Source organism: Pristis pectinata, chromosome 24 (assembly GCF_009764475.1).
Source record: "Pristis pectinata isolate sPriPec2 chromosome 24, sPriPec2.1.pri, whole genome shotgun sequence".
Lineage (NCBI taxonomy): Eukaryota > Metazoa > Chordata > Chondrichthyes > Rhinopristiformes > Pristidae > Pristis > Pristis pectinata.
This window is the reverse complement of record NC_067428.1, coordinates 22,088,936-22,150,621: the sequence shown is the minus strand read 5'-3', so window position 1 is coordinate 22,150,621 and position 61,686 is coordinate 22,088,936. Positions and strand designations below refer to the sequence as shown.

At 41.3% G+C, this 61,686-nt stretch overlaps 1 protein-coding gene across 1 annotated transcript; it reads left to right on the top strand.

Moving 5' to 3' along the window:
• The first annotated feature begins 15,480 nt into the window (after positions 1-15,480).
• LOC127582567 (uncharacterized) lies at positions 15,481-59,741 on the top strand. The gene is given in 5 exon segments (XM_052037926.1): positions 15,481-15,537; positions 32,629-33,554; positions 53,429-53,611; positions 53,614-53,641; positions 57,267-59,741. Coding segments are annotated over 4 exon segments (1,329 nt in total). The 5' UTR covers positions 15,481-15,537; positions 32,629-32,644; the 3' UTR covers positions 57,475-59,741.
• The last annotated feature ends 1,945 nt before the right edge of the window (positions 59,742-61,686 follow it).

The window sequence follows — 61,686 nt, the reverse complement described above, 5'->3', positions numbered from 1 at the left end:
GGAGGTGTTTGTTCTATTTACAAAACCAGCTGAGCAGGCCAGTTTGTAAGTCCATCCTTCGAGGATAGGGGGCTCTCTACTCTAAGGTGATATAGACTTATGCTGTAGTTACTCTTGTGTTTCATGGAACTCCTAAATCCATCTCAAACCCCACCCACCCTGGAGTAACAGGGGCTCCCTATGATAGGTCCCACCTTGAGTGACGTCCAGCCGAGGAACAGATCTCCCTGAGTCACAGCTCTCCCCCGAGCAACAGTTCTCTCCCCTCCTGAGAGACAGCTCTCCCTCTTCAAGTGGCAGCTCTCTCCTGAGTGACAGCTCTCCCCTGAGTGACAGTTCTTTCCCTTCTCGAGTGACAGCTCTCCCTCCTCTAGTGACACTCTCTCCCCTCGAGTGACAGATCTCTCCTGAGTGACAGCTCTCCCTCCTTGATTGACTTTATATTCCTTCAAATCATCACGAACAGCAGGCAGTCCTCATTCAGCAACACCTGAGGGATAGCACCTCTATTAATGCAGAATTTTCTCAGTACTGTAGGCTACACTATCCACTCAGATAGTGACTGTGGGGCCCACATCCACATCCTTCTTACCCACAAACAGGAGAGCCACCATACAGGCATCATTCAGATTTTCTATACAAGACTTTAAAATCTCCACATAGGGTCATTTTATGTTATATGCATGGCTTTTAAAATTGTTGCTAAATACTACACTGTTCAACAGTGTTGTGTACATTGAAGCTTAATATGCATTCAATAGTTTTTAACACTTTTATCATGAGGTGATTACAGGTCTTCTTGACCCTCCTGAGTGGTAACTCCTCCTTAAGTTTCCTTTGTTACCTTGATGTCTATGTTTCCTCAATTATTTCATTGCTTTAAAACACTCTGAATTGGCATGAGGACATGATAGATGCCATATAAGTACGTCTTTCTGTTTTGGAGGAGCAGCCAGTTTTCCAAAGGTCTCCCTCATTCACTGACACCAAAGATTAATCAACTGTCCAATAATTCACTGTCTGAACCTCTGACATGATGTGATGCTTCATAAAATACAATTGTTGTTAAATGTGACACAATAGATTAAAACGTAATGGCTTTTTCTGTGCACCTGATGACAGCAAAATGTCACCTCAACTCCTGTCTCTGGTTGTAGTTACTGACTCACATTTCACATATTACAGTGACATAGTTTTACGTATATGCAGGTTATTTTCCTGTAACATTGCAGGGACAACCCAGCACTGTTGCTTAAACCCCAGCACAGAGCATAAAGAACTTATATTTCTGCAGTACCTTTCCCCACCGCAGGATGTCCCAGAGTGCTCCACAGTTCTGTTAAAGTGTGCTCACTGCTGTTATGTAGGAAATATGGTGACCAATTTCTGCTCTCCCACCAATGACAACTTGATCATGACCAAATAATCTCATTTAGTGATGGGGGCTGAGGGATGATTATCAAACTCCACTGTTCTCCTTCAATATTGTGTCAAGAAATCATTTATGTCCACCTGAAAAAGCAGACAGTGACTCTGTTTAAGCATCTCATCAAGACCAGGGATGAAAGCAACTTAAATTTCTTACCGGTATGGTCGTAGTCCTCCTAACCTTGCTAATTTTACCCATTTGTCCTGATTATGTTGGCCACTTTTACTGGCACACTGTATTAGGCCACACTAGTTCATAGCAGTCTGTACTAGCCCAGATTGACTTCCTCCCACCTCTGATCAAGACATTAATCTCAATGGTGAAAGTTGTCATGATCGAAACCAAACTGGAAGAAAATCTAGTTATGGAGTTATTGGCATCATAAACTTAGTTAGGATAGCTCTTTCTGTTGGAATGGTTTGAAAATCTTATTTAGCTTCAATAACTAAGGTTTCAAATGATCTAGTTTTGGTATTGGTTTATTATTGTCACGTGTACTGAGGTACAGTGAAAAAAATTGTCTTGCGTACTGCTCGTACAGATTAATTCATTACACAGTGCAGTTACATTGAGTTAGTACAGAGTGCATTGAGGTAGTACAGGTAAAAAAAAACAGAGTACAGAGTAAAGTGTCATAGCTACAGGGAAGCGCATTGCAGGTAGACGATAAGGTGCAAAGTCACAACAAGGTCACAACAAGGTAGATTGTGAAATAATGTAAGTAATGTAAAAGTTATACATCTTTACATTTTTTCATTGTAAGAATGTATATCCCATTTAAAGGTAACTATCAGTACCCATCAATCTGCTGCCAGATATTACTGTGCACTGTTGATGGTCCAGTAACACTGGGCTCTTGAGGCAATGATAATTCATTTTTAGATGAACTTCCTTCAAGGAGTTGACTACAAGGGCTTCCAATACCCTTTTTTCACTTTAGAAGTGAGTGCTGCTGCAGATGATAATTATGTGGCATGAGTATTAAAGAGGCCTTCAGAATCTTAAATGATTAGCAAGTTACAGAGGTGAAGGCTGCTTTGGAAGGTGGGAAAATTGGCACATTTTGCTGTGCTTCACACATCAAGGGCTGTTGACTCTTCCACAGGAATAATCAGTAACAGAATTAGGAACATCTGCATTTAGACATCACACCTTGCACAGTTAGCTAAACTAAAACCTATGGATTAAAGAGGTTGGTTCAGCAAGGATATTCTCAAGGACAGAACGCTTAACAAAAGCATAAACAATGTCTCACCAGAGGATGATAGGCAGTGGTGTTGACCATGACCATTGCTTTCTTAGATATACTGTATAATAATGACTTAGCTATGAGTATATGGGGTAAAATTACAAAATTTGCTGGAAAAACCAGGCTTGGTGCTGTGCTAAACACTTGAGGATGACTGTAAATGATTGCAAGGGGACATGGATGGATTGGCAGAACAGGACGGCATATGGCAGGTGAAAGTTAATACAGTAAAGTGTAAATAAGCTTTCAAAATGAAACTAGATCGGTACTCAAGGAGAAATAATTTGCAGCCTGTGGGGAGAGAACAGAGGGAATGGGGCTGAACAAAGTGTTCTACAAGGACTTAGCTCAGTGAGAATTTTCTGGCATGGTGATTCTGTGATTCTATGAGTAGAATATAACAGAACTTTTCTACAAGGTGTCATGCAGTCAGGGAGAGAATGAGGCAGGGAACTCAGGGCAGTATCAAAGGAGAAGAAAATGGTGATGAAGTAGTTAATGAAGGGGCATTGCATTCAAGGAGCTGAATAAACAAGAGGCCTCAAGGACATTTGGTGCAGACACATGGGACATGGTGTTACTCAGATAATCTAATGTGAGCTAAAACAACAAACAATCTGCTGGATTCAGTTTTCAGATGCAGGGTTTTGACCCGAAATATCGACAATTCCTTTCCCCCCACAGATGCTGCCCGACCCACTGTGTTCTTCCAGCAGATTGTTTGCTGCTCCACCTTCCCGCATCTGCAGTCCCTTGTGGTTCTCTAATGTGATCTAGCACTGAATGAGTGATGGTTGCTGTAGTCCATCAGGTGGCACTTTTGCAGCTATGTCAATGCCACACAGTCTGAGGTGTTCTCTTTCAAATAAACTGTTGAACTTTGAGTCCTTGTTACCCTCTACAAAATGAATGTAAAAACTTACACCAATATTACTGGTGAACTGGAGTTGAATTGATTGTTGGAGTTAAGAGCTCATTAAATCTGTGCATTATGTCCAGCCATGGGCAATTAATTAATTCCACTGTAACTTGAGCTTCCGTGATTAAGTCTCAATGAATATCTAGAATGGACTCCAACAAGAGAGGGCCAAGTAAAGACAATAGGAGTGTATCAGTTCTTATTAACCCTGTTAATGTTAAGCAATTGACTGGGTTGTATTTCATGTGCTTGGGTACAGAGACCGCTGTGGGGTGGGCTCTGCTTTGTGGTAATTCAGATTGCAATGGTCGGATAACATTTAATGAGGTTCCTTTTCTGCTTTTGAATGGAGGTAATTGCAATTGTTCAGAGCATAATTGGGTTTCACCCAAACCAAACCAGTACCAGTCACTGCAAACAATACACTCTTTGTTCCCTCATGCTAATTTAATGCTTGGGTCAGGCAATATTCTTGGATTTACAGAATGTTATTGTCAATTCAGAACAAAAAAATAGAGTCTTAATGAGGTCTCCTGAAAAGACAGGACTGGATAAATGAGACATCATACCCAATGTCCTTATCAATTTGATGCTAACTCCCATAATTCAGATATTGTAGCAGAGCTGCATTCTCAAGCATCCAGTTGTGAGCAGTATAAAGTGGTCCCAGATTACAGGGATCCCGGTTGCAGGGATTCCTGGGCTGATATTAATTGCTCCTAAAGAGGTTTCAAGTGCTTGACACTTTTAAGATCTGACATGTTTCCATACAGTGGCATCCATTGTGTTTGCTTCCTCTGTGAACTTGGAAAGGCAAGTTCATTAAAGACTGCATAAGGACCATTTCACACAAGTCATCCAGCACAACAAGGGTGGGGTTTGCAAAAACTTTGGCTTTCTCAGTCTTTCACCCATGGCAGTAATTCAGGATCCATGAAAGGCCAGTGGAGGCAATTATTTGGCAATTATAATAGAAGCCAGTAACAAAAACAGTTTGCTAATGTTAAACAGCAAAAAAAATGGCCTTGAACAAATAAATCTTGAAGTCTTAAGAAGAAGTACTAAGCTTAACAACTAAATTGGATATCAAAAGCCTAGTGATGAGAGACAGGGAAGATCCCAAAATCTGGGTGAGGGTAAAGATAATGTGAGGAGGAGGAATGCACAAATGATCAGAGTTGATGCTGAGGAAGAATTGGGTTTGGAAGTCCCATTGCCAATGCCAGGGTTTGACACAGAGACACGAGGGACTGCAAATGCTGGAATCTAGAGCAACAATCTGCTGGAGGAACTCAGAGACCTGCCGAGTTCCTCCAGCAGATTATTTATTGCTCCAGGATTTGATAAAATGCCTTTGCCTACACCAGGCTCTCCGAACAAGCACTCTAGCGCAGACTCCTACGAGATTTCCTGGAGGACAAAGAAAATACTCCAAGGATGTTCTCAAATCCTCCTTGAAAAAATGGGGAAAAAAACATCCTCCCCAATAGTGGGAATCCCTGGCCTGTAACTTCTTGAAATGGAGAAGGAGCATTCAGGAAGGCACTGAGCAGCTTTAGTCTGCCTGCTGGGAGTGCACAGAAGCCAAACAAAACTAGCATTTAGTGCAGAACATCCCAAACCACCCACCCTCCCGTCCCATAAAGTATCAGTTGTCCCACCTGTAGCAGAGTCTGCAGATGTCACACTGGACTCTTCAACAACCTCAGAACCTACAGAACTGGAGAGGAGGCAAGACATCCTCATGCCAAGGAACTGCTTAAGAAGAAGGATGTTTCACAGTGTGCAATCAGACTGAAGTTGTCACCTAGTCAAGGAGGAAGATATTAAGATGGGGCAAAAGCTTGGTCAAAGAATTAACTTTAAAGCAGAGAAAGACATTCAGAGGTGTTCTTAGTAATTTCAGCACAGGATGACCATTCAGCCCATCAGGTCTATGCCAGCTCCCAGCAAAGCATCCCTTTAATCCCATTTTCCCTGTACTTCTTTTTATTCTCCCTCACATGCCCAACAGCACCCCTTTTGTTTTGTTTTGTCACTTACCTACCACAAGAGGTAAGTTGCAGTAGTCAGTTAATTTACCAGCACATCTTTGGGATGTGGAAGGAAACTGAAGCTCACAGTGGAAACTCTCATGGTCGTGCAAGCTCCATCCGAGCTCAGGATCAAACCTGGGTCACTGGAGCTGACAGCAGCATCACCAACTGCTGTGCTGCTGTGCTGTCCTTAGGGAGAGAATCCCAGAGCTTAGGAGACACAGGAGACTGCAGGTGCTGAATGCAAGGCCCTAATGGTGGTATGAAGGAAGGGGGATCTGCACAAGAGTCTTTCATGGTCTGGAAGAGATTATAGAAATAGACTGCGGCAAGGAAAGGTTGGAGGCTAGAGGTGAGAGACAGTATCATCCTTTGCAAGACATCCAGCACTCGTCTGTCTCCGTAATACTGTCCATTTTATTACTAATGTAAACAAACGCTTCAACTCCCAACATTTCCTCAAAGTGAAGGATTTCTCCAATATCAGATATCTGAGCTTGTTGAACTATGAATGTAAACCTTAATAACCTTAATGATATCTGCTAATATCTAAGCATATTCTCAAGTCCTTTAAAGAAGAAACCCTTGAGTCACCGAAACAAGTGAATCACATTCTCAACCTTTATATTAGTTAACATGGCAGTAAAACTGAATTCTTTATACATTCTAGTGTTGAATATTATAAAGCAAAGCTCCTCAAGCAATTCTTAATGAAGTATTTATAATTAATACATAGAACATAGAACAGTACGGCACAGAACAGGCCCTTCAGCCCACAATGTTGTACTGACATAGCTAATCCCTCCTACCTACAGAATGTCCATATCCCTCCATTTTCCTCTCATTCATATGCCCATCCAAGCCCCTCTTAAAAGCCCCCAATGAATTTGCCTGATAGGGTGGTGAAGGCAACGCATTCCAGGCATCCACCACTCCCTCAGTAAAAAACTTAACCCTCACGTCTCTTCTGAACCTACCCCCTCTCACCTTAAGTGCATGCCCTCTGGTATTGGATCACTCAATAATGGGGAAAAGATATTGCTTGTCCACCTTATCTATGCCCCTAATAATTTTATACACTTCCAACAGATCACCCCTCAACCTTCGCCGCTCCAGAAAAAAGAGCCCAAGTTTGTCCAGCCTCTCCTGATAGCACATGCTCTCTAATCCAGGCAGCATCCTAGTAAACCTCCTCTGCACCCTCTCTAAAGCCCCGACATCCTTCCTACAGTGAGGTGACCAGAATTGCACGCAATACTCTAAATGTGGCCTAACCAGAGCTCTATAGAGATGCATCATAACTTCTTGACTCCTACACTCAATATAGCTGATGTTTGTCATACAACCATTGTATTTTATAATTTATTCCATTTTTTTTCTATTATCTGCTGACAGTTCTCCCATTCTTCTCACAAGAACCCAGGCCATGAGAGTGATCCTCAGACCAGAGGGTGCTTCTCTTCCTGCTCTGGACCAGATTAGATCCAGTCTGTGTTTCCTTTTTAGTCACTATTCATTAACGGGTTGTGGGCAACACTGACAATGTTGACATTTATTGTCCAGTCCTAGTTGCTGAGGAGGCAGATACAACTCCAACACATTGATGCATCTGGACTCATCAATTGGCCTAACTGGGTAAGGGGGGCTGATTTCCTTCTTTGAAGGACATTCTTTGATCCCTCAAGATCGCCGCACAGGTTGATAGGGTTGTTAAAAAGGCGTTTGCTGTGTTGGACTTCATTAGTCGGGGTATTGAGTTCAAGAGCCATGAGATAACGTTGCATCTCTATAGAACTCTGGTTAGACCACATTTGGAGTGTTGTGTTCAGTTCTGGTCACCTCATTATAAGAAGGATGTGGAAGCTTTAGAGAGGGTGTAGAGGAGATTTACCAGGATGCTGCCTGAATTGGAGACCATGTCTTATGATAATAGGTTGAGTGAGCTGGGGCTTTTCCCTTTGGAGAGAAGGAGGTTGAGAGGTGACATGATAGAGGTGTACAAGATGATAAGAGTCATAGACTGAGTGGACAGTCAGAGACTTTTTCCCAGGGCAACAATGGCTAACACGAGGGGGCATAATTTTAAGGTGATTGGAGGAAGATATAAGGGAGATGTCAGGGGTAATATTTTTACACAGAGTGTGGTGAGTGTGTGGAACGCACTGCCTGCAGAGGTTGTGGGGGCAGATACATTAGGGACATTTAAGAGACTTCTTAGATAGCCACATGAATGACAGAGAAATGGAGGGCTATGTGGGAGGGAAGGGTTAGATCGATCTTAAAGCAGGATAAAATGTCGGCACAACATTGTGGGCCGAAGGGCCTGTACTGTGCTGTGATGTTCTATGTTCTATGATATTAGTGAACTAGGTGAATTTAATGGCAATCTGGTATTTTCATGGTCAACCTTACTGAGACCAGCTTCTAATTCCAGATTTATTTACTTATCTGATATTAAATTCCCCAGCTGCTACGATGGCTTTCAACCTCAGGTATCCGGATCTATGGTCTGGGACACTGGGTGTCTGCCCAGTAACTTAATCACTACAGCTCTTGCCCCAGCCCTGGCTTTGTTGCTCTCCCGTTTCCATTCCCACTCCAGCTCTAGGTCCCTCTTCCCATCTAATTCCTGTCCTGTTTCCATCTGATTCAAGCTTACTTTTAGTTCCAAGCCCTGGTCTTCCTCTCAATTCCACTCCAGATTTTAATGTGGCAGTGCAGCAGGGAGGCTAAGGAAGGGATACTTGAAGGAAAGGTGTTTGGAAAATGTATCAAATCTATTTTCGGAGAGGGGATAAGTGTTAATGAACATTTTTTCTCTGCTGTGTGTCTCCCCTAGCAGCACCAGAATAAGCGATGCATTTATAAAGAGCTGTCAAGAAATGGCCTGAGCCACTTCACATAGAAAGTGAGCACACAGTCAAGGAAGGAGGCAGTTGTGAGTCTGATCAAAGTCTTGGTGGGTTTTAAGGAAAGGCTAAGGTAGTCTGAGAGAATAAATTTGGGAGAATGAGATCTAATCAGCTGACGGTGCATCTGCCAGATGGAACACACTCAAGGATCTGATGAGAGGAAAAGGAATTTAGAAGGTTTCTGGACTGGCAGAGATTTCAGAGACTTCTTTATTCATTCACAGGATGTGGGTGGCTAGGCCAGCATTTTTTGCTCATCCCTAATTGTTAGCAGACTGAATGTCTTTGAGGACAGATAAGGCAAGCAGATTACTGTGGTTCTGGAGCCACAAATAGGCCAGATCTAGTTGGGCAAGCTGATTCCTTTCCTAATGGAGAACTGTGAACAAGAAGAGTTTTCAAACAACCCTACCATTTCAGGGATGAGCATTGATACCAGCTTTTCAATTCCAGCTTTATTTAATTACTCAAAGTTGAGTTCCCTGGTTGCCATTGTAAGATTTAAACCCATGTCTCCAGATCAATATCTCAGGCCCTTGAATGCCAATGTTGAAGTCTAGCTATTATTCTACTGTTACTCACAAAGGCAAGGCAATGGATTGATTGAAACACAGCTATGGGGAGTTTTAAATCTGAGCCTGGGGTCAGTGAATGTCAGGGTAAATAGGACCTGTGCATGAATGTGGACTAGGATAACAGCAGCAAGGTTTTAGGTAGGCTGAAGCTGAGAGACTTTGCAAAACCTTTCCCAACAAGGAAGATAGTCTGAACTTTATAAAAACCTGATCAGTAACCAAGGGCAACCAAAATGAGGTCTCATGCTGATTGATTAGACAGTGCACGGAAAAGCGTTTTCTCATGAAACGATGGGACTGATGGGCCAAAGTGTGTTTATTTCAATTCAAGGAATATTATGGTAAGGTAGATGAACTTAGAGCATGGATCAGTACATAGAACTATGATGTTGTGGCCATTACAGAGACTTGGTTGGGAGAGGGACAGGACTGGATGCTTAATGTTCCAGGGTTATGATGCTTCAGACATGATAGAGAGGGATGTAAAAGAACAGAAAACATAGAACACTACAGCACAGTACAGGCTTTTCGGCCCACAATGTTGTGCTGACATTTTATCCTGCTCTGATATTGATCTAACTCTTCCCTCCCACATAGCCCTCCATTTCTCTATCGTTCATGTGGCTATCTAAGAGTGTCTTAAGTGTCTCTAATGTCTCCCCACAACCTCTGCCACTAGTACGTTCCACGCACCCACCACTCTCTGTGTAAAAAACTTACCTCTGACATCCCCCTTATACCTTCCTCTAATAACCTTAAAATTATGCCCCCTCATGTTAGCCATTTTCACCCTGGAAAAAAGTCTCTTTCTGTCCATTCAATCTATGCTTCTTATCATCTTGTAGACCTCTATCAAGTCAAGAGGTGGAGGAGCTGCATCACTAATGTCACAGCTGCACCCAGAGAGGACATACTGGAGGGCTCATCCACAGACAATATAGATAGAACTCAAAAATAGGAAAGGTGCAATCACTTCGATGGGGATATACTATTGGGCTCCCAGTAGGCACCAGGAGAGAGAGGAACAGATATGTAGGCAGATTATGGAAGGACGTAAAAGCAACAGAGTTGTCGTAGTGGAAGACTTTAACTTCCCCAATATTAACTGGGACTTCCTTAGTGCAAGAGGCTTAGATGGGGCAGAATTTGTTTTGTGCGTCCAAGTGGGTCTCCTGAAACAGTTTGTAGATAGTCCAAACTAGAACTTGTATTGGGAAATGAGCCTGGCCGGGTGAAAGGGTTTCAGTGGGAGAGCATTTTGGTAACAGTGATCACAACTCCTTAAGTTTTAAGATAATTATGAATTATAAGTCTGGATCTCAGGGGGAAGTGCTAAATTGGGGGAAGGCAAAGTACAAAATTAGTAGGCAGGAGCTAGGGAGAGTAAATTGGGAGGAGCTGTTATTGGGTATGTCCACATCTGGCATGTGGGAGTCATTTAAAAGACCAGCTGATCAGAATTCAGGACCGGCATGTTCCAGTAAGGAGAAACGTAAAGGATGGCAAGGTGTGGGAACCTTGGATGATGAGAGATATAAATTTAATCAAAAAGCAAAAGAAAGCATATATAATGTTTAGGAAGCTGAAATCAGACAGGGCCCTAAAGGAATATAAAGAAAACAGGGAACTCAAACAGGGAACTTGGAGGGCCAAAAGGGGCCATGTAATGTCCTTGGTAAGTAGGATTAAGGAAAATCCAAAGGCATTTTATACATACATTAAGAACAAGCATGTAGTTTGGGAGAGAGTAGGATCACTCAAGAATAAAGGAAGGAATTTATACCTGGAGCCAGAGAATATGGGCAAGGTACTAAACAAATACTTTGCATCATATTCACCAAGGAGAAGGACACAAAGAATAGTGAGATCAGCGTGGGTTATGTAATAATCTAAGGCATGTTGAGATCACGAAGGAGGGGGTGCCAGGGCCTGATAGGATCTAACCCAGGTTTTTGAGAAAGGCAAAAGAGGAGATCACTGGGGCCTTGACAAATATCTTTGTAATCTCTCTAGTCACGTGTGATGTCCAAGAGGACGAGAGAGTAGCCAATGTTTTTCCTTTCTTTAAGAAGGGCAATAGAGATAATCCAGGAAATTATAGGCCACTGAGCCTCACATCAGTGGTAGGGAAGCTATTGGAGAGGATTCTTAGGGATTGGATTTACTCACATTTGGAAAAGCATGGGGTTTATTAGAGATAGTCAACATGGCTTTGTATGGTTCAGGTCATGCCTTACAAACTTGACTGACTTTTTTGAGGCAGTGGCAAAGGTGATTGATGAGGGTAATGCACCGGATGTTGTCTATATGGGTTTTAGTAAGTATTTGACAAGGTCCCTCATGGTAGGCTGATCCAGAAGATTACGATGCATGGGATCCATGGTCACTTGGTAGATTGGATTCAAATTTGGCTTGGTCATGGAAGACAGAGGGTAGCGGAGGAGGGTTGTTATTCTGACTGGAGGTCCATGACCTGTGGTATTTTGTGGGGATCAGTGCTGGGACCTCTGTTGTTTATGACATAGACAAAAATTTAGATGGGCTGATAGGTAAGATTGCGGATGACACAAAAATTTGTGGAGTTGTGGGTAGTGAAGAAAGTCATCAAAAGATATAGCAGAAGATAGATCAGTTACAGAAATGGCAGATGGAGTTTAACCTGGGTACGTGTGAGGTGTTGGACTTTGGGAGGTCAAATGGAAGGGGAAAGTATACAGTAAATGGCAGGGCCCTCTGGAGCATTGATGTACAAAGGAATTTTGGGGTGCAAGTTCATAGCTCCCTAAAAGTGACAACACAATTAGACAGGGTGGTAAAGAAAGCGTATGGTATGCTTGCCTTCATTGGTCATGGCATTGAGTATAAGAGTTAGGAAGTCATGTGTAGCTGCATAAAATTTTGCTTGGGCCGCATTTGGAGTATTTTTGTCTATGTCATAAACAACAGAGGTCCCAGCACTGATCCCCACAAAATACCACAGGTCATGGACCTCCAGTCAGAATAACAACCCTCCTCTGCTACCCTCTGTCTTCCATGACCAAGCCAAATTTGAATCCAATCTACCAGGTGACCATGGATCCCATGCATCATAATCTTCTGGATCAGCCTACCATGAGGGACCTTGTCAAATATTTACTAAAACCCATATAGACAACATCCGGTGCATTACCCTCATCAATCACCTTTGCCACTGCCTCAAAAAAGTCAGTCAAGTTTGTAAGTTCTGGTCGCCCTGTTACAGGAAGGATGTGGAAGCCTTGGAGGGCGTTCTGAAGAGGTTCACCAGGATGCTGCCTGGATGAGAGAGTACTAGCTATAAGGAGAGGTTGGACAAACTTGGGTTGTTTTCTCAGGAGCATCAGAGGCTGAGGGGAGACCTGATAGAGGTTTATAAAATTATGAGAGGGTAGATGGTCAGTCTTTTTCCCAGGGTAGAAACATCAAATACTAGATGACATGCATTTCAGGTGAGAGAGGAAAGTCTAAAGGATTTCTGTGGGGTATGTTTTTACACAGAGAGTGGTAAGTGCCAGAAGTGGTGCTGGAAACAGACACAATAGTGATACTTAAGAAGCAGTTAGACAGACACTTGAACATGCAAGGAATGGAGGGACATGGATCATATGCAGGCAGATAGGTTTGGTATAATGTGGTATCATAGTCGGTACAGACATTGTGGGCCAAAGGGCCTGTTCCTGTGCTGCTGTACTGTTCTATGTTCATGTTTCTCAATGGCCTACAAGGAGGCCATTCAGCCTGTTGAGTCCATGCCAGCTCTCGGTACAATCTCAGTACAATCCCATCCAACCACTTATTTTCCTGTAACCTATTCGCTCTTACATACAAGTCAACTCCTCCACCACCCCACCCCCCACAATTTTCTTACCACCCACCTCACAGTAATTTACAGTGGCCAATGAACCGACAAACCAACATGTCTTTGGGATGTGGGAGGAAACTGGAGCACCCAGGGGAAATCCATGCAGTCACGGGGGGAACGTTCAAACTTCACACACAGACAGCACCAGATGTCAGGATTCAACCTGGGTCACTGAAGCTGTGAGGCATCAGCTCTATTAACTGTGCAATCATACTATCCCTAATATGTCTATCCAATTACCTTTTGACAGCCATGATTGATTCTGCTTCCATTACCCCTGCAGTCAGTAAATTCAAAATCATGATTATTCTCTGCATCAAAACGTTTTCCCTCACCTTCCCCCTTGTATCTTTTGTTAGAATTTTAAATCTGTCTCCCCGGTCTTTGAACCCTCCACTAATGGGAACAGCTTACTTCTGTCCACCCTATATAAACCAAGCATAATCTTATATATTTCTTTCAAATCTCCTTTCTTTGCTCCGAAGAGAAAATCGCAAGATTCTGCAGTTTAGTCAAGTAACTGAAATTGCTCGTCCCCTGAACCACTCTTGTAAATCTTGGAGAGGGATCCTCACTTAATTCCTGAAGCAGGTTGACCAGAATTAAATGCAATACTCTGATGAGGCCTAACCGATGATAAATACAAGTTCAACATTAATCACAGAAGTGTCGGTGTGAGTTACGTGCTCAGTGACAGAAAACAACATCCTGACTCAAGACAAGAGCACAACCACTAAACATGACAGATGGCTCTATGTATAAACTATGGCAATGAGCACTACACAGTCTTTACAATGATGATAAATAAGTGTTTGATTCACCATATCATAGAAATGAAGGTGAAATAAACTGTTTGAAGTTTTTGGTTGCTGGAATTCTCCTAAGGGTTAACTGCTTAATTGAGTTATGTGTGTACAAGAGAGGGGAGTCACAGTAGTATACTTAAGAGGACCAGAATCTAATTGGACATCCTCTGAAATCTGTAGACAGGCTGAACAATCATGTACTGTCCTCACTTTCAGGTTTCTAAAGAAGCCTAAAGTCTGTGCGAGGGATTGGTTTCTGTCAATTGGCTGCTTAATGTCTTTATGTGAGAGAAAGAACTCACTGCTGATTGGTGAGCTCAGAGGGCATGTGATTGGACCTCAGCCGGTGAGGGGGTTGAGTTGTAACTGTGGACTCGTCATGCCTGAGACTTTCATCACATTTTCTTGTTTCAAGCAAGTACTGTGTGTTACTGTTAACCTCCAGGAGTTGATGGAGTCTCACTGAAAGCGTGTGGCTGTTTCCTTTCCATTCAGTAAGTAGGTCTCAATTTCTTTACACTGGTTAGATCTGTACAATCAAGTTATTGATTCCACTTGTTAAACAGAACACAATGCTTTCTCAGAATGGTACACAAAGTAATCACCACATGATAAAAGTGTTAAAAACTATTGAATGCATATTTCAGCAAATATTAAGCTTCAATGTACAAGACACTGCTGAATAGTGTAGTATTTAACAACAATTTTAAAATCCATGCATGTAACATAAAATGACTCAATGTGGAGATTTAAAGTTTTGTACAGAAAATCTGAATTATGCCTGTATGGTGGCTCTCCTGTTTGTGGGTAAGAAGGATGTGGATGTGGGCCCCACAATCACTATTTGAGCAGATAGTGTAGCCTAACAGTACTGAGAGAATTCTGCATTAATAGAGGTGCCATCCCTCAGGTGATGCTGAATGAATAATGTCTGCTGTTCGTGGTGATTTGAAGGAATATAAAGTTCTCATTGTACCTTCAGACAATGATGCTCCCTCAGCCACGACCAACAAAAGGTGGATCTGCTAACTTAGGTCAACACTTCCCCACATTATACAATACACAAACAAATTCACAGTGTGAAGTAGCATCCAATATTTTAAGAATATTGTACTGTTATAAAGAGCTTTGCAGATACAATATGACCACCGTTAATAATATGGCCTTCTACTGAATAACTCCCTATTAACAGCAGTTAAAGTGACCCTTGAGAGATAGGTGCAACGTTGCTGGTTTTATACTTCATATTGAGCATCAACCTTTAATTGTTTTTATTTCTGGTTTATTAACTAAAAATGCCGGTCAATAGCACCAAGCACAAAAGTAACAAACTGCAAACACACTTTTCCCATGGGACGGGACAATATCATTTCTTCATCTGTGGGATGTGCCCGTTGTTGGCAAGGCCAGTTCTTCATGCACAGCCCTGACCGCCCTTGTGAGGGTGGTGGCGAGCTTCTTGAATTGCAGCAGTCAGCGTGCTGAAGGTAGTCCCGGAATATGTTTGGGTGGGAAGTTGCAGGAGTTTGACTCAGCGACTACGAAAGAACAACGCAATATTTCCAGGTCAGGATGGTGAGAGACCAGGAAGGGAACTTCCAAGTGGTGGTGTTAATGTGCCCGCTGGTCTTGTCCTTCCAGTAGAGGCCAGGGCTTAGGAAATGCTGTTGAAGAAGTACCTGCAGTGTATTTTGTAGCTTCTGCAGATCAGGGTAATGTCGATCATGAAGGGTGAGCATTTAGTGTCTTTGTTAGGGTACCAATCAATTTGGCTGCTTTGCAATTTGGCACTCAGTTTGGATGTTGTTGAGCTGTTTTTGACTGCATTCGTCCAGGCAGGTGATGTATGTTCACTCTCACTCCTGACTTGTGCCTCGTAGATGGTGATAAAGCTTTGGGGTGGCAGGAGGTGGGTCAATTGCCACAGGATGCCCCGTCACTGAGCTGGCCAGAAAAGAGCTGTTGAGAAGAGAGATGTAGAAATGTCAATGCACTGCCTGATTTTTCTTAAAGGGGCGCGTGCAGAGGAAAGTTTACACCCTGTTCGTTTAAACTTGTATGTCTATAAGCAGCATTAGTAGTGCAGCTGGTAGAACTGCTGCCTCACAGTGCCAGTGACTTGGGTTCAATCCTGATGCCGGTACCGTCTGTGTGGAGTTTGCACACTCTCCCTTTGATCCCATGGATTTCCTTTGGGTGCTCTGCTTTCCTCCCACCTGCCAAGGACGTGTGGCACAGGCAGGCTAATTAACTGTTCTAAATGGCCCCTAGTGTGTGGATGAGTGGTAGAATCTGGGGAGAATTGGTGAGAGTTAGGGAAGAATGGGCAACCGGGATAACTAGTGATGGAGTGGGATTGCTCTGTGAACTGGCCAGACTCGATGGGCCAAATGGCCTCCTGCTGTATCATAAGGAAATCTGAAAACTTTAAACCTTCACACTCAAGCATGTACAAAACTTTGAACATGCCAGCTTTGGAAGGGAGCGCAGATATCAGGGTGAGAACGTGGCACACGTTCCTAACTTCACATAATACATTTGATTTAATAATTATTGGCTCACAGAGGGTACTGAGTGGTTGTAGTGTCCTTGCTTGTCTCGCCTACCACAACCCCGAAACTCGCACACTCGCCTTCTGACATGAGAGATAAAGTTGTGTGTGGGGCAAACTGAATGCTTAGGTTCAACGTGATTCTGCAGTGGAGTGAGTATTCCTTTCGTCCGTGCATATTGAGTGTGGCAGGCGCACTGGTCAAGATTTAACGATGTGTGCTGCTTGTGGGCAAGACTCCTGAATGCCAGCCAGTGCTGGGATGACTGTCACCTGTCCCGATAATGCTGGGAAAAGGTATCATGGCTATAATATTACACCAACAATACAGCTGTAATGTAAATGCATTCTCAAAGTGAACCCCAACAAGTGGCACATGAGGGAGGGGAAACTTCATGATCGAACAATCATGTAATTATTCATGCAGGGCTGAATGATGACTTTGTACTCCAGACTTCAAAAACAAAAGTGTATATTTATGTTCAAGTGAAGCTGCCCAAGACACTTGTACATTCAGACCACGGCAAAGAAAGAGATATTAGGACAGGTGATCAAATACTTAATCAAAGGGACAGATTTTTAAGGAGTGTGTCAAAAGAAGAGCAAGTGTATTGCAGAGATTAGGCTCTGGGTGGGTGGAGGCAGGGTCACTCGTGGTGAGACAATTTATGATCCACACGTGCTTTTAGAACAATGTAGTAGTTTTATGGTCACATTTAATTATTTGAATTTAAGTTCTCCAGCTGTTGTGGTGGGATTCAAACCCACTTCAACTGTCTAGGTCTCTGCTTACTGGCCCAGTAAATTAATGACTATGACACCATACCCAGTAAAGGTGTCGTCTTAAGAGTCTTAGAGTAATACAGCATGGAAGGAGGCCCTTTGGCCCAACCTGTCCATACTGACCAAGATGGCCATCTAAGCTAGTCCCTTTTGTGCACGTTTGGCCCATATCCCTCTGAACTTTTCCTATCTATCTGTCCAAATGTCTAACAGTTGTCTGCAAAAGCAATCCAAGCCGACACTAAATCACAGGTTTGTTTCTCTGTCCAAGATTGGTATTGGTATTGGTTTATTATTGTCACTTGTACCGAGGTACAGTAAAAAGCTTGTCTTACAAACCGATCGTACAGGTCAATTCATTACACAGTGCAGTTACATTGAGTTAGTACAGAGTGCATTGATGTAGTACGGGTAAAAACAATAACAGTACAGAGTAAAGTGTCACAGCTACAGAGAAAGTGCAGTGCAATAAGGTGCAAGGTCACTACAAGGTAGATCGTGAGGTCATGTGGTCATAGGTCATAGTCCATCTCATTGTATAAGGGAACCGTTCAATAGTCTTATCACAGTGGGATAGAAGCTGTCCTTGAGCCTGGTGGTACGTGCCCTCAAGCTCCTGTATCTTCTACCTGATGGAAGAGGAGAGAAGAGAGAATGTCCCAGGTGGGTGGGGTCTTTGATTATCCTTCATTTGATTGATTCATTCAGGAATAAGATTCTGTATTACTAAAAAGTTTAAAGCAAACATATAATATGTTGGCTCTGTTGAGGAGGGGAGGTAGGCAGCTGGGTGCTGAGAGTACAAAACAAGACATTGCATTCTTATCGTGCTAGACTCAGAAATCCCATAAAGATGGGATCTTCCAATCAGGAGCTCAGCTGGAATCACACCTTGTTTTTAATCTATTCAACGGAAGAGTTTACTTCTACTCAGCAGCTAAAGTGGGTCACTAGCAGAAACAACTGAATTCATCAGTGAATTAAGTTCTTCGTCTTCTTCTGAGGCAGTTCCTCGGAATGAGGTTGACCTTGCTTCCGTCCTGATTTTGACTTTCTGTAGTGGCTAAGGAGGCCACTGTGGAACCCGCAGCCTCTTCTACAGATGGGGCAAGGGATAGTTATCGGGACAGGCAAGTGGATGGTTTGTGAGATGATGCACTCCTTCCTCCACTTACACAGGGCTTCTGTTACATTGTTATGACCTTGCACCTTATTGTCTTCCTGCACTGCACTTTCTCTGCATCTGTTACACTTTATTCTGTATTCTATTAATGTTTTGCCTTGTACTACCTCAATGCACTGTTGTAATGAATTGATCTGTATGAACAGTGTGCAAGACAAGCTTTTCACTGTACCTTGCTACATGTGACAATAATAAACCAGTTCCAATTTCTGTGTGCTCCCAGTCCATGGACTCAAGGTTCTCAATACCAGGCCTAATGCTCTTCTCCACTTTTAGCTGTCATGGGCCAGAGATTCCCAAGACTCTGCTGGGACCTTGAACTCTTCAAGGAGATTCTGAGCACATCCTTAAATATTTTTCTGCCTGGTAATCTCTTCCCACAAAACAGCTCAGAATAGATTATCTCTTTCAGAACTCTGGTGACGAACATTCCAAAGATAGCTGACTAAAAGTGACTAGAGCCCTAATGCTGGGGATGTTGTCCTGGGTACTTCATCTAACAAATCCATCCAACAAACAACTGACTTCTGTATTGGTGGGGGAGTTGGTTGACAGACCAAAAAAGGTGTACAGATCTGACAGATCAAATTAACGTGTTAAATAATTTGGAGTCTGATAGTGCACAAGTACTTAGTGAGAAGCTAATTTTATAGTGTCAGATATTCACTGCGACATGAGTACAAAGAACAGCAAACTTCAGCCACACATTAATTGATATCTATCTCCATCAGTCCTGATTGAACAGAGCAGTCGCTTGTTAACAGATCTGTTAGCTAATTTCCAATTTGCAATGCAGCTTCACCCCTACCCTTATGTTGTACTCTGCAACAGGCCTTCCCTTTCATTCTCTGTCCCCTCCATAATCCCATTTTTCCCCATAAATTTCTAACTTTTCCCAGTTCTGACAAATGGTCATTGACATGAAATATTGACTCTGTTTCCCTCCCCACAGATGTTACCTGAGCTGCTGTTTCCAGCATTTTGTTTTCATTTCAGACTTTGCTTTTGTGTTTCCTAAACTCACCTGTCAGGTCGCCTCTTCCAGCCAGGTTTGACCTTCAGACCTCAGCCACCACCCACATACACGCGTTCCCCTGCAGCACTCAATATGCAATGATCAGGAGCAGAAATGCCAAATTAATATTTTCCCCCCTCTCCATTTATAGAAACCTTATCATTGTCCCAGCCGAGTTCAGCTGATTTAAGGCAGGATCTGGAGGCTGTCTGGTCTCAGTAACCCTCTGCCACACAAGTCTCAGAGTAATTTGCCAGGGACAAATAGTTTCAGCAGAAGTGAAAGTTACTACCAGGCACGGTGAATTTATTGACTCCTTGTCTTCCAACAGGGAGTCTTCAGTAGAAGACAGCACTGCTCCAAAAATCAGCACCACAGTGCAAAATCACTCTGATTTCCCTTTGTTTCCTTTGACCAAGACTCCTTAATGAGGCTGTGGAATCAGTGAATTTGCCTGTTTTGTGCACCATGCACTCAAATTCTGACAAAGCCAGAACTCATTCTATCCACTAATGTTACTTTTGTGTCATAGTTTACCGTGTGCAAAGTTGACAGCTTTTAGAATACTGTTCCTCATTGTTGGTCTAAAGATCCAACCTATTTCTCATGTACCATGCTCAAGATATTTGTTCATGGGAGGTGGGTGTTGCTGGCACAACCGACATTTATTGTTCATTCCTAATTGCCTTGTAGATTGATTACATTTCTTCTTTTTTCAATCTTTTTATTGAATTTCAAATTAGTTCAAATTAATATACATAACATTAATAATCATACATTTGGTGCGAAGAGATCGGGATAACAATAATAACCATTAATATTTATACTCACAAGGAGTAAAATATATAATCTGGACCTCCTGCTCTCTTGCTAAGTGAACATGATACAAAAAAAAAAGAAATTGAAAGAGATTTGATTATATGAAAAGAAAACCCCCAAATCAAAAAAAAGTATAATAATAAACAAAAGCAAACCAAAAACTTCGAAAAAAAACTGGACTGATGTTTCTTCTATTTAAAAAAAACATTATATGTCATCAGTTCCGCTCCTCTATATTCAAAGGCTATTGAAAGGAATTCGAGAAAGGTCAGCTTATATCGTATGGAAATATTGATTAAATGGACTCCAAACTTCCTCAAATTTAAGCGAAGGATCAACAGTACCACTCCTAATTTTTTCTAAGTTTAAATATGCTTTAGTTTGAGAAAACCATTGAAATGTGGTAGGGGGTATAGGGTCCTTCCATTTAAATAGAATGGATCTCTTGGCCATTAATGTAACAAAAATTGATTGCATTTCTGAAGACAGTTAGTAGTCAACTACATTGGTGCATCTGGAGATGCATGCAAGTCAGACTGAGTAAGGATGGCAGATTTCCTTTACTAAAAAAACGTTAGTAAACCAGAGTAACTTCTACACAGATCTGATAATTTCATGATCACTGTTACTTTCTGATTCAAGATTTATGATATAAATTTAAATCTCACAACTGAGATGGTGGAATTTGAACTTGTGTCTCTGGATCAATAGTTTAGGTGTTTAAATTCTTTTCTAATGAATTCACTGATAGCCTGGTCAGTTCCAGTGGGCTTGTGATTGGTGGCACTCATTTTGATTATTAATATTAACCCTAACATATCACCAGCTCCAAAGGCTCTCCAATCTGGATATTTTTGTGTCATGGTCTGTTAAGTTCTTCTATTAACTGTTAGTCCAAACACTTAACAAAAAGATTCTGCTGACACAGAGTTGGCTTTGAAGCCTACTGGTAGTTTCCTCTTGGTGAATTTTGGCCTGCTTGTGACAGTATGGTCTTTGATATGTTAAACAGCCTGAGCAGAATAATCTTATACAACACTCAATGTTTGCATCAGGATATTCTGGGTTAATATTATGCTTGGACCAAGCACAGTAGAAGTGAATGGGAAGTGGTTTAGTTGCTGGAATTCTCTGTGTGGTTACGGAACATGCTAAGGTCAGACTGCTGTTGATGTGAAGTTAACTGTGCATAGTGTTTGTGAATTAATCGTTGATATGCATACAGAATGGTATACGAACCAGTCTATTGATTGAAGCAAGTAGTGTGCATAAGAATATTGTTTCAGCCACCCTGATATATCTAGAATGTAAGTGTGAATCCCAGAATAGAAGGTAACACTGATGCATCACGAGTTTCACAGACACTCTCCTAGCAACCTCAGTCTATGTAACTAATGCCAGCAAAGATCCTAACCCCCTCCCCCATTCCCTTCAATGAACCTCCTGAAGTAGGACTGCATGTAATTCTATGGAGACTCTCCAGGAATCATTCTGACAAAGTGTTGGCATTTCCTGAATGCACAGATGCCTCTGATGTGGGTCTGAACCCCATGTTGAGCTAGTCCATGCTGACCACTGCATGAGGCAGGCATTTTTCCAGTGATTTTCAGTGGTACGTGTGAGTACATTGCCAAACATAGACATGTTTCTTTGCATCAGTTAGATGCCAGTCGATGCACCAGGGTGTCATTCCTCAGTCATACACTTTCACCTCTTGGTCTGGCTTTTGATGGAACTGAAACTTCATTCATTAATCCCTGGCTTGCCCATGCCTCTGGTCTGGATATTACAATGGGCCTGTGTATCCATTAACTGGACTGAACATAAACCCAATGTGTCCCTGAACCACAAGGGGGTTGGCTAAATTCCAGGAATTTGGTGAGTTGGGTTTGCTTGACCAAGGTCCATAATTGACTTCAGTCTCATGGAACAACAGAGATGAAGTCATCCAGCCTTCCTGTTCTGACCGCTGGAGATTGGATTGGCTTCAACTCTGACATTCTGCAAAGCCAATGTCTGGACACCTGCATGGAGAAGGGTTGCCTGGATGAGTGACTGACAGCAGCTCATGGTGAAGAGCACCTGAATGACTCTCTTGTTTCCATAGTTCATTGAAAATAAACTTAAAATCACTCAAACTAATTTGGTTTATTGCCTCTCTCCATTGCTTTCTGTTTCCAAATCACAGTCCAAGATCTGAATCCATAATCTCAGAATACAATCTTAAGGGAGGTGTCAGAAGTGCCATTTTGGGGGTGGTAAGCTGTTAGACCCCCCCCCCCCCCCCATTATCTTAAGCTGTAAGAAATCACAGTACTCGGCCAATAGCACTGAAAACCAGAACATGGGAATAACCAGCTAAATCTTGTTTGCAGAGTCTGTACATTGGTATTTGCATTGGCTACTAAACACCAGTGACTGTACCTCCAAAGAATAATAATTCGTTAGCTGCAGAATTCTTTTGGTTGCCTTATCGATGTGAAAGGTCCTATGCAAGTTTCTCCTTCAAGAAATTTCCCTCCTTGCTTGATTCCATCGGCATCATTTAGCCATTTGTCACTTCTAAGTGTGATGACAGCTTTGCTTGTCCCACAGAATAGAGCCACCTCTTGCCCTGGATCCTTATTTTCCCCTGCAGGTCAAGAAATAGTGCACTGCTCAAATGAAGCCCTGAATGCACAGGGTAGAGCTAAATTTGCTAAGAATTGGAGATGGGAATGAAGAAAACTGGATCAACAATTTGCCTACTTTGTGGCAATAAATCATACATAAAGTATTAAGACACCCCAAGGAACTCTATAGGGGCTACATAGAATGAAATTGAGGAATATGGGCAAAAGCTTGGTCAAGTAGGTAGGTTTTAAGCAGTATAAGGTAGAGAGTTTTTTGGGGTAGATCTCCAGACAAAGTTTAGGCCTTTGGAAGTTGAAGTCATGATGAAGGGATTGCATTTGGATGAATTACAGCAGTGCAGATGATTTGGTGACTAAGGTGCGGGGGGCCAGCAGGGATATGGATGGGCGATGGGGTAATTTGAAAACAAGGGTGAGGATTTGAATATAATGTTATCGCATCACATGGAGCCAGTGTAGATCAGTGGGCACCGTGATGATGGGCAATTGCACACAGGAAGCAGAATTTAGATGGCCTCAAGGTTACAGAGGAGAGAACTGGGGAGGCCATTTTGGAGAGTAGTGAAGTGTTTTCAGAGAGTAAACATAATATTTATTTGAGCCTGGGTTAAATGCATGGTGTGCGCACACAATGGGAGTCATTTTAAATTTCTAGTCAGGTGTGAAATGGGTGAGGTTTATTTGACTGCCTATTATAGATCACTCATAGAAGACAAATTTAGTGATAGCATATAATGAGTAGCAAATTTCATATTAATATTTTTACTCTTGTTGCCCGAAGTGAAGGTTACACCATATAAGCATTGTTTCTTGTTCTGAATATGCCCCATTTATACTGTATGGAGTGTGGTGATTCTCAATATGTGACTGCAAGGGTGGAAGAGCAGAGTACACTGGCACCACACAACTGTATTGGCACAGGGCCAGAGGCTACAGATCAGACACATATTATGTGAACAAGTCTCCTTTCATGCCTCAAAGCTGTCTACCAACTGGCTGAGTCCAATCTCCACCATGTGTGTGGGCAAGGGTTCAGCAGTCAATTTCCACTGGTCCATTTTATTTTCCTATTGATGTTATTTTTCACAGCACTTTTGCGCTGAATAAACAGCTAACAAAGAAAGGGTTTTGTGAAAAGGGCAAACCATTCCATGTCATTACGCAAAGAAACCTGTTTTTCTTTCAGCTTTGGAAACTGGTTCAGTGCCAGCACCATCTTATGCCATTACAGTGTGCAGTCCTTATACAGCCTCCCCACAATGAAACTTTCCACACACAAAGACTCTGTGCTGTAAAAATGCAGCACGATCCCCGGAATAGCTGATGCTTTCAACATGGGTCAAATTAATTTGCTACTCACCCTTTCAACTACTGTCTGGATTTTCCAGTTGTTAAGGCAGTGGTTCTCTCTAAACCAAAGTCATCTCTTTTTGACTTTTCTAATAATTTATATCCTCTCTAATGATCATCATTTACCCTGTGTAAGATTTTAATGAAATAAATAGATTTCATGACTTCTCCCAATCTCCAACAAGTCTCCTTCTGGTGCTCTTCTGCACATTAAATCTCATTCAAGAGAGATGATACCTCATTAGATCTTCAGCACAGGTTGATTGGCTCCTGGCAGGAGTCTGAGATACTCCAAGCAAAAGGAAAGGGGTTAGGGGTAATTCAAAATATGGGGCTGTGAAACCATCTCTTAATTCACTCGCATGAGCCAAATTAGGATTTTTTAGTGTGTTTAAAAATTCTACATAAATGAAAGCTGATATTTGCTCTCAAGCATATAGAGTAATACAGCATGGAAACAGACCCTTCGGCCCAACTTGTTCATGTCAACCATGGTGCCCACCAAGCTAGTCCCAATTGCCCACATTTGGTGCATATCCCTTTTAAACCTTTCCTATCCATGTACTTATCCAAATGTCTTTCAAATGTTGTTAACGTACCTGCCTCAACCACTTTTTCTGGCAGCTCATTCCATATATGGACCACCCCCTGTGTGAAAGAGTTGCCCCTCAGGTCCCTTTTAAATCTTTCACCTTTCATCTTAAACCTATAGTTTTTAGTTACCCTTCCCTGGGAAAAAGACTAGGCATTCACCCTATCTATGCCCATCATGATTTTATACCCCTCTATAAGGTCACCCCTTAATCTCCTACATTCTAAGGAATAAAGTCCCAACCTGCCCAACCGCTCCCTATAACTCAGGCCTTTAAGTCCTGGCAGCATCCTATACTAATATTACTCAAAGCTATTGCTGATGCTGAAGTGCCTTTGTGCATTGACTCAGATTTTCTTGAATTGCTCTTTCCGTTCTCACCCAGAGTTCGCTTTCCCCACCATTCCCCAGTTACCTTCACATGACCTATATGACTGACAGGGTTTTGCAGCCAAGTATTGAGGCCCAGAGTGGCAAGCAGGTCCTTGAATGATGTAATCAGGTGACCTGGGTTCCATGGAACTTCTCTGGAAACGTGTAACAGATGACAAAACCCTGCCCTCAGCTTTGCTATTTGTCAGAGCTGTTAATCTATTTCAATGTTACTGACAGTCGCTGACAATTCCAAATTAAAATGAAGTGAGCATTAAAATATTGTATTATTAATGTAAAAAAAATCAACTAAAACACAGAGGTGCTTTAAATAATTAAAACATTGAAGAAAAACAAATAATTAAACAATGCATAACTTACCTTATTCCTTCCCACAGCTGTAAAACCTCACTTCAAGTGAATGGGCTCACATATCCTGCAAAATGTCTAACCTGACACAAATTCTGTGCACACATGTAAGTGCTGGGGAGTTCTTACTCCACCACTGGATTCTCTCCACCACTGGATTCTCTCTTGAGGGAGAGGTCAGCCAGGAAAGACAGTACTTCTACATTCACATGAGAGTCAAAAACTTAATTGAACCTTCTGGTAAATGCCAATGGTTCCAGATGGAACTGCTGGCATCTACTAGCATTATCTTTTGAATGCAATGGCTTGGATTCAAGACTTGCAGAGGTTACAAAAATACAGTTCTCTCTGCTAACTGTAAGTGTTAAATGTGACCTGGGTTTGGGCATTCTCTGTTCAATTCTTAATGGATGTGACGATCTCAGTTCTAAACTAAAGTACCATCTAATAAAAAGTGGTCAGCAAATATATATGCCCTCTCTCAACATCACTTATAATATAGAATACTCCCCTTTCATTGTAACCAAGTAGCCAGCACATAAGCAAATCAAACCAAATGGAATGAAAATCCTAACCTCTGCCTAGCTCTATTTCCTATGCAATAGATGAATATAGATGGACATGAATATTGTGTTTACTAGCGATTCCTTTGATCATCCCTTCCTCATGGAGCCACTGCTGCTAAAGGCAACAATAAAGATGCTATATAAATGCAAGTTGTTTATGTTACATGATGGTACTGAGCTGCATAGGTTTCAAGTTACCTCTAAATCAAGAGGTCACAGCTCCTGCTGTACCTTGACAGACCGGTGGAAGTTGCTTCTAATGTTTACCCAATAATTTGGATGTCAGCCATGTAATAGTTGGTAGCAGAAGTTTCTGGGTTCAAATTCCACTCCAGAGAGTTGAGCACATAATCCAGACTAACACTCCAGTGTTGTCTCAATGGAGTACTGCACTATTGGGGGCCCCATTCTTCAAATGAATCACTAAACCAAGACTTTGTCTGCTCTCTCAGAGAGATTTGAGAGATCCCAAGATGCTTTTTCAAGGAAGAGCAGGGAAGTTACCCTTGAAGAAAATTTTAAAAACACTGCAGATGCTGGAAATCTAAAATAAAAACAGAAAACAGTGAAAATACTCAGCAGGTCAGGCCACATCTAAAGGAAGAGAAATAGAGTTAACATTTCAAAGCTGAAGTTTCTTCATCGGGTCAGGTTCACGTTCTGATGAAGGGTCTTTGACCTGAAACATCAACTCTGTTTTTCTCCCCACAGGTATGTCCTTACCTGCCGAGTATTTCCAGCACTTTCTGTTTTTATTTTAGGATTACCCTTGGTGTTCCAGTTAGTACTTATTCTGCAATCAACATTACCAAAATAAATCAGCAATCTGAAATGTTAATACTGCTGCTTTCTCTACAGATGCTGCCTGGCCTGCTGAGTATTCCCAGATTTTTCTATATTTGTTCCACTAAAACAGATTATCTGTTTGTGGGACCTTGCTGTGCATAAATTGGCTGCCACATTTCCTTGGAATGGAAATGTAGCTTTGGAGCATCTTGAAATGCAGAGGAAATGTGCTATATAAATGCAAAACCTTTTTTCTTTAATTTAAATTAGACCTTTACTACTATAGGTGGCATTCATCCAAATTTCCATCAAAAGATGCAACTTTTTTATACCTCGCTCACAATTTGGGACAGTACTCCATTTCTCAGAGCTTTCCCCTCGTTCTCTTAGTGACAATTTTACATTTATAACCTATTTTCACTGACTCACAATTGACAGTATAGTCCTTCCTTATTCACTGCATCAAAACCTATTAAATATCTTCTTCACATTCTCTCATGTAAACAATCCCAATCTTGTGTTTTTTTTTCCCCTAGCAAGCGTACATTTTCATGTCCTGATCTCTTTGCCATGGCTCTGCCCATATGTTATGTTTGGTTCCAAGGATCCCCATAGAAAGGGCAAACAAAATTACACATTGTTCTCTGACAAACACCACACCCATAGGAGCCTATTCTAGGACATGGTCCATATCCTGAAATTGAATACTAGATCCTGAAAGACAGGAAAAAACTGCTGATGCGGAAAGAGGAGAGGGTAGAATTAATGGGAAAGCTTTTCCAAAGGACTGGCACAAGCACAATGAGCTGAATGGACCTGCTCTTGTGTTGTAAGACACTACGATACTCTAACCTGACGTTGCAGTGCAAAATTCGAAATAGCCTTATGCAAAGTGAACGCATTACTACCATCAGGCAGGAAGCATAGAGTAGAAATTTATTCTTTGTTATATGTGCTAAACACGTGATGTGAAGTATTCATATTGAATTCTCTTTTTGCCGAAATCTGGAATCCTGGAGATCAGTGTAGCCAAATTTCAGAAGCAGAATTCAATGCACTTGCATTACTACATTGTGTGTTTAGGGCATACAGCAGGAGGGGAATATTTATCCTTCTTAAGTTAAAAAAATGAATTTAGTTCCAATATAGACAACTTCAACAATTAAATGCACATGCAATTTCTTAGGCTTTGAGAACACACAGTGATGGTTGGGAAAGCTCTTGTTGGAGCAGACACTCTTCAGTAAAGATTTTGTGAAACAACTTTATGTCGAGTAGGTTCTGGTACAAAATTTTGTGCCGTAGTGTTTAGATTTTCAAGACTACTAGAGGACACAGTCTGTATTTAGCTCTCAGTTGACGCTGAGTATTGGGCAGCTTTGCAGACGTCTATCCAACAAGAGCAAAGCAACATCCCTTGGAGTGTTAAGCAAAAAATGTTCCCAGTTATTCAAGCCTGGAACAGCAGCTGGTTCCTACATTAGTGGATGAACAGTACTGCAGAAGGACAACCTCTTCCCTCCTGGAGACTCACAGAAGTTTCTTTGTTTTGTTTGACCTCAGCAACAGAATCATGTCACAACCTCTCAAAATCTGATTCAGAAAGCCAAACACCCATTAGGGGAGTTGCAAACATTTTGACCAGAACTCTTTGAAGGGTCACAACTTCCTGACCATTCATCTTCCCTCTCCAACAGAAAAAAATTAAGATTTAGGGAGCAGAAACAAAAAAAACAAAAATAAATTAGTCAATTACAAATAGAGAGATGATTCATTGACACTGTACTATCCCCACAGCTCACTGTGAAACTGCACTCCTGCTAAACCTATTGAGCTACATAAACCAGTAAGGTGAACAGAAAGGACCATTTTGCTCAGCAGAGAAGCTAATAGTTAGGGTCAACAGTTTTAAGCTGAATTTTTAGAGGTGGGTTGCAGAGAAATCCAAGTGAGGTAGGAGTCTGGTATCCAAGGCCTAACAGGTCCTCGTCACACTTAAAAAGTAGTTGGGTGAGCAGTTGATGTGTTGTAACCTGTAAGGATACAGACTGAAAACTGGGATTAATCAGAATAGTTCTTTCCTGGCCAGCATGGACAAGATGGCGTCCTGGGAAGGAAATCTCTATGACCCAAAGAATCAGATCATCTCTCTCCTCTTTGTTGACTCAGCTTGGCCAAGTCAGAATAGAAGCAATTACCTCAGCATCCCAGGAAAAGGAAAGGCAAAAGCTGTCCATCCGCATCCTCGTATATGATCGCTGTTGAGTACTATCGATGGCATTTGGTCGCAGTAAGAATTGATAGTCCCACCAACTATCCCTCACCCCCCCCCCACCATAAAAACCACCCCCCTAAAACATTGTGTCACTAGAATGGTTGATCTTTATTGTGTTGATCTTCATTATAGAAAATAAGAGACAAGTATGTCTACGGACAATGCATACATGCGTCATAAGCACTCCACACACTTTCCTTCCACTATAACGAAGCTGGAACTTGGATTACAATTGAATTTGACTTGGAATGCTGACTTTATGCCTAGGAAGTTTGTCTGGATTAAGAATTCTTGAGAGTTGGAATACATAGGAATTCATTTAGAAAATAGGAATTCTATGACATTTAAAAGATTAATCTGCAATGACAGTTACAGGTGTAAAAGTACAGTGATATTCTAATTACGTTACTGGGATAGCAGATAGAATTTTGGTCAATTGATCCGGGGACTTTAGTTTGAATCCCACTATACCAGTTCAGGATCTAAATTAACTAAATAAACCTGCAGTTAAAGCTACTCCCTGGAATGATGACCACAACGAACCAACCAGGTTCACTAACATTCTTCAACAAAGCAAATCTGCCATCCCCAGTGGTGCAGCTAGTAGATCTGCTGCCTCACAGCTGCCGCAACCCGGGTTCATTCCTGACTTCTGGTGCTGTCTGTATGGAATTTGCACGTTCTCCCTGTGACCATGTGGATTTCCCCCAGGTGCTCCAGTTTCCATCCACATTTCAAAAGATGCTTTGGTTATTAATGTTAGTTGGTTGCTGTAGGTTGTTCCTATTATGCATGCGAGTGGTAGAGCCTGAGAGAATTGATTGGAATGTGGGGAGAACAAATAATGGGATTAGTATCGATGGATGCAATGGTTGGCAGGGACTCAATGGCCAATAGGCCTGTTTCAGTGCTCAATGACTCTAAGATTCCAGATCCACTCTTATTTGCCTCCCCGGAGCACAGGCAAATCGGGATAGACAAAAAAAATCCCAGCACTTCTGTTGATGTGCACGTCTGTGAATGACTAAACAAAGAGATTGTGTGTATGGTCCCAGGTTCGCTTTTTAAATATAAAAACCCTGCTTTAATCCTCCTCAAAATTTTACCCATATCAAATTACGTTCTCTGGAGCAAGAATTATTCATTTTGCATTGTAAGTTTTAACTTGCCTGTTTTTAAAAATTAAAAACTATTTTCCTGGGTTTTCCTCATTGTCTTTTAATGTAATAAGTTGGTGAATATTTGACGCAATTTATCTAGTCTATTATAACAATTATGTTATCACTGTGCATTGCAACAGCCCATAAATACAGGAGCATAATAGTTACATTATTGGAAGGATGATCCAGAATTCTGGACTAATGAGCTGGGGTCATGAATTGGTGAGTTTAAACTCTGTTAGAGAATGAAAAATATTTTTTTGAAAAGTTAGCATCAGCAGCCACTGAATTGTTATAAAATCCACACTTTGCTAATAAACAGTCATTCTTACCTTGTCTGACATATATATGACTACTGATCTGATAACTGCCCCTTGAGAAGGCCCAGCAAACCATTAAGTTCAATCACAGTTAAGGGTTAACAATGCCCATAATTTAATGACTGTTTAAAAAACAAAAGTGAGCTTGTTTTTGGATATCTGATACAGGAAAGCACCTTTTCTTTCTATAGCAAACCCCATGCCAACATCACCTCTCCGTACTGCAAGCAGTCTTTCCCATATCACTTAGGTCAGCTCACATCAAATATAACTTCAGTGTTGTCAGGTTACTTCATTGCCTAAGGACTTGGCCTTACAGGGCTGTTATATCTGAGGTTTGGTAACACAGAGGTTAAATTATTGGACTAGTATCTCAAAGCTTAGACTATTAATATGGAGTCAAGCATTTGAATCCCACTAGAGCAGCAGGGGAGTTTAAATTCAAGCAATTTGGAATAAGAAGTAAGCATCAGAAATGGTGATCATTAATCCACTGGATTGTTGTTTAATAATCTATCTGGCTCACTTATGTGCTTTAGGGAAGGGAAATCTATCATTCTTACCTGGACTATTGATCTGGGGAAATAAGTTCAAATCCCACTGTGGCAGCTGATGGTTTAAATTCAAGCAATTAAATACATTTGGAATTAAATGCTAGTATTAGTTTAGAAAAACACATCTATATTACTAATGTCCTCAAGGGAAGGAAGTCTGCCCCTTATGCGACTCCCAGATACAGTGTTACGATTGACTTTTAACTGCCCCCTGATTGGTTCAGGGTCAGTTAGGGTTTTGGCAGTTAATGCTAGTCTTGCCTGCAACACCCACTTCCCACAAGCAAAGAAGAGGAAGCCCACAATCTCCTGACATTAAAAGAAAACTGTTGGGCAGGGATTCTGGATATAGCCACATTCTCCTTCCTGCTGAGTAAAGTGTGAATATCAGTTTGCAGAGTAATGCAAAACTCTCTGGCTGCGTATCACATCATGACAATCTCACACAGCGAGTGGATTACAACCAACGCCATACACTATGAAATACGTGGGGCCCCTCTGATGCCGAGATCTTCAGGAGCTACACAAAAGCTGAATGTGCAGATGTGAAAGACTAGCAATTCCTTTTGATCATGAATCTTGCTCCTAACATTTGCCTGAAGTTGACACTTTTATTACAAGCCTTTAAGCAGCATGTTTCTCCTGCTTGGCACAAGAGCACAGTGTGGGTAGTGTCAGAAATGCACACCAGGATGTAGGAACTTAGGTCTTTATTTCAACTCTTAGCTGCATGCTAGGCAGCAAGTGATATCCCCATTGGAAACAGAATAGTTGAAAGTAATTAAAATGTAGGAAGTCAGAACAGGGGAAAGTGGTTGCATTTCAGGATCATTTGCGGTCGCTTGCCTTCTGTGCCGAGGATATTACCATTTTATTCCCAACAGTGCTGTTACTTAATGCTGTTGCTTCTACTGGACAAAATCCAGTCAGCTGGTATATCCTGACTGGTGTAAATCTCAATTTCTATTGATATTTTCTAAAAGCAGAAGTGTCACTAAGACCATTATAGAGGAAAAGCTGAAATTTGAAAGCATAAGTCTACTTCCATAACATAACATGGTTAAATTTGTTTTGATCTCTTGTACAACAGCTGGATAGATGGTACACACCTCAATTACAAGATGCTTGCTCACAGGACCAATAACCAAGTGCTAAGGTTCATAACATTGTGGTTATAATCACTTTCAGAGGCCTGAACAACTTATCTGGAGACATCAAATCCTGCCAAGGCATCTTGGGAATTTAAAATTAAGAAGTTAAATGAACCTGGACTTTAAAAAGTCAATGTGTGGTGTGACTCAGCATGATTGTCCCCTGTAATGGCCGAGCAAGTTGCTGACGTGGAGAAGGGCATTAACTGATGTCCTAGCCAGCAACCTGCACAAAGTGTGAATGGAAAGATAACTGATCTGCAATGTAGTCATGTGCATTTACAACTAAATAGAAATAAGTCTTTTTTTCACATTGTCACTCATAACTTCTGTATCTTTCCAGAGGTTAGCTCTGAACAATGACTACTCCGAGACAACCAGCCAATAGTCATGAACTGAAGGAATTTGACAGTGTAAAGGAGTCCATCACTGACATCATTAACCAGCTGCAGGACATTGACCCCAGCCGCCTGTCCTTCTCTCCGTTCTTGGACCTAGACACCCAGATTACATTGGCACCCATCTCTGATAGCCCAGAATCATCTGTGGAAGAACTGCATTCACTATCTGATGAAAACATTGATCACTTAACTGAACCGGCTCCAAAAGCCAAGAGACTTCAGTTCAACGAAGCCCACCAGAAGATCACAAAACAACAGAGCACACCGAGTGATGGGCGTTTGAACATGATTAAAGCAGAACTGGTGAGAAACCACACCTTTCCATACACTGAAAATAAACACAAGCATCCGGACAATGTGTCAGTAGACGTCACCAGAGAAACTTCAACATTGCCCGATGAGAAGGTGTCTTTTTCTGAGCCATCATTGCCAGGTGAAGCTGGAACCATTCCCCCACAGAACTTCAATACCAAGGTAGGGGTAGAGAACACTGCAATGCTGGAGAAGGCACACAAGTTCACCAACCAGGCTTCAGAAGACCAGCCACTGCTGGGCCCAGCGCCAGATGCTGAGACCATTGAACTGATTTCCAGTGATTCGGAGCGCAATGCCTCTGCGGAATCATCGCAAAAGGAGACGGCCACTGGGGCAAGTGGAGGCCGGAAATGCTGTCCCTGCTGCCAGTACTGCTCCGCTTCGCACCTTAAAGCCATATCATCCGTCTTTGTTGCTCTGCTGTTTATTCCATGGATCCTCTATGGTCTTTACTCGTTTGTGCCCTTTGATCCCCCACCCTGTCCAGACCTAACTAGCCGAATGACATATACACTGCGCTGCAACATAATTGCAGTCACTCCGGTCTTACTCGGTAAGGACTTATTTATTATTTGTACGATTGAGTTATTTTTATTCAGTCTACCTTTGCCTACCATTCTCCCTCCTCTTCTTTTGGGTATGACGCTCCCTGGTCTCTGGTATCAGAGAGGCAAGGTGAGTATAGGTAAGGCTGGGCCTAAATCCAGGTGCATCCATCATCGGAAGGGCCTTGGGACTCATTCAAAAGGATGGTTCAACACCACTTCCAGGGTTCCTCAAGTGCAAAGCCTTCACCCTGAAAATGTCTGAAATAAAAGGAATTGCTAATGATCTGTGGTAGGTTGGGGAGGTAGGGAGCCTTCTGATATTGAGGTCAGGATGTCCTGTAACTTCACCTCCTGCCTGGTAGCTGACCAGTCCATCAATCGGGAGGGTTACCAAAGGCTGGGGAGATGAAGCTGTGATCAGAAGGGCTGGAGGGGAGGAAGTAACGTCAGGAGAGCGGGTGATGAGGGAGAGGAGGCTGGAGATCAGTGGACCTGGTGGTGAGGCGATGGAGGCTGGAGAACACAGGAATTTGTGGTGGGATGGAGGCTGGAGATCAGAGAAACTGGTGGAGGGATGGAGGATGGAGATCAGGGGAACTGGTAGAGGGATGGAGGATGGAGATCAGGGGAACTGGTGGAGGGATGGAGGATGGAGATCAGGGGAAATGGTGGTGGGATGGAGGATGGAGATCAGGGGAACTGGTGGTGGGATGGAGGATGGAGATCAGGGGAACTGGTGGTGGGATGGAGGATGGAGATCAGAGGAACTGGTGGTGGGATGGAGGATGGAGATCAAGGCTGCAGAAGACATCAGTGCATTGAGCATTCTGTTGTGGGGAGGGGAGCAGTCCATTTTATGTGCAAGAATTTAAATTTTTTATTTTCTGTAGAGGTTCTTAATATTATTGAGTGTCTGCATATCCTTAACCTTAGGTGATTATCAGAGGACTGGAATACAACTTTCTCATCTTTGACATGTGCCTGGGTAGGGTGGAGCACCAGAGTGGTGGGAGCACTATGGTTTCCATGGCCCACAAGAACTAATTACCTTGGCAAGCTGGAACTCCATTCATCGCTTCCCTGTTGAGTTCTCCAAGCCCTGTCAACCTGTGTAGGTAATTCCCAACCAGGATCCCTCACACACTTTCGGTGCCCAGCCTAAGTGTATAACTGGGCACCCCACCTCTCCGCATTGAACCACTCTGCCGTTCTAATGGCACATGTAGCAGTGGGATGGCAGGGATTTCACAATTTAATCCTTTCTCTGTCTTCTGTACATCAGAGGGAGGGTTTGAGGTGGGTGGGGAAGCAAAGAATTGAAACCTGAGTACTTACAATCTTTCAAAAGTGTAGGTGTACAGCAGCCAACAGAAAGACAAAGGACACAAGGCAACCTGATACTACCTTGATACATTAAATATGCCCATGCGAATGAACACAGAGACCTCTGGGGTCACTTTGAGTCAGTAGACATTTTACCAAAAACAATTTTGCAGCAACATCTTTCCATGTGCAGTCACATGGAGCAGGAGTTGGACGATGTCTATCTGCTCTCAGTCATCCTGTTAAACACATAAGAATCCTCTACTGTTTCTGAAACATGACTTAACTCAGCTGCCCAGTGCAATTTATGCCTATATTGTGTGTCTAACTGGCCAGCAAACATTCAGTCTCTTGTTTCATGTCAATTGTGGCTCAGTTGGTAGCGTTCTTGCTGTTGAGGCTGAAGGTTGTGGGTTCAACACCTGCTCTAGAAACTTGAGTAGACGTAATCTAGCCTGACCTTCCAGTGCAGTTCTGTTGGAGGTGAAGTGGATGCAGTAGGTCACAGGGTACAATTTTGAAGAGGAGCAAGAGTGATTACTCCAGTGTCCTAGTAACATCTATCCCTCAAACATCTCTAAAGTAGATTCTGATGAAAGGTATAGACTTAGCATGGACTACCCACAGGAGGCACTTCATAGAGGTAGCACCAACACCACCACAAAATTCACCAAATCCTATGGAATCAGAAATGAATCAATGTTAGCATCCTCTCCCAGACTAATATCCCAGCATCCAGGCTCCAATTACACTCCAAGGACAGGCCACATCACTTGCATGCCTGACACAAAAGTTCTGAAATAAGCACCCTACTCAGAGCCCCATTGCAGCAAGAAATTACCAAGACAGTGGAAATGATTCAAGAATATTCTTAAAAACCTCCCACCACTGGCAGAGTTCATAGGTTCCACAATGACATATCAGTCACCTCAGAACCCACAGAAATGGAATGGAAGTAAGTCACCTTTGACTTTGAGGAACACCCTAAAAAACAGCAGAAGTCAACACTTTTAGGAAAAGTGAGAAGCGACAAAAAAATTGGTGATGAGAATCCATTAGTTTTTTCTTTGTCTGAAAGTAGAGCTCAGCTTCTATCAATGCAAAAGATTAGTTTCCTTGTCAGTTCCAACCACTCTTCTTGATAATCACTCCCATGAAATTTTGAAGTAACAACAAACACAAACACTATAACGTAAGTCTAGCAATAGCTCTTTACATGTTTCAGTAACCACAAATTCAGACCTATCATGCCCTGTTCATTCTCCTCTACAACCTCTCCTTCATGTCCAATCATATGGACGCTTTACAAATATTTCAACTTCTCTGATACTGAGTTTTCGGAATGGAAACTGATCATCAATTCTCCTTTTCCATCTTTGATAACTTGCATTAATTTTCCATTAACTGATGGGTTTTTCCGTTTAGCTGCTGAGCTTTTTCAAACTTTGATTGCCATTTCATCCATTGCAAATAAAAACCTGTTAATGGAAATGATCTGAGTCCCTAAACAATCCCAGATGTACTTTATTAAATCACCCATTTACTGATAACAAAACAATTAAATAACCTCTCTTGTGGTTGCAATGTAGTACAGTAGCCAGCATGGTTAAACTAAAAGTAGAAAATACATTTCTAATTCTTGTGTCACTCTCCTAAGTGCTTCAATGCCAATGACTTGTGCTTTGGCTAGATGTTTTAAAAGGAAGGCTCGGCTTGTGTACCATTGTTAGTAGCCTCAGGAAGTCCCAAAGCATTTTACAGCCACATTGAATTACTCTTAAAGTAAGGTGCTTTTGAATTTGCAATCCCCTTCAAATAGCAATGTGATAATAGCCAAATAATCCATTCTAAAAATATTGTTTGAAGGGTAAACATTTATCAGGACACCTGGGAGAATTCCTTGTACTTCTACAAATCATGCCATGGGTTCTCTTGTGTCCGCTGAGTGAATAATGTCTCTGAGTTTAATGTCTCATTCTCTCAGAACTCTCCCAATACTGCATTGTGGTGTAAATCTGTGCTTGAAGATCTGGATAAGAGATTGAACCCACATCTTTCTGACTCAGGGGCAAACACCTACACACAGCAGAAAACTTGCACCTAACAAGATCCTCAAAACAGGACTTGGATAACTGACCGGCTGTTCTGTTTTAGTATAACACTGGGTGTTAATCTACAGCCAAGACATCAACTTGATCCATCTTCAAACAGTGCCTTGCGGTCTCTGACAACTATCTAGGCAGGAAGGCAGTGACTCAATACCCAACCTCAACAAAGCATGCTGCACTGAAATCCCAGGCAACATGATGTACGTTGATACCAAGCACCAGCTGATAGCCCTCTTGATCCTCCAGTCCAAGCACTGACAGGTAAATCCCCACCTGTACGTTAAAAGAGGACACCTAATTGGGCTCCGCTGTCCCAGGAACCTAGTGTGAAGCTGTGTCCTCCCTGCTGCTGTGCTGGGAACCTGGCGCAGACCCTTGCTCTCTGCTGGCATTCCCGCAGAAAAGGATCGCCCACAGCTCAGTGCGAGAACTGGCATTGGATGGACCCAGGGCAAGAAGTTCACTCACTCAGTGCTGAGCTGCGGGCTTCAGTTACTCCCTGGCCGGCACAGTGAACGTAGCCCATTGTTGGAGACCGGCATCCGTAGTTCTAATGTCAGAACAATGGCAGCCAATTCCCACACAACAAGATCCCACAAACACAAATGTGACAATGCCCAGATTATCTACTTCAGCAATTTTGATGGCAGGACACTGAGAATAGCTCCTGCTCTTTAAATGGTCTCTTGATATCCACCTGAGGAAACAGACTGCAGCCTTCCAAAAGACAGCACCTCCAATGGTACATCACCCCATCAGCAGAGCAGTGGTATATCGGCTTGGATTTTTTTTCTCTTTCTTGACACACAAACATACGAAATAGAAGTAGGAGTAGGTCACATGACCCCTTGGGTCTGCTCCACCATTCAGTAAGATCATCCGTGACTAGATTTTAGTCTCAACTCCACTTTTCTGTCTGTTCCCTGTTAGCCTTGACTCCCCTATAATCCAAAGATCTGTCTCTCTCAAGCTTGAATATATTCAATGCCTCCAGAGCAGTCTGGGGTAAATGCAAATTGGAAGGACAACATCTTATATTCTACTTGGATAGTTTACAACCCATTGGCATGAACACTGAATACTCCATTTTCAGCTAACCCACACCCTTGGTGATCTCCTCCCACACACTCACCCATCCACCAAGTTCACTTCTCCCTTTGTTCACTTGTCCTATCGCCCCCACTGATACCCCCTCCTGGTTTCATCTGCCCATCATCCCCTCCCCATCGGGTTTTACTTATCACCTACCAGTCTCATCCCACACCCCACATACTGCTCTATACCAGCAATCTGTCCTCTTCCTTCTTCGTCCTGATGCAGGGTCTCAACCCAAGGCACCTACACCTTTTGCTTGATCCACTGAGTTCTTCCAGCCTTCTGTTTTTTGTTCTGGGGTAGAGAATCCCTAAGATATTCAACCCCCTGAGAGAAGAAATTCCTACTCAGCTCTGTATTAAATACCTAACGCCTTATTCCAAAACTTTTTTGGAAGATCACAACCAATACATCCACCATTTCTGCAGCCACTTACCAGCCTTCAGTCCTATTCTTCCCTCGTTTTTGCATTTGTGTTTTCTTCTCTTGTTGAAATGTTCTTAATGAGTTTTTTGTGCCATGAAGGCAGATACAAAATGTTTGTTCAAAGTCTCTGCCATTATTAATTCCTTAGTTTCCTTCCTGTAAGGGTTGATTTATCTTACTTACCCTTTTGCATGAAGTTAGGGAAGCTCTGAACTGTTTTTGTAAGACCAGCTAGTTTATTCTCATAATCTATTTCCTCCCCCATTCTTGTTTTAATCAATCTTTGCTGGTTTCTAAACTTTTCCAAATTTTCTGGCCTACCACTAATCCATGCAAATTGTATACCTTTTCTTTTAATGTGATACCATTTCCAACTATAGTGACCTGCAGATTGATCATCCTACTTGCAGAGATATAATTGCTCAATGGAATACATCTTTATTGGGAATCACGGAATATATGATGTATCTTCTGACTGAGTTAAAAGGGCTGACAGAACACCACAGTTGGCAAATCACAGCAGTTCCTGTTGTTATACTCAAAGTGATAATTGTCTATCCTTTAATATTGAGCTGCCTGAGTACTGTCCTAAGGTTAAGGTGGGCTGGCTGAGACAGAAGTTTTAGGTATTATAATGATTTGCCATTTGCAATATCTTGTTGACTTCATTGAAAGGATGTGACCTCCATCAAGGCATTAGGCAGGATGTTGACAGCACTGGAGAAGATGACTTGTCTGGAATAGAGGCAGATGAGGGCAGATTTAATTGAAATGTATAAAATTATGAGAGGAATTGGAACGATCTACTTCCCTTAGCACAAAGATCAATAACTAGAGGACTTGGATTTAAGATACTGGGTAGAGGTATTGGACAAGCTGATTTTCAACTAGAGGGAATGAAGATCTGGAACTTGCTGTCTGAAGGGCAAATAGAGGCAAAAGAGACTGCAGACGCTGGAACCAGGAGCAACAAACAATCTGCTGGAGGAACTCAGCAGGTCGAGCACCATCTGTGGGTGGAAAAGGATTGTCAACATTTCAGGTCCTGATGCAGGGTTTCAACCTGAAACATTGACAATTCCTTTCCTCCCCGCAGATGACCTGCTTGACCTGTTGAGTTCCTCCAGCAGATTGTTTTGTTGCTCAAAAATAAAAAGTTCCTGAGCAGTTGATGTGCCACAACCTATAAGGCTACACACTAAGACCTGGCCAAAGTGATTAGTCCAAAGAGCTCTTTTTTGACCTACATGGATACAGGCTAAATGACATGCTATGCTGCTGTTTCATGAAAGCCTATCATGAATGTATTCAACCCTTTCATTCCCATGAGAACTTCTGAAGTAGACTATAAACCAGTAAGCAGATATTCAAGGACTAAGATAGGGCAGTTAGAACACTGAAAGAATGAGGCAAACTTTTTGTCCTTTTCGTTGCCGTTCTGTTTTTTGTCTCCTGGGTCCAATTATAACTCTCATCTCTTCAGCTCCATATAGCCAAAACATTATTGCTTTAGAGAAGCATGAATCTCAGTGACCGATAGATTTCAGTAAGCTATAGATTGTAAAATGGAAGAGAAAATGCTTTAAAAATCCATTAAACCAATCGATATTTCACACTTTGTTGAGCTTGTTGTCAATGCTATGTTGTCAGTGATTGGCTCAATTCATCTTATGGCATGGATTTTTTCTCCTGCCATTCTGATTGACAGCTGCAAGATGCCAGAGACACTTCAATCACATTTCACTGGGGGTGTTTAACAGTACTCATTCTGCTTCCATCCTTTGTCCTGCTCTGCTACCTCTGCACTGTCAAGTAATGTAGGAGAAGTCAGACAATTCCCATGCCACATTTCTCCTTTTAATTCCCCTTCCTTCTAGACCTGAAGCCCAAACAGAAGGATGTCTTGGGTAGTTTGATGTCCTGTATATTGGTTGTATCAAAGATAGAGCATAGAACACTACAGCACAGAACAGGCCCTTCAGCCCACAATGTTGTGCTGACATAGCTAATCCCTTTTACCTCCAGAATGTCTAGATCCCTCTATTTTCCTCTCATTCATGTGCCCATCCAAGCCCCTCTTAAAAACCCCTAAAGAATTTGCCTCCAGCACCTTATCAGGCATTAAAGTGATGATTGACATTGATGAGTTTTTGCACTTAATGATTCATTAAAACTTTTTTTGTAATTCCAATCCTAGTTCCTCAACCAACAAAGTTATGAACTGGATTTTGTGGAACTGCAGGCTGTTCTCCATGTAAATGCCAATGACTTTGGGTTTCTTGTGCATGTGTGAACCAATGTAGATGATCCAAACATCAGTGATTCTATGGCTACATTCCACTATCTGATTGCTCATGGAGTCCAGCAATGGAGTACCTCCATTGATTTCGATACACCACAGAGAGTTCTCTATTAATTGTAGTGAAGGTGAATGGCTACAAGGTTTCAAGGTGTCAGCATTTTCATAGTTTGAAATTGTTTTTAGTGGACTTAAGCATAGAACACAGAACAGTACAGCACAGGAACAGACCCTTCGGTCCACACCGCACATGATGCCAAATTAAACTAAATCTCTTCTGCCTGCACATAATCCATATCCCTCCATTCCCTGCATGTTCATGTGTCTACCTAACAGCCTCTTACACGCCACTATCGTATCTGCTTCCACCACCACCCCCAGCTGCCCATTCTGGGCACCTACAACTTTCTGTGTAAACAAAAAAAACTTGCCCCGCACATCTCCTTTAAACTTTCCCCTCTCACTTTAAGGTCATGTCCTCTAATACTTGACATTTCTCCCCTACATATTTTAATATTTTTCTTAATTCTTTTAAAATAATTTGATTAATTTTTAAATATTTTTGAAATCATTTTGTACATTCTTGACATTAAAACAGTCTGGACAGTTTTGACTGCCATGTTAGCTGGGTGCTCAGCTTGGACGCCAGCTCAAAGATTTCCAGCAGTACACTGGGCTGGGCTTGGTCTGACCCTTCTACCCATGTGATCCAATTTACAGACAGAAGCCCCAGCTATGTTGCAAGGCTTCACTGGTGAAATCAGAGGTGTCTTTGTCCAGCAAATTCTGAACAGGGAATTTTAAGATATGCAAGAACTTAATCCAGAGATCAGCCGTGAGCAGGGGTAGCTTACCGCTGACCACAAAATTCAAGTCAATATTTTTCCTTCGTCTGGATCTAATAAAGATAATCAATTTTAATCCTGACACAGGGAACTTTCCAATTCTTCCCATCTCACTCCAGCAATGAAATGTCACTGATCGTTCCGAGCTATGCTTATACTCAAAAGCAGATTGAAGGTTTGCATTGAAAGAGAGCAGGCCGGAATCTAAGCCCTTCACGAGCAAACAGTTTGTTAGGACTGGCTCTCAATAATGCACCTCTTAAAGTGTTGCAGGGGTGGAGTCCAGGATGGCAATAAAGGATAGGGAACTGGTTGAATATGCCAGTGTTATTAGATGTGCTGATCCTACCCTCAGTTACAAATGGCACCAGGGTATTCAATAACAGCATGTCCCAATTATTATGGAGCAGTTGAAAGGTTTGCCTCTTCATTTGTTCTGTGATCACCCCTGATGTTATCCTGACCAGTAATAAATTATTGACACGATGATGACAGCTCCCTCTTTACCTCCCCAGATACATATTAAAAATTATACAAAAATTAACTGCTTTAATCTCAACCTTGTTGACGATGAGTGGGAGATACTGGTTGTGACCAAATTTAACAGTTCACTAAATTCATTAAAACATCAGGACAAATAAAGGGTCAGTCCAAGTAAAAACTTCTAGCCACCACCTTGTATTGCCAGTTATGAGTAGTAACCGAACTAAATTAATTGATTTTAAATGCTCTTTTATTTAGTTGATTTGAATATAAACATGTATTTAAAATATTAAGGAACGTAAGCAAATATTAAAACATCCTTTTAGATGATTAAAGTACAAAAACTCAAATTAAATAAAACATTTTGCCAGAATCTTTTTGAAAGGTGGAGTAGCTCCAGACATCCATGTTCCTGCTCTTCTTCTTTACGTGCTGCCTGGAAAATAAGAACATGAGAAAAGCTCTCAGCCTTGTGTGCTTTTCTAATGTTGGGAAAAGGTGGGAAAAGGGAAGTTGTTCCATCAAACCTGCCCTATGCTAGGATTGTGAAGACATTGTGATTCTCTGCTCTCTCCTTCGGCTTCAAGTCCTGACCCCATTCCATGTAATGTGGGTAAAGAAACACACAAACATTACACTTACTTAGCCATGCCAGCATCCATTTTCAGAGTCTAAACTACCTGATGCAACTAGTTTGTAACCAATCGCAAGACCCAAGGAATTGGAAAGCCAAAGGAACAGCTTTCCTAGGCTTTCATAATTCTGACCACTTTGCACACACCAGTTGCGAAGTGGAGTCACTTCTTGTGCTCATACATCCCTAACTGATTGTGTGGAACCAGAATGGTGGTGGTGTCATTAGTGAGGCTCTGCTATAGATTCCCAATATTACGTATGTTAGTGTAACAGAATGCATAATTGAATTTAAATAATTTTGTTCAAATCCACTTATTAGAGTCAGTTCATTCAATGTTGCCATTTCCCAGATCTATTATAGGCAAGCCTAACAGAGGGCCTTTGTCCATTTTCGGATCTTATCAGTGGTTCATCACCCAGCACGATTTTATTTACTTTGGAAAGAAACATGAGAGGACAGAGTTATGGCTTCAACTCGATTCTCAGGAGGGGGCTGTTTGCAGCAGAGTCTTGTTACCCAGCCCAAGCCCCATGGGGCTAACGATATGTATTGGGTTCAGATAAGCATGGGTGCAGATTTTGATAAAACAGTTGGATTCAGGTTGGGTCAGGTTCTGCCGTGGCAGCCTGGCTGGGTCTGTCAGGACAATTTTCTCAGTGTGAAAGTTACTTTCAGAAAGTTCGAGTTTCAGGTACATTTTATTTGTGGTTTCACCCTCAGCCAGGTCGATGAGATTGTTTTGAAAAAAATTAAAATTGCTTGGGGTTTAGATTCATGGTGGTTGGCTCAGGTTTGGGTCAGCTTTTAGTTTTGTACACTAGCAGATCCGTAATCAGCAGCAAAAGTTACCTGTCTTGTTGCTCACTCTCTTTGTCCGTCCGAAGAGAGAAACAGAATCATTGCACAGCTGGGTAGCCAGCTTCCTTCTCATGTCGCAGGCAGGCTGCTATGTACAATGTGTTGTCTGTGTTCCACTGCACATCAATAACTCAGACTTGACCTGTTCTGGAGAAAGGCAGCGGTACACATTCACTTGTCTGAGGAATACAGACAGATGCCCAGCTGGCGAGTTGTTTTTACTCTCGCCCTTGCCAGTAGGTCACTAGGGTATGATACCCATTAAAAGGAGGAAAATAAAGACAATTGTCAGTGCCAAACAGTCACAGGAACCGAGGAACTGACCAGTTGTCCCCTCAAATCTTCTCCAGCATTCAATGAGGTCATTATATCTGGTCCCAAACTTGGTCTTTGCTGGGTTAGATGATTATGAAGGGCCAAGGATGCTGGAAGTGACTTCAGCCACCCAAGTTCCTGCTGCCAAAGTCTACACAGAATCCACATTCCGCTGGACATCAAGTAACCCTCAAAGCTATTGGTGGATGGACACCTGAGGTGGTTCCATCACATTCTTTGACTGTTGCTTTAAAAGAGGGCTTTTAACCTGGCTATTACAATCAGGATGTTCCTTCATACAATGGACGGGAAAAGCTGGGGACACATGCAAACTCACCCTCCAATATCGTCAACATTAGTCAGACCCCTCCTTTACTGCTTAATTCCAGAGAGTTAAATAAGCACATTTCCTGGAATGTTGACATTGGCCCTTACTTCTCTCTGTACAGATACTTTCTGACCTGCTGAACGCTTCTCATTATTTCTTTTCAGATTTTAAAGCCATCACAGTTTTAAAAAGAAACATTTGGGAGTGAATGGAATGTGTGACATTCATCACTGTTAATAAGCTATGAGTAGGCTGTGTAGTCTGAGTAGCCACTGTTTTGATGTTTGGACAGGGAGCATGCTGAGCTTGGCTCCTTAATTAGGGGAATGATTGAGCTGATTGGCATTGGGATGCAGTGAGGTGTATTGCCTAGCTCACTGAAACTAAAAACATTGTGAGTAACTGAAGCATTCAGACACTTTTAAGCTAATGTGTCCACCCCATCATCAGTGACCGGACACTCTGTCCTTTTGAAATCTGAACAAAGTACAGAACCTTGAACATTATTGGGCAGCCAGTGCCTGCAAGAGAAAAGAAAGGTTAATATCTTGCAATCTAGTGGACTTTCCCATCCTGAAACACAATTTAGAAAATTAAGAGTTCATCTCATTGATCCATATAAAATTCTTAGTGAGGGTAGATGCTGAGGGGCTGTTTCAGTTGAATGGAGAATCCAGAACAAGGACTCACAATCTCAGTTTAAGAGACCTGACATTGCGAGCTGAATTAACAGGAAATTTCTTCATTTATTTAGTTGTAAATTGAAACTCTTTACTCCAGAGAGCTGTGCGTACTGAGTTGCTGAGCGTACTCAAGACTGACATTGATAGGTTTTTGGACATTGAGGGCCCCAAGTCCCAAGGAGATAAGGCAGCAGAGTGAACTTGAGGTTAACGATCAGCCATCTTCTCACTGAAAGGCAGGGCAGACTCGAGGGGCCGAATGGCCTACTCTTGCTCAGAACAAAATATTGCAATGGAAGTCTGAAATAAAAAATGTAGAATTATGCAGAAATCATTCAGAAGCTCAGGCAACATCTGTAGACTGAGAAGCAGCATTTTCTGATTTTATTTTTGTTCTAATATGTTTTTTTTAATCCTGCTTTTGCTTTCAGATGCCAACCAACCCATGTCGTGATCAGAGCATTTTCTGTTTGTATTTCAAATTACAACATGAATTGAGCAGGCAATGCTGGAGCAGGGTGTTAGTGAGGCTCATGTGAATTAATCCATCTGGTAGGCTCCCCTTCCCCAACACCACCATTGCCCTGCTCACCATCCACCCACCCCCTGTCCACCCCACCCCACCCCACCCCACCCCACCCAGTCTGGACTATTCCTCACTGGGCTTCTCTGCTACCCCTCCAATTGGTAATTGGTTTATTATTGTCACATGTACAGTGAAAAGTTTCTGCGTGCCATCCAGACAGACATTACAGAAGTACATTGTGGTAGTACAAAAGGAAAGAAAAAACAGAATGCAGAATATAATGTTACAGTAACAGAGAAAGTGCAGTGCAGGTAGACAAATACAGTGCAAGGGCCATGGCAAGGTAGATTAGGAGATCAAGAGTTCAGGAGTTCATCTTTAGCGTATGAGGTCTGTTTAACAGTCTGATAACAACAGGGTAGAAGCTGTCCTTGAGCCTGGTCTTCTCGAGCTCTAGTATCTTCTGCCCGATGGGAGGGGGGAGAAGAGAGAATGATCGGGGAGGGAGGGGCCCTTGATTATGTTGGCTGCTTTTCCTGGGCAGCGGGAAGTGTAGACAGCATCAGTGGAGGGGATACTGGTTTGCATGATGGACTGGGCTGCATTCACAACTCTCTGCTGTTCCTTGCTGTCTTGGGCAGAGCAGTTGCCATACAAAGCTGTGATGCAGGCGATAAGATACTTTCTATGGTACATCTGTAAAAATTGATGACAGTCATCGGGGACATGCCAAATTTCCTTAGCCTTCGGAGCAAGTAGAGGTGCTGGTGTGTTTTCCTACGATCTAACTGAAGAGGTGTTCATACATCATTGCATACTAAACATAGGCTATACATGGTAGCAAGAAAGGGATATTACAATGAATTTCACAGAGGCTCTTGAGGTTCACTTTAACTGAAGAAAGCAAGCCTTATTGAATGCCTGGGCTACTATTTAGCAAGAAGGATTCCACTTTTTAGGGAGCACCACAGGAAACGTTTTAACAGTGGAGGGCTGCGCTGTAAAACAGTGCCTGGGGCTGCACTAAAACAGGAAGTAATGAGGCAGGAGTATGGTCTGACTGTGCTATTAAAGACAGAATAGAATACATTTCAATAAGGGGCTATACTTGTTTCCGACACTAAATAGAAGACCAAGAAATATTTCCTCTTCCCTGTGGGAGGTGTGTTCTCTGGTGTAACAAGTTAAATGTTTAGGGATTTCAAGGAGAGAGCCAATGTGATGGTTCCATGACATCACAGATCCACTGCACAGACCTTCCCAATGCTCGAAGCATTGTGTTTTTCCTTTAAATGATCCCAAACTTTATTATTCCTTTAATATTTTTCAAGCTTTTCTGGGTAAGGACTTTTCCTCCTAGAGTTATCGTGATCAGTTACTATTTGAGGCAGTTAGCTCCTTAGCCTGACAGAGACCAACAGATGACCTTTAATTCAGATTCAGAGAAACAGTTCACAGAATTTTGCCAATGAGCCTTTCCTCCTTATCCTTGCAGCAGTCTTACAGACCCATAGGACAAGGGAGGATTGTCCTCCAAGGAGAAATTAAGGAAGCTTTTCCTAAATATTCATTGGAGCTCAGAAGAAAAAGAGGTGATCTAATTGAAACTAATATTTTTCAGAGGGGGGGTTGATAGTGTTGATTCTAAGAGGCTGGAGCACTTAGAAGTTGGGTTAAAACCCAAAAATAAGAGTCTGCCTTTTAGGGTTGAGACAAGTAGACATTTCTCCTCTCAGAGACCTGTAAATCTGTAGAGTTCTCTCTTCTACATGATGATGCTAGGTTTGAGTAATCTCAAGACTGAGATTGATAGATGTTGGAATAGCAATGAAATTGTAGAAAATATAGATTGAGCAAGAAAGTGGACTTGCAGTATAGGGCTGGCCATGATCTTATTGAATGACAGAATAGGCTTGAAGGACTATGGCCTACTCCTGCTTCACTTGGTATTGGTATTGTTTTATTATTGTCACGTATACCGAGATACAGTAAAAAGCTTTTGCTTGAATGTCATCTAAACAGATATGTACGCCTTCCATACATCAGTGCACTGAGGGAGTAAAAGGGAATACAAAATGCAGAATATAGTGTTGCAGTTACAGAGAAAGTGCAGCGCAGGTAGAAACTTTGAAGCTCCTTGCCCATCTCTGAGATGTGAAAGCTGTTGTTAGCTGTTCCGTTTGATTAAGTAAAAACGAAGTGCTGAACAAGCAGGGATTTCAACAAAAACTTGAATTTAGTGAGGCCCCTTTTATCAATTTACTAAAAATCACAAGGGGCCTCACAGGAGACTACTCAACTATATTTTGACAGATATTAGAGGTGCTTGGTCAAAGGAGGAGATATTAAAGGAAGTCTGAGAGGTAGGGAGGCAGGAAGGTATTTCCAGACCTTAGGGATTTGGCAGCTGAAACCATGACCACTATTGCTGGGGCAAGAGAAAGAAGCCATGACCAATACACCATGACCAACACTGCGGGAAATCTTTAAGCAGTAGAGTGACCTGTCCCAGTAATTGCTGCTGAAAGAAAATTCCAAAAACACATTGCAGATTGAAAGAGTATTTCAAAATACAATCGTTCCATCTCAGGAACCATGGGGTTTAAATTACAATCTGTAATAACGTTTAATGCACTTGTATCAAGTTGCTATGTCCAGAAATTCAACAGAAGCACTCAGTGATTTGTTCGGTGTAATGCCTCTGTTAAAATACCCCAGATTTAGTGGTTCATCTGACAGTACTGAAGACAGTGAATTAGAAATGGGCATAAGATTTATGTAGTCCCAATGTCATTTCTGGCATTTCTGTTTGGAAAGAGGAGCCAACTACTCATATGACAACAATTACTACAATTCATAATTATTTTGCCAATGGTAAATCATTGGGACATTCTAAAGGGTAGTGTATGGTTTTTTATTGAATTTACCCAATCTGCAGGATGATCCAAATTTCAGCCGTGCAACCAAATAATTACTTTTGAAGGGCAACATTGTTAAAAGGCAAACGCAGCATTGCCAATGATGTACAATTGTTAATAAAAAAACAATCTGATTTAGTGAGGTTTTGCACCACTTCTCATAAATCAACCAAGGGCCTTTGCACATAATCTCTGGTTTACTGTTGGAATTATAGAAATACAGCACTAGTAAGGCCATTGGGTCCATTGTACATTTGCTGTCCCAGCTCTTTGATTGGTGTTATGTCCACTAATCCTTTCCCTCATAAGCTATTACAGTTAGTTCTGCTATAATGCTTATTTCCATGATGTGGATTGGTTATAACATGATTGATGGATTAAGGAACACTATTTGCATTACGCAGGCCACATTGGTTACTGCGGGATCACGAAAAACCTGTTTAGATCTGTGCTTTTAAGGCAACCACAGCCTGTTCTACTCTAATGCGACTTACTATAATGCAAGGTTTCTTAGGAACATAAACTGTTGCATTATAGCAGAACTACCTATGTATTCCTTCCAGGTTAAGTCTGTATTCTTTAGAGTTTACAAGAACGAGAAGTGATCTTAATGAACCAAATAAGATCCCAAGGGGGCATCACAGAGCAGACGTTGAGATGTTCTCACTAGTTGAAGAGTCTAGATCAAGGGGGACATATTTTCAGGATAAGAAGCTGATCATCTGAAACCAAGATTTAGTGAATCTCTCGAATTCTCTGTCCCAGATAGTTGTGAAGGCTAGATTATTCAAAGTAGCTAAATTTTTGAAAGATTGGGGAATTGGAGGGCTATGGGGTATTGACACAGAGGATGAGTGGAAGGCTTGGACAGATCAGCGGTCATCATATTGAATGGTGGGGCAGGTTTAAGGGGCCTACTCCTTTTCCTACTTGTGTTCCTGTTCGACCATTTAGTAAATTCTTGTCTGATCTTTTAGCTCAGCACCATTTTCCTATCTTAAACCCATATCCAATTGATATCCAAAAATCTATCAATCCATATTCTGACTATACTCAGCAATTGAGCCACCACATCCATGTAGGGTAGAGGGTTCTAGAGACTCACTACCTCTGGTGGAGAGATCTTCCTGCTTATGGCCAACCTCATATTTGAGACTATGGCCTTAGGTTTAAACAACCAAGCCAGCGGAAGCATCATCCCTGCATCTATCCCATCACGTCCTGTATGTTTCAATGAGATCATTTCTCATTCTTATAATCTCAACAGGATATAGGCCCCAGTCTTCATAATCTCACCTCATATGGCAAACTACCTTCCAAGTATCATTCTGTTCTACTCCTGCTATCACATGTATATCCTTCCTTTGTTTATGAGGGAAAGGATTAGTGGACATAACACTAATCAAAGAGTTGGGATAGCAATGCCAATGGACCCAATGGCTTTACTAGTGCTGTATTTCTATAATTCCAACAGTAAAACTGAGATTATATGCAAAGGCCCCTTGTTGATTTATGAGAAGTGGTGTAAAACCTCACTAAATCAGGTTGTTTTTATTAACAATTATACATTATCGGCAATGCTGCGTTTGCCTTTTAACAACGTTGCCCTTTAAAAATAATTATTTGGTCGCAAGACTGAAATTTGAATCATCCTGCCTCTCCTGTGAATTGACTGTTAATGAGGGTGCTGCAGTATTCAATGGGTCGAGACCATTTCTACTATCTTATCTGAGGAAGGGTAGCAATGTAGGAATTTGCCTGATACAAAAATACATATTTTAATTAAAGATTAATTTCAGTAGTTACAAAAGGATGTGAAAATGAAAACACTTTCCCATTAAACAGACGGAATAAAGTCACAATATTCCAGGTGCAGTCTCACCCTATGTAATTGCTCTTGTATGCAAATCATCTTGCAATATTATGGCCAACATACCAGTTGCTTGCTGTGCCTGTTTGCTAATTGCTTGCTGTAGCCGCATGTTAACTTCCAGTGACTCGTAACCAGGTCCTTCTGAACACCAACGATTTTGAATCTCCCATCATCTAACCAGTGTTCTGTATTTCTATTATTTCTACCAAAGAGGTGGCCTCACATTTTTTCCATATTCTATTCCATCTGCCACATCATTGCCCATATATTTAACCTTCTATATCCCCCCTTAATCTTTTTGCATCTTCCACAAATGCACACTACCACCCCATTTTTGCACTGAAGGATGAAAGGAGAGATTTGGAGAATTCCAGAGCTGGGCAGCTGAAGGCGTAAACAGCACTTGGTGTGAGTTAGGACAAGTGCAGCAGGTTTTAGAACATAGAACATAGAACAGTACAGCACAGCGACAGGCCTTCGGCCCACGCTTTTGTGCCAATCTAATTAAACTTGTAATTAAACGCCTAACTAACTAATCCCTTCTGCCTACCAAATGTCCCATATCTCTCCATTCTCTGTTTGAAAGACCTCCTTTACAAAGAATAGAACAAGTGATGCCAGTCAGGAATGCTTCAGGATAAGCAAGTCTAGAGATAACAAAGGCATATTTGAGGGTTTCAGCAGCTGGTGGGCTGAGGAAAGGGTAGAGTTGGACAATGTTACAGAGTGAAGGCTGCCTCTCCTGTTGAATTGACTGTTAATGAGGGTGCAACAGGATTCAACGGGTCAAGATCATTTCTATTATCTTATCTGAGGAAGGTAGCAATGTAGGAATTTATTTCTTGAATATAAAAATATATATTTTAATTAAACTTTAATTTCAGTAGTTACAAAAGAACGTGAAAAATGAAACACATTCCCATTAACAGACAGAATAAAGTTTAGATATGACAGAGTTAGAACTCCATTCTTTCCTAAGAAATTCCACATTTAAAAGTATTTCATAGAATTTACAACTAGAATACAGCAAAAAAGCAGTTGTTCAGCCCACCCAGCCTGTGATAATGTTTATGATTTACTTCAGCTTATCCTGTATTCACTCCTATCTTACTCTGTAATGCTCTATTTTTGCCATGATGTGCTAAACTCTCTCCCCTATAATGTTCATCTAACCTCTCCCTGTGTAGCATGTTCCACATTGCTCCCACTTTCAGGGTGAAGGACTGGTTAGTTTTCCATTTAAGATGTACTTGGGTAGAAATTGTAGACTATAATAAAAATATTTTACACATTCATATAATATTATGAATATTATAGGGATATCTTGACTGCACAATCTACCTCATTATGGCCTTGCACCTTATTGTCTACCTGCACTACACTTTCTCTGTAACCGTAACACTATTCTGCATTCTGCTATTGTTTTCCCTTGATCTGTATGGACGGCATGCAAAACAAAGTTTTTCACTGTACCTCGGTACATGTGACAATAATAAACCGATTTACCAATTTGATGATTGCTATTTTAATAAATGCATTAACCTGCTTATTTCTGGCTAACTCTTCCAATAAATCAGTGTGAAATGCCATTTCAGCCTACTACATTCCTCTCTTCATATAGTTGTAATTCTGTTTTACTCCCACTCAGTGAGTTTTATTTTCCATTTTGTCTCCTACTGCCTTTCTTTCTGTACATTCTCTTACATTACATGGAAATCCCTGTAGATCCCTTCTCATCTCTTTCTCTCCCTCCTGAAAAGATTTAATTCCATTGCCTCCAAACACTTTTTATCTTCTACTTTATGGGGAACACCTCACATCAGTTCTTCATTTAATTATTACTTAGACCACAGGACCTTCTCTCCATTTCCTGATCTCCCGCCTCCAATATGTGGTCAAATAACCCATCTTTTGGTACCACCTTTGATGACACTTTCTAGCATTGCCCATACCCTAACAAATCTTGAGAATGGACTGTCTTCCAAAGTAATCCTTTTTATACTGACTGAATAGCCACAATTTCAGACAAAATAAACAATGTCTTTGACTCCCTCAATAACAGAGAACCCATCCTGTTCACCTCCCCAGGACCTAGAGAAGGCATGAACCTGTAATTGCTTTCTCTGTTGAAACAAAAATAAATCAAGGTTATTCCACAGTGACAGCGATGGATAACCCTGAGCCTCAATGGACATTTAAGATGCCTTTCAAAGGTTCAGTGTAATCCATCTGGTCCAAGGATCTTTGTTGTGCTTAATTAATTAATGCTTTAATTTCATACGAAGATTTTAGGTTGCTATATTGGTCGTGACAGTGAAGCTGGGACTGGCTGAATGAGTCACCATTGAATTAATTATAAAATAATAATTACAAAATAACATTCCACCAATGGACTGCTTTGTCATTTGACTCAGGGAAGGCTCATGTAAAAAAAATAGCTTTTCCAAAAATGTTGCAGGTTATCTTCACAGTATATATTGACATTATGTCCTCTTTCATTTTTGAGTTGTAATAGTCAACATTGTTACAATAGCTGAAAGAGGAATTTTATATGAATCCACTGCCACTGATCCTCCATTGTGTATCAATCATCCATTTCCAGTGACTGGATCTTTTTGTCTTTCTATGTGCAAAACAAAGCTCATAGCCTCTATTGTTGGGGACAAAGGTAGCAGTTGCATTGGAACACAAGTTCCTCTCAAGGCGCACACATCCTGATTTTGACATAATTCGCTCTTGCGGGATTACAATCCTGGCATTCCCTTCCCAGCAGTATTTTGGGATTGTTTTCACTTTATGGATTGCAACAGATCGAGTAGATGGCTCATAACCGTTTTCTCAATGAAACTAGTTGGCAGCCTTGCTAATAACACTCAGATAAACTGAGACAATCTCTTGCACCCTTAATTCTTTATGGAGTTTATGGCCAGGATTAATCCCTTCACATTGGCACACCATGTTGAAAAGTCATTGCACCATCTCATCTGAGCAATTTTTATCTTCAACCTAAAGACACATTCAAATGGATTATTAACAGTTTCTTACAATTTTATAATGCAAAATATCTTGAGTTGAAAATGTTGATAGAATTCTTTTCGGTCATGGTTTTGCTGCTCGTGATCTGACTGACTCTTGATTTTGATCTCATTTGATCTTTTCCAGGTGTTGTGATAGGTTCTCTGTCCCGGCTTTGCTCTACTGCCATCGATCCCTTGGACACTAATGTTCGTGCTGTTCTTATTCATCAGAGATATGTTGGCAATTCCATTGAACAGTTTATAATCTACTTTATCAACATGGCTGTTATGGCAACCTACCTTCATCAGGAGCACCTGAAGATCATTCCATATTATCTGGGCTCTTTGCAGTGGCAAGGTGATAACCAATATGAAGTAGGCATTGCTGGTGTCGTTATGAGTTTCTCAAAGGCTAACGGTGGCCGAGTTCTCCCAATGGACTGCTCAGTGTGAGTGAGCACACATACAAGGATTTACTCAAGGGCGTATCTTTACATTGAGTCAAGTTCAACTGGGGTAGCAGAACTAGTACCATCAGGCTTAAGGAATTGTGCAAGTAGTATTAGCCAGTTTTCCAGTCCTTACCACCATCCAATAGGATCTGTGTGAGTGGCCTCTGTTGTGATACCTTACATAATAATATGGCATGAAACTTGGAATTGTGAAGAGGGTTGTAATAGATTGCAAGAAGACATGGGTTGGCTGATAGATAGGCAGACAGGAGACAGACAAAGAGAAGTGTGCAGAAAGAAAAGGAAACACACAATATAGACTAATATGCAAAACTAAATATAGACTAATTAGCAGTGCTCTAAAGTGATATATGCATAAATCTTTGGAAGTTGTGGAACATGTTGAGTGGGTCATTAGTCAGGCATATGGGATTCTAGGTTTTATATTTCTAGACCCAGCATACAAAAGCAGGAATATTATGTTGAATCTGTATAGAAAACTCATTAGGCTACAACTGGAGTATTGCATCCAGTTCTGGTCACCACAATTTAAGAAGGATCATAGGTCCTAGAGATGGTTCCACAGATGAGAGATTTCAGCTCTGAGTTTAGCCTGGAGAAATTGGAGTTATTTTACTTAGATCAAAGAAGGTTTAGACGAGATCTCATAGAGATATACAGGTTTGTGACAGCTTAATATAAGTTAGAGGGGAGCTATCCCAATTAGAGCAGATCCTCCTCTATTTCCAGGGATAGGGGAGGGAGTGTTGTTGAACATAGATTTAAAAGATTTAAAAGACAAAGCAAAAGATACAAATGGAGATATGAGAAAAAAATCATAGAAATTAGTGATGATCTGGAATTCGCTGCCTATGAATGAAGTGGAAACAGAATCAATCAGGGCTTTTAATTGTATAGATGCTTAAGGAAAAAAGCTTGTAAGACTTTAGGGAAAGAGTGGTGCTGTGGGGCTAATGGGGTTGCTGGATACTGATATGGATTCAATGGTCTGAATAGTTTTCTTCTGCTTCATAACAATTCTCTAAGTCTATAAGTAGTATGACAACCCTCTCCCTGTTGGCCCACACGTAAAGAAGGGTCATGTTTTGACTGATTAGGAACAGTGATTGCATCCATTCTCTGAATTGGAGCCTGGCTACCTGACTCCAACCTGATGGAACCTGACTCCATGTATCAGATACAAGTTAGGTCAGGCCTCCCAAAAATTATAGGCCCTTGGGCTCCAATCAGATCAGGTGAGCCAACTCTTTGTAAGTAAATGCACCAAAGGTCAGTACTTAGAGCCTGACTCCCTGTCCCAAGTCCTTTGGGATCAATGTGGGATTGGTTGGGTATATTAAAAATATAATTCCTCAGACTCGGTTCAGGTTGGAATTGGCCATAGTTGGATCAGGTTTTAATTTTATCCCCAAGCAGATTCTTACTCTGAATTGGTTAATTTGCTTGGTGGTAATAGGACCACTTTATGTTTAATTATACCTGTGTTTCAAAATAGATTCAGTTTTACTGCATCAGTTTGCTAGAATTGCTGTAAATGTTTGCAGATTTTGTAAATGCCTTATGATAAATCTACCTAGACCAAGCTGTAAATCTCAGATTTACACATCATGCTGTTACTAAGAACCTGGAACATATTATGACACATTTGGATTCTGCTAATAGGAACTTTATAACCCACCAAAATGCATATAACACCCGTTAATGGACAACTCACACATCTACCTATTTAACAGGAATCTGAAATAAACACAGACATTTATCCAACACATTACCAAGCTTCTTAAACACACAAAAATCAATGAGGGGAACATGAAGGAATTATTTACAGTAGTGCATTCGCAATTAAATAATCCTTGAAATCTCAACACATAGATACCACTTAGTTTACCTATTGTATCCAACCAAGAGATATCTACTCCAGGCTCATATTTCTCCATATTTTAAAAAAAAATTTCTTATATGTATGTTTCTCTTTGCCTTTTATGTGTGGCTTTTATTGTTCATTTGAGGTATGAAGAAGCCATTGTAATGACCACCATTTATTGTCCATCTCTAATTGCCCCGGAGAAGGTGATGATAACTTGCCTTCCAAAATCACTGCATCCCACCAGCTATGGTGCTCACACTGTCCTGTTAGGCAGGCAGTTGCAGGATTTTGACCAAACAGTGAGAAGAAACCATGATTAAACATCCAATTACAACTGAGATGGTGGTACTTCCATGCACCAGCTACCCTTAATTCTTCTAGCTGTAGATATCATGAGTTTGGGTGGTGCTATTGAAGAAGGCTCATTGAGTTGCTGCAGATTGCAAATGGCAAACACTTCAACCATGGTACGCTGCTCACAGAAGATTTATTAAGAGGGGTTTAAACAGTTTGGGTCTGCATTCTTTAAAGTTTAGAAAAATGAAGGGTGAAACTTATTGAGACATACTAGATCCTGGGGGCATGACAGGGTAGACATTGAGATGTTTTTTTACTAGTGGGAGAGTCTCAAATGAGGGGACATAGCCACAAGATAAGGGGCTGGTCATTAAAATGGGAATGTGTAAAAATTTCTTTTCACAGAGGGAGTGAATCTCTGGAATTCTCTGTCCTATTAGGGCTGTGAAGGCTAGGTCATCAGAAGTACTTAAGGTGGAAGTAGATAAATTTTTGAAAGATTAAGTGCTATGGGGAAATAGTACAGAAGAGGAGTTGAGGCCAACATAGATTCGCTATGGATATATTGAATGGCAGGCAGGCCACATGGCCCATTCCTGCTCCTATTTTCTTGAGTTCTTGAAGGTTCAGGATGGTGGTTGGGGTGCTGATCAACTGAACTGCTTTGTCTTGGTTAGTGAGTATCTGTACCAATCCAGCCAGGTGCTGAGTATTCCATAACACTCCTGATTTGTGTCTTGTTAGATGCTAGAAAGTTTATGGGCTACCAGGGGATAAGTTGACAGGAATTTGACAAGCTCTTGATATTGTACTCCATCTTTCCATCACTCTTTTCTTTAATACATTCATAACATTATAATCACACAATTACTAGTGTACCAAGTGGTGGAAATAACTTTCTGTTCGTCCCTTGGTTTTGAATACTACTGTTTGTTCCCTCTTATCCTGCCACCAGAACAAAGCAAGTTATATTCTTACAGTTTTATTCAAGTTGTATGAAAGAGAGTAACAATTTCCAGAATATACTTAGTGCTTTCTTAGACAAGTGCAGATTGACATACACATGCTGATGCACACACTCAGTTCCATACCTACATGGACATAAGTACACTGACACACTCAAAAGCAAATTATCACAGATACTGGAAGTCTGAAGTAAAAGTTGAAATGCTTAAAACACTCAGTTGGTCAGACAAGATCTAGGAGTAAAAGAAATACCATTTTGGGCCTTTCAATAAAACAAAACACAAATACACAGATATGCACATGCATACACACCCGGTCAACCGATTTGTCGAAGATCCTGATTATATCATTTAGCTTATAACTGATGCAATTTCTTACAGGTTGCTATATTGGATTACAGCTGGATTGAGCAGTGCCTATCGTGGATTTGGATTTGGGCTGACATTTTTCCCAACCTTGGCGATGCTGGCCTACAATTGCTACTGCATGTATGAACTGGGATTAGATCACTACTTTATCCCACCTGAGAGAGGAGGGCCAACACGAGCTCCTGCACCAAGACTGAGATGGTGGGGCCTCGGGGGTTGAATGCTCCAGGGCAGACAATTTACACCTCATCCTGGAGGATTAGATTAGTATATTATGTGAACACGAGCATACAGAGAATGCTGAGAAATGATAGCACTATTAGTTTTTGAGATTTGCTCATTGGAGTTTAAATTATGAATATCAGATAGATTGCAGTGTTGTGACTACCTTAACAAGAATTCAGCTTACCTGGAGTTCGGACTCCCCTATATACTTTTAGCTGACAATAAGAGATGATTGATCTTTGTCCATACATGTTTTGTGCCTGTCTAAACATAAAACTAATTCCCTCTTTTGTTTAATTCAGTTCAAGTTTTACGGTTTTCTTGAACATCCTTCACATCCCACAACTGGAGCCACTTAAATGCTTAAGGACATTTATGATTGACAAATAAGCTAAGGGTTATATTTAGATTTATTGTCCAGATCATATTACACTTCTTGCTTTCAATGGACAACTCACAAACCTTAAAAATTAGCCACGCAATTCTTTCCTTCAATCCAGTATTATCATGAGTCTCTTCAAATGAGAGATTTGTAAATTCCTTAGTCTCTGCTCTGAATTACTACTGTCTTATTTCAGGGTCTGTTTAGGAAACTCTGCAAAAATGCCCACTGCAGGATTTATGAAATAGCAGCCTGAAATTCTGAGATTTAGCACTTGAGGCATTCTATAATTCCACTATGCCTGTAGTGGTCCAGTTCAGGGATACTGCAATCAAAGGGTAGGCTGTAGAATTAAACACAGATTACCAACACAGATTTCCAGTATTTACTTACAAATATATACTCAGGATGCCCCTAACTGGATTATGATAACTCAGGGCTCTAATTGCTGTAAAATATAATGCATTGAATGTACCAGCATAAAGATTCCAGTGTCTGGATGGTAGGAACATAATGATTTCAATAACCATCAGGTTAGCATGCTGTAAAGAACCTACATGACCTGGAACCTATGCAGAATGTATGGTAAGATGTCATCTTCTAACTAAAGACAACATAACCCAGTATTATTAAGATTTCCAGCAGCAATAAAATATTGCCCATAGCACATGAATTAATAAATGGGAAAGTTTTATATTCTGATGTATATTGGAACATTTAGTGAAGAATAGCACTCAGAATGTTTTGAAGTTGGTCACATTCCTACCCTGTGGACTGATGGCATTACTAATTGATTATCAGCCAGGCTACTCCTATTAGTTGTTAATCTCATGGGGTTAAAACTCCGAACCATTTCCCACCAGTAAGCCTGGTCAGCACAAAAACTCACAGTAAAGAATAAATAACATAAATTTGAAGGATGTAAACTATCACATCTGAAGCTTCCAGCTGTTTGACAAGGGGCCCATTACCATTGAATATCTTAAAATATGCTGTTACTTCAAGGGTTTATTGAGGTCTTTATGCTGGGTGGATGCACAAATATAATGTAAACCAGGCACACAGACATCATAGCACTATTAAGCATTATTACTGGTTATGATGAAGAAAATATTTCACATTGGAATTCAGAAAAAGAGCTCATTCATCAATATTTCCTATGTCAAGGCACTGTAGTATGTGGCTGCCTATTTTCCAGAGGATAAGCTCCTGTATATAACACTGAGAGCACGGGTAACTCCAGGCAAATTCAAACAGAGCAAGCCTTCTCAGAATCTGACCTTTCTGTTGCAACCCATAACCACCACATCTCATTCATTCCATGTCCAGAGATCTTTCTTCACCGTGAAACTTACATATGGAGTCAAAAATAACAGTGTAGGACATCACCAAATTTGAAAAGATAAAGGAGACTATTAGACAGCGACTAATGAATGCCAAACCTGGGTTTTCAAAGCCTGAAGGCGCAGCAGAGGACAGACAGAGGAGAAATGAATGCTGAGACCTTAGGAAACAATGGGTGTCCAAGCAATAAGTCTCAATTTTAAACCGAGGAAGAAGGCTGTTTGCCAAAATTATTGATTTTTCATAAAAAATGTGCATCACTTAAAGCCAGTAGCATGGCAAATGTGGATCATATTTCTCCTGAGGACTTTTGTATCTATAAAAGTGAATTGTTTGTGGTTTATTATAGATCTAGTTTTAACTTAAAAGGTTACTTTTAAGTATAGAATTAGCCATTTTTATATGAAGAGTTTAGATATCTTTGCCTACATAGGACTTTGATTCAGCCATAAATTGTGTTGGGAAATTAGTAATGTAGCTTAATCTAAAGCCTCTAAGACTGTAAATATCGAATAAAGTTATTGCATTTAATCTCATTAAAATTATACGATGTATTTTAAATGCCAGTGTGAATTATATGGTGCAGTGCTCTTCTTTAAATCAGTGTTGTTCGTTAAGTGTCTCAAAGGTCACTTGAAAAGGTCATTCAACCTCACCTGCGTTTCTCCAGGTTGCTGTTGTGTTTCTCTTTCTTGCCTCTGGCTGGCTGGGTGCTGGGATGTTTCTGAAGCCTGGACGTCAGAATTGGAGGAAGAAAGGGAGAAGATGTATAGGTTCTTCAGAGAACTCAATGCAAAGGGTTGGACGCTACTCTTTCACCTCTGGTACTAGGTTTGAATCTACTCCAGACACACAGTGCTGGAAGAACGGTTTTTCAGCCATTTCATGGGCTGAATTTGCACTGCCTGAATTCTGACGTAGACTTTGTGCAGACAGCAAAAAAAACTCAGAGGTTGACACATCTTGATAATCATTGAGGTCAGGAAATGACAAGCGAGGGATTGGGAAATGCTGTTGCTTTTCTGAAGTTGAGGTGTTCTGATATATTGCTTGGCTCTCTTGGGTAACACTCTTGCCTCTCGATCAAAAGGTTATGCATTCAAATCCTGTTCCACAGCCTTGGAGAGAATCTAACCTAATATTCCACTGGGTTGTTGAGAGAAAATTGCAGTTAGGGATTCCCTGTTGACCCTCATCATCTCTGAAGGGGCGCTGTCTTGTGGATGAGAAATTAAACCAATAAATTTTCTTCCTCAGGTTATGTAAAATATTTTCATGCAGTAATAATGAAAAAGAGCAATGGAATTTCTCCTAGTATCCTGGGCAATATTGATCCCTCAGCAAACATCACAAAAACAGATTGTCTGGTCACTGCTGTCTCTGCTACCTTGCTGTACAAATGATGGCTGCCACATTTCCCACAACTATAACAGTGGCACACTTTAAAAAATCCTTCATTGGCCGCAAAGCATTTTAGGATGTCCTGGCACTGCAAGAGGCTATAGAAATGCATGCTCCCTTATTCTGTAAGGTTTATATATAATAATGAATATGTAGTGATGAAACTGCATATCCAAATTGTGCTGTGTTGTATACTTACTGCCTTATTTCACCACAGGATTATTCACCAAAAGTCTAATAGTAAGACATTTTCTCAGAAATGTCCTTGTTCCAAGGCTGTTGCTCCATCAAAAGTGTTGCAGAAATTATGTTTAGGTGCAAAAGCAGCCCAGATTGCGCCAGTCTGCAACATACAACTCTTGGAGATATACTCAATGAATGTGTGTCATGTGATAAGGTATAACTTCTTATACATATAACAATAAAGGAGGAGGTCATTTAACACATCAGGTTCATGCTGTCTTCTGATATATTGTATCAGCGATTGCTGTTAGTTGGGTGTTGCCACTAAAGAATATTTGGTGAGAAACTCTATCCTGAGTACTTGCCTTTAAAATGTTGATAGGGAGGAGCCTGAGGAAGTTACACAGCCTAAACTTGCCTTCATTTAAAAAATACATTAAATTTAAAAGCAGCCTTACAAATAGAATTCAAACCTAATGCCATCTGGAATGCAGTTCCTCCAGAACTAAAGGCTGCAGCCTGCAAGGTTAAAGGGATACATTTTATACTGCCTCAAGTTATATTAATCTTGCTAATTTATCATAATCACACAGGTCCTGACTCACTGAGAAAAAAACATCTGGTTTCGTATTTAAATATCCAAAGAATTGGAAAGGTTGAATCTCCGGCTCTTCAGATATTTACAATAGCAGCTTGTGAGTTGCCCCCACACTGCTGATTGGTCCTCATGCCGTCACCATACACAAGAAATTCACACCATATTGACTGCCAGTTTCCTAAACGTGCTGACTGCGTGCAGGGTCCCACCGGCAACATCAGGGCCAGGTCGAAATTTACCCTCTAGCACTTCCTTATGTTAGGAGCTCAATTTTAAGTTGTCCAGATGGGCTTCAATTT